Here is a 72,089-nt window from a genome sequence, read left to right on the forward strand (position 1 = left end):
TTTATTTTATTTTAAATCAAATTGATTTATTTAAAAATTATTTATAAAGCACCGTGTAATCACACTCAACTAAAAACAACTGAATTACCAACCCCAAAGGAGACCAATAGCTTCCCACTTATGGAAGCAACTTCACTTGTTCATGTTCTGATACATCTGATCATACTCATTTATCTTCAACTATCAAAATGTCCATCAATGTTCACTCTCAAAACAGCCTCAATCAAGGTAAACCATACTCAGATAATGAAACCAATATTCACAGCACTCAACCGTATTTAAATCAAATCAGTTTTTCCGCATGTGATCAATCAAATCAATAATACACCATTAATTAGGCGAATGCCTTGATTAGTCAGTCCGTTGCCAAGTCTCTTACTAACTAATTGCAAAAACTATATAAGAAAAATAACTTCTATAATCCTATATGTGAGAAGAAGCAATCATGTAGGTTATAACTAGATGTACGCATATATAGGTCAATGCAGGTGTCTATTGAAAAGAGTTTGTGGATAATCCGTACTGGCCTTATTCACGGAATTCAGAATTTCTTATGCGCTGTCATCCGTAAGCTCCCGGTGTCTGTGAAGAATTCCCAGATGTCTTGTCATCTGCCCCTTGGATGATCCAATTCAGACACATTCCATCTTCTCTGTCTTTCTCCCAGCTTTCACTCCGCAAAGTAAAAGAGAGGAAGAAAGAAAAAACAAAAAGAACAACACAAGAGTTTAGTGTCTTAAGAACTCTCTCAATTCTACATGCTATAATACAATTCAATGAGACATACATTATCAGCTTTTTTATTTCTCGCGCATTTGAAATAAAGCAATGTTCACTTTTATTCATACAACACATTTAAATCTAAAGAGTATATTAGTTAGTAGTATATTAGTAGTATTAATTTATATATTTTCTTCTATCATACTTCTTCTCCACCCCTCTTGTCAGGGGGTATGAAGCACCACCCCTTGCTCCACCTCTTAAATTTAGGCACAGCTTCCAGTTTGCTCTGGTTGTCAGCAAGCGAACACCCTGTTTTAGCTCCCCTAGGCCACGCACAGTCATAAATCAAAGCTGGTTCCTTGCACTCAGCAGCGAAAACACAAAACCTCTTCTCTTGCATCAAAAACCCAACTTTTCCTTCTATTTCACCAAGACTATCTGCTCCTTTAACCAACAGGACTCACAGAAAACACTGTCACACACACTCTAAGCACAAAGAGAAAAAACTCACACACCAACCAAACAATCCACAAATCCTACCCATACTTCAGAGCAGGAGATTCTCTTTTCTTTTCTGAATGTGTACATGCATGTGTGGGCAGACTGTTTATGGTGATTCTAGTCCTTCTCTCAAGAAGGCTAATTTTGTTATCATATATATAAAGTCCTGTGAAGGTTCATATCCTTTATCAACTGTATAAAACGTCCTTGAAAGAAAAAGCCTCATATATATTTATCAAACATCCTTAAAGAAAAAGGCTAATTTATTTATAAAACGTCCTTTAAGAAAGGCTCATAATCTTTATTATCAACTTTACAAAGTCCATAAACAGGCTCATATATAATTATCACTAAAGGGGCAAGAAATGTTTCTTTTTATGTATTATTTAACTGCTCACCACATATGTATGCCTATTTAATAACCCATGTATTCTATATATCATTTATACATGTACACAAACAATACACAAATATCTTCACACCTCTTTAGCCGGCACACTCACACACCAAAAGGAAAAAGACATATCTGTCCAGCAGTACATCAATTCTCCAAAAACTTCAAAAGCGCTTAACTTTATACTTTAATGTCGACTCATGTATACTTTTCTAATTTCACCAAGATTTTCACTTTGGCCAGACTTTTAAATTTTCACTTTGGCAAAACTTTTAACAAATAATCCTTTTAATCAGATCCTTTCAGCATGCACTCATTCTGCTTTTCCCCATGTTTTCTCAAACTTTATTTTTCATCTTGTAAGCCTTTAACTTATAACTCTTTTTGCTTCATTTTTCATCTTTTTCATTTTACTCTAGGCTTTTAACTTTGATCTCTTTTTTCACTTTTCATCCTTTTTCATCTTACTTCGTATAATTTTATTTTGAGTCAATTCCCCTGACCAGGGTTATTTCCTCTGTTTTTCCTACCTACATTTGACTATATTATATTTTGATTCGGCCAACTTTCACGCAGCATTTAATGTACACATGTCTTACTTTTTAAGGAGTTACGGGCCCTGTCTCCATTAATCTTGCATGGTTATTTAAATAACTTTTGGCTACTAGTTCTGCCATTCTACAATTACTTTTTAGTTATACTTTTTCGAAATCTTTTAAGCCTTTATCTTTTACTTTTAACTTCATATTTTATTTCTCTTGTCTCTATTCTCTATTTCAACTCAATTCTCTCTTTCTTCATTTATTATTCTCTTATTTCCCTTATTTACGTCTTTTACAACTTAATAAACCCCAATTTAGATGGAAACTCACTTCACACATCAACACATCATCTCCATCCCCACACAATTTGCTCTTGTCTGTGCAGTCTGTCCGCCCAAAATACTACTGCCTCAAGAACCACACACAGCTCAATTTTGTGAGGAAACACTCACCCTGGGAGTGGTAAATTGGAGCAGGCAGCATCGGCAGGTGAGGCCCAGCAGATCCTGTTCGTGACGCCACTTTGTAGTTTCTTGATGAATTTGATGTGTTGATGAAGAAGGAGAGACCGCTGACACTGACTTGAGTAAAATAATAGATTTATTACAAAAGAACAGCATCAGAGCAGACTTTACCTCGGAAGTCCAGGAGAGTACCGAGCCGGAAGGATTCTCTGTCGAATGAGACTCGGGCGGTTTCTTTTATACATTGCCCAAAGACAATGTTGATCATCTGGTTCCCCTACATAGGTCCCAGGTCACATTCCACCACCCTTATCACCAGGACCCCTGGCACCGTCTCTTAGTAATTATCATATACGGTGGGGCTGTTTTGGGACGCCACACATTCCAAGACACCTTACCAACACCAACAAATGGTTGGAGCAGTACGAAAATAATGATGGAGGATAATGAGAAGACAGGGAAAGGCGACAAAGGAAAAAAAATAAACAAAGGAAGGTCAGAAACCCCGCCTCACTGCTCGTCCTTATTCAACTAACCCACCATCCTACACACATGATAAGAACCCGTTCAGAGTAGGACAGTACCCACTGGGTTTTAGCCAAAACAAAGAACGAGAAGTTACAGGGAGACTTAAAGAGGGACAGAAAGACAAAAGAAGAAAAAACTGGAAAGGGAGAGAAGCTCCCAGGAGAGACAGAGAAGCAACTGAGAGCAGCAGTGAGACAGATAATTCGGGCTTTCAGTCAGAAGAAGAAGAGCCAGATAACTCATGCACTGAAACGGCATCACAGAACATCCAGGACCAATGGCACTACCAACAAAGGGCAGCAGAGGGAGACACCAGAGCAGAGGGAGACACCAGATCAGGGTTAAACGACAGACTGGACTATGCAAAAGTACTGGAAAGAAGCAAAGCGGAGAGACACATGATCCCCCAGGGACAGGGAACATACAGGACCCCAACAAAGGGAAAGTGGGCTCTACTTAAACTGCCATGTTCCTCACTGATGCACGGAACCACGACCAGACTCCACGATAAAAAACTCAACCCTTCGGAAAAAATATTTTCAGAGTGAAGAAAAGCATTGAAGTCATAGCAACAGAGCTCCAAGATCAACATGGGAAAACATCCACCCCCAAGAGTGACACCCACAAGAAAATCATGGGGAGACCTCGACAGCATGTGGAGACAAGAAGAAGAAAGGGAAACATTGCACCTACAGCTGGACAGCACGTTAAAATCCTACTATGCTGAAGGAAGAAAATAAAAAAGACAGTCAAAATGGGGAGACAAGAGCATCGGTGGGAAAGGGACGCGGGGCAACTGCACAGAAGAGACAGCCGCGAGAAAGAAGCGGAAAGCATGTACCCCCTAGTAGTCAAGGGGCCCGAACACGAACAACGCAATGTGCCATGGTCGTTTATGGACATGGTGGGCCTAGCGAACCGACTGTCAGTCCTCAGTGAAGGAGCAAACAAATGATTAACAGCATTGGAAGAAAGTACAGCAGGAGTAACACTGGCCCTGGGGGACATCAAAGCTCTGCTGATGCACCTAGCAGGGAAACACACCTCAGAAGAAATCTTCTGCGGAGGGATGCTGTCAAGAGTGGTGACTGGCAGTAGTGAAAACGTTTTGGTGGATACTGCAACCAGATATCGGCAGAACTAAGAAAATACTACCCCTAGAAAATGGATCCATCCAAGTTGAAGGGAGAAACTCTGAAGGATGAGGACTGTCCATCAAAGTTCCTACACGTGTTCCAACACAAATGGAAAGCTGAGACAGGGAGCGCCTGAAATACCAACAGCATCACACAACGACTGTTCATGCTGATGGTGAAAGACCCAAGCCCCCCAAATAACAACTGCCCAAACCCAAAACCCAGAAGCTCCAATACCCCAAGCTCCAGTGATGCACTGGGTCCCACCTCAGACGCTTGCTCCTCAGTCAGCACCAGCACTATCAAACCACCCTATCGAAGCACGGCCCGAAGCAAAAAAGCTGAGACAGGGAGCGCCTGAAATACCAACAGCATCACACAACGACTGTTCATGCTGATGGTGAAAGACCCAAGCCCCCCTAATAACGACTGCCCAAACCCAAAACCCAGACGCTCCAATGCCCCAAGCTCCAGTGATGCACTGGGTCCCCCCTCAGACGGCAGCACTATCAAACCACCCTATCGAAGTACCGCCCCTGTCGATCCATGCACATGTCAACCCCACTGGGGAAGTGATGTCACCAATCATCTCATCACAACCACAGGATGAACCCACCATATCAGTTCAAATACATGAAAAAGAATGCACCTTTATGGTAGACAGGTGCGACATACTCATGCATTTGGAAAAACAGGTCAAGTCTCCCCCTATCCAGTTTGTCTGTCAGAACAATGAACTTCTCTGGGAAAACACAAGTGATACCACTCACACAGCCGGTCCCAATGCTAATCACAGGACGCACTATAGTCGCTAACTTCCACTCAGCAAACACTGCTGTCAATCTGTTGGGGAGAGATGTCTTGTGCCCCCTCAAAACAAACATCATGTGCACAGCGGACGGGCTGTATATAAACTTTCCCAAAGAGCCCCCATCACAACATGATGCCCATGATAAACCAGACACCGACAACTGGGAGCAACCACTAGTGTTCTGGTTACGACTGAGGCCACAAGTTGCAGCACTGTACCAAAACTGGTGCACGTGGGAGCCAGGGGTATGAGTTAAACTAGGAATAGTTTGCAAACCACTGCTGCCCCTACACTGCAGGCTCCTATGGCCACGACGATTACGATGCATGTTGGAAAGAGCTAATCAACGACAAACAGTTCTCTATTATCAGCCAGGACCTATACATCAGGCCCCAAGGTGTACCCGCAGCTGTGACCCTGCCACCAGAACTACAGGAGTGGTTTCAGGTCCAGAACTTCACCCCCCCATGTCACGTTAGCGATTGCCCAAGGACACGAGTCCCACGAACTAGGCCCAATGGTCAAAACCACTACAGGTGCATGACTGGAAGCCCACCTGCAACAAGAACATCCATGTCTCTCCCGACAACCAGTTCATCAGAATATCAGGGTGAGTCTATGATGTAGGACAGGCAGAGAGCATCCTAATGAATGGGCGCATCCCCACCAGACAGCTTATAGCCCTCGAACATGTGATCTTGCGAAACCAAGTACCTCAGGAAGTATGGTCAACACACAAAACAGATGCATGATGTGTAAAGTCAGTAGAACGTGTACACATAAGAATAAAAAAAAGAGCTAGACTACTCCACCTAGAACAGTATCCTCTCAAATCACACCATTGAAGAGATTCAAGAGATTCAAGAGATTCAAGAGGTTTATTAGTCACATACATATTCATACTTTCATACATATATGTGATAACACACAATATGTCATAGGAAAAATGTCTTTCTTAAAAACCAACTAACTGACTCCTAAAACGTAATACAGTAGGTCGAATACTTATAGAATAAAATAAAATACAATAAAATACAATGAAATAAAATGGAATAGATAGAGGGAATATGCTTATGTATATGGAATAGGCAACTATGTATATACAGATATGTGCATTAAAGTGGCATGTGAATTAAAGTGGCATGTGAATAAAGTGAGGTAGTGTTTGGTATAATACAGCACAGTATACAACTGTACAGCGCAGCAAATACTGCATCACGAACAACCCTGAACAATGACACAGTATGCGGTACAGTATGCTACATAATAGTACAGTAAGGTATTGGAGCCTATGTGTGTGGCTCAGTGAGGACCCCTGTTGGGGTCAGCGTTGACAGTTCTAATGGCTTGCAGGAAAAAACTCTGTCTCAGTCTCTCTGTTCTCGCTGTGTGACTGCGGAAGCGCTTGCCTGACCGCAGCAGCTGGAACAGTCCGTTGTTGGGGTGATGAGGATCCTTCATGATCCTGCGGGCTCTGCTACTACACCTCCTGGTGTATAACTCCTGCAAGGGGGGGAGGGTAGTTCCAGTGGTACGTTCAGCTGAACCCTCTGCAGGGCCCGCCTGTCCTGAGCAGTACAGCTCCCAAACCAGGCAGTAATGTTGCCTGTCAGGATGCTCTCCACTGCTCCAGAGTAGAAGGACTTGAGGATCCTCACCGAGACCCGGAATTTTCTCAGCTGCCTGAGGTGGTAAAGACGCTGCCTCGCCTTTCTCACCCGAGTGTCTGTATGTACAGTCCATGTTAAGTCCTCTGTGATGTGGACTCCCAGGTATTTGAAGCTGCTCACCCTGTCAACAGAAGTCTCATTAATCACCAAGGGCGCTTGCGTCCTCGATTGTGATCCTCGCCTAAAGTCCACAATCAGCTCCTTGGTTTTGCTGACGTTCAGGTGGAGGCTGTTGTCCTGGCACCAGAGTGACAGGTCAGCCACCTCCTCATGGTAGGCCTTCTCGTCACAGTCGGTGATCAGGCCCACGACAACAGTGTCGTCAGAAAACTTGATGATGGTGTTGGAGCTGGACCTGGCCACACAGTCATGTGTGTACAGGGAGTACAGTAGGGGGCTGAGGATGCAACCCTGGGGGGATCCTGTATTCAGGGTGAGGGAGCTTGACATGTGCTTCCCCACCCTGCCACCTGGAGGCGGGCTGTGAGGAAGTCCAGGATCCAGGCACACAGCGGAGCATTCAGTCCGAGCTCCTTCAGCTTGACAGCCAGTCTGGTGGGGACAATGGTGTTGAAATCTGAACTATAATCAATAAACAGCATTCTCACATAGGCCCTCTTCTGGCCATCCAGATGCCTGAGCGTGGTGTCATCCTTGGATCTGTTCCGCCGGTACGCGAACTGCAACGGGTCCAAGGTGCGGGGGAGGGAGGCGCAGATATAATCCTTAATCAGCCTCTCAAAACACTTCATGACCACCGAGGTGAGGGCCACGAGACGGTAGTCATTCAGGCAGGCAGGAGAGGTGATCTTCGGGACAGGAACGACGTTGGACCTCTTGAAGCAGGACGGGACCACTGATTCAGCCAGGGAGATGTTGCATATTGTAGTGAACACCGGAGCTAACTGGTTAGCATAGGTCTTCAGTACTCGCCCAGATATGCCATCTGGGCCCGCAGCTTTCCTGGTGTTCACACGCATCAGAGCCCTCCTGACCTCGTGCACGGACACTGAGAGTGCGCGCTCATCCCCAGTGGTGTAACTCCAATTAGCCGGCGAGCTAGTGGTGCTGTTGCCAGACTCGAACCGCGCATAAAAGGAGTTCAGTTGGTCGGCTGGGGAGGCATCCACACTCTTGGCTGGGGAGGAGCTGCTGTTGTAATTCGTAATAGTCCGCAGCCCCTCCCACAAACGTCTAGTGTCCCCCCGCTCCATCTGTAGCTCCACAGTCCCTCTGTACGTCCGTTTAGCGTCCTTCACCGCCCTCAGCAGATTGTACGACGCCGCTTTGTAATTGTCCATATTTCCGGATACAAGACCGTCGTTGTAAGCGGCCGTGCGAGCATTCAGAGCTCAGCGGATGGATTTATCAACCCACGGTTTCTGGTTTGGAAATCTCTGAACTTTCACCGTGGGAACAATGTTGTCTGCTAGCGTAGTTACAAAACTTACTAGAACCTCCGTAAACTCGCTGACGTCTCTTGAACTTGATTGAAACATGTCCCAGTCTACGTCAGTCAGAGCGTCCTGAAGAGCAGCCTCCGATTGGTTAGTCACCGCTTCACTTCCCTCGTTACCACCAGGTCTCGCGCGATCAGAGGACTGTAAACAGGAACCAGCGAGATCGTGACGTGATCTGATTTCCCGAAAGCAGGGAGCGAGACGGTCTTGTATCCATTCTTGTAAGGTGTGTAACAATGGTCCAAAGTTCTATCTCCCCTGGTGGCACACGTAATGTGTTGGTGGAAATTAGGCAGAACTTTTTTAAGGTTGGCCCTGTTAAAGTCCCCAGTCACCACCTAAGCCGCGTCGGGATGTCTGTTCTGAAATCCGCACAACACATCGTACAGGACCGACAGAGCTGCGTCGGTGTCCGCTTGCGGTGGGATATAAACGGCTGTAATGATGACCGTGCTAAATTTCCGGGGGAGATAAAATGGACGGCATAGGATGGTCAGCTGTTCCAGGTTGGGCGAGCAGGAGTGGGAGAGGAATTTAGTGTTGTTGGCGTTACACCAGCGGTTGTTTACCATTAGGTAGATGCCTCGACCTTTGGATTTCCCCGACTCCCCCGTTCTGTCACTGCGGAACACGGAGAAGGACTCGGCTGGACGTATGGCTTCGTCCGGCACCAGTGGGTTCAACCGTGTCTCCGTCAGACAGAGGACGCAACAGTTCCTCGTGTCTCGCTGGAATTTAATCCTCGCTTGAAGTTCATCCATCTTGTTCTCCAGGGACTGGACGTTGGCGAGAAGGATGCTTGGCAGAGGTGGAGGGTAAGGTTGCGTCCTCATTCTGACCCGAATGCCGCCTCGTTTACCTCGGTGCTTCCTCCGTGGGCCCGCTCGTGGAACAGCAGCTCAATTTTTGTTCATTTTTGAAGGGATCAGTCCCGCAATCACAGGACTGGAGACGAAAACCTCGAGCCCCTGCAACACTCCAATCTTCCCAATTAAACAACCATATTCTCATGATTATTGTTTGGTACATGGTACATTTGGTACTGTTTCACTCCGTTGTCAACAGCGAACGGGAGGTCGTCCCGGACCCTCCTGGCTACTCTCAAACACTCTGCCGGTATGTAATGGAACGTGCACGGTACTGATGCAAGACACACTGATAGGTAAACAACCACTAGCCTGCTACAGCACTAAATTAGACAATATGGAAGGAGGGTTGCCTCCCCACTAGTCAATCGCATTTCAAAAGGCCTCATCATTTATCATGGGCCATTCAGTAACGCTGTATATGTCCCACCAGTTGCATGCGCTGCTCACAAGTTCCTGATTTGTGTTATCACAGGCCAGAGCTGACCATTAACCATTCTATCACCATCAATCGAGCAACCAAAATGGTGTTGCCCATAGACGGCACACCCCACAACTGCGTCCAGGACACAGAAGTGTTTTTGCATGCACGTTAAGACCTGCAAAACCAACCACTCACGGCAGATCTCACATTCTTTGTAGTTGGCTCCTGCTTTAGAGATGTTACCGGTAACCACACAGGGTTTGCCGTTGTACAGTTAAATGATGACGGAGAAACCTTCACAGACAACAAACAACCAAATTGGCTCAACCATGCGCTGCCCAGCTCGCAGAAATTAAGGCACTTACAGCAGCATGCAAGCTGGGGGCGGGCAGGCGCCTCAATGTATATACAGATTCAGCGTATGCATACAGAGTATGTCATGTTTATGGCAATATATGGAAACAGAGAGGTTTCCGCAGAGCTGAGGGCACACCCATCATTCATGGGGATGCCATCACCCAGCTGCTCGCGGCCATGCACCTATCTATCATGCTCGCCATCATTAAATGCCCAGCACACCAGAAAACTGCCACCGTCATAATCAAAGGAAACAACGCCACCGATGAGGCAACCAGACGTGTAGCAGCACTCATCTCTATAGGACCCCTACTAGTAGCTGAGGACCTAGCACCTGTCATGACCCTGCCTTCCCTCATACAGGGCTAGCGTTCTGGAAAAATCTGTATGGATTAAAAGAGGGGCGACTCTAAACACGTAAGCGGGCCCCAGAAAGGTTTGTGGTGGAGTAACAACAGCCATTTTGTGCCACCCACATCACTACTTTACTTTGCCATCAGGAACACACATAGAGATCATTGCACAAGAGGGAAGGTTATAAGACGTCTCCAAACGGTATGGTGGTCACCATTTTCGGCAGCCACGGTCGACAGAGCATGTGCAGAGCAAATCTGTGCACATTATAATGTCAGAAAAGAATTTTCAGCTCCCATAGCCCACACCTCACCACCAGATGGCCCTTTTAGACATTTTATGCTAGACTACGTGGACATGACAACGCATACGGAAAATGAGATACATCCTGGTAGTGGTCTGTCGTTTCAGCAGGTGGGTAAAGGCGGTGCCCACACCAGGGCCAGACTCCAGATCAGTGGCTAAGTATTTGAGCAGGGCAGTATTTCCACGATTTGGCATTCCTGACTGCATAAGCTCACACAACGGACCACACTTTGTGGCTGTGATGTTAAGGACAGCGATGTTGTTAGAAATGTTAGGAATCCAACAAAGGTTGGGATGCATGTTTCATCCCCAGTCACAAGGGACAGCTGAGTGCACTAATGGAATTTTGAAATCCAAATTGGAAAAGATAATGGAGGACGGCGGCATTAAATTGGATGCAAGCCTTGACACTAGCACTACTGTCCATGTGACTAAGCACTAACAGAACAACACACTGTGGCGGACAAAGGAGTCAAGCAACGGCTGCGGACGACAGCACGGTTCCCTTTCCTGCAGCCACCAAGCTGCCTCAAAACTCCTTGCCTCGCGTTGGCCCAATCAGCGCCCACGTGGCGTAAGTAAGGGGCGAGTAAAACCATCCCACAGGGACAGGAATGTCAGGACAATGGAGAAGGTGACGCCTCCTCGCAAGGAGAGAGAGGTTCCAAGTAACTGGCTGCGAAGCGGAGAACCCGGGTACATAAGAATGGAGATACCACAGACAGCAGCCCAACAAACAGCAGCTTGGACAGTAGTGAGACCACTAGCAGTAGTAAAACCACTAGCCCAGCAGGAATTCAGAGTGGATAAAGAGCCTCTCCCGAGACGGGAGGGTCAACAACATGAGGACATAACACACCATCGTAGGGGTGTCATTATCTTACATATTTCTCTGTATTGCTCTGCCCTCTGTCTTCCCTTTCTTTTGCTCTTTTCCCTTTTCTCTTGTCACCTGTGTCTTTGGCTTTGTGATGTTTTATGATAGCCTCCATCTCATTACAACATGCCATGCTAAACATGCCCTCTTTTGGCCACTGTGGGTTTCGGTCATGCCATTTCTTCATGCAGTTTTGAATTTTTTATTTTTTTTTGTGATCCAGATGGCTCCTAATGAAAAGCTCCACTGGGTACCCTTTCCCCTGTGGTCTGTCGACCCCCTCTACTCCTCCCTTGGCCGGCCCCCATATAGTATTGTCATGCGCGGCTTGCTAGAGACCTGGGTATTTCTGGTTCCTCGTCTCGTTCCCTTGTTCTAATTAGTACAATTATTTTCCCTGCAGTGACTCCGGCTTTGAATTTATTCCATCCTGTGGGGTTGTATTCTAACCGGTCTGTCTCCCACCTGACTTGCCTAGGACTGACAGTGATACTCAGCCATGGATTTGGGGTCTGTCCGTCACAGCTCTCTATAGCAAACCCCTCCGGTACCCTGAATATTGGGTTCAATGGAATGGTGAATACCGCACTTGGATTGTTGCACAATTGTTCTAGCACTTGTGCTAGCGTTCTTGGGGTCCACCAGTCATGTAACCTTTGTTTCCAGGGAACATTTAAAAAAAATTTATTGAGATAACAAATTTTGCTAATCTCCCAAAGTTTTAGATTGGTCAGCCGTGTATCCTGCCAGTGCTCTGTGCCCTCCTTGTCTTTGTATGTTTGTTCTACCCAAAAGTGTATGCGTATACCCGTGTCTCTGTGTTCCCCTCCTGGCTATAGTGTTCTAGTCTAAAGACTTTGTCCTCGCTAAAATGTTCTTCGTCCATTAACTATTATTTATCTTTCAGCTTGTAAGTTAGACATCAACTCTGATTTAGGAATGATCCCACATATGCAGACCTTTTATTGATATTTTCCCCAACTACATAGGGTGGGATGGCGCCTACAATCCCCTTTTTTCACTCAGTAGCCAATGTAGAGCTGCAATCCACAGTATGAACAATGTTAATCCAAATAAGACCAGAAATTCTTTCATACCAATGTTGGTTGTTCAAATTATCCCTGCGTTCTTTCTGACACTCCACCCACTCCAGGTGGTTCATAAATGTGACCCATTGCAGCGAAACCCGTTACGTCATGCATTTCTAAAATTGCTACAAGATGCCAAATAAGTGGAAAAAACCTTTCTTGAAGGAAAATTAGATTTTTCCAGATTCGTGTTCCTTAGTGGGTTTTTTTAATCTCTCAACGTATTTTGAAAACCGAGTGTGATTTATGAATAGTATATAAAGTAGATACATTTTCAAGAACCACTGGAGGAGACCGACGATACGCCCATTGTTGTTTCAACGGGAGAAGAAGAAAGAAACAGTCTTTAATCGTCACACGACACTCCACAACACATGCACATGCTTGATGGTGGCCGGTGAAATGGCTCCTCTGCTTTTGACCCATCCTGGCTTGTCCTTCCTCCGGGGGCACAGCCAGGAGCAGTGGGCAGCATACGTGGACGCGCCCGGGGACCAGGTGATAAGTGTCCATCGCTGGTCAGACGATGATGGGTGCATGTTTTTGGTGGGGGTCCTTACTGACGTGAGATGGAGGAAACCCCATGTGAGCACGGGGAGAACATGCAAACTCCACACAGAAAGGCTCCTGTTTTTGGAAGATAACCCGCTGGAGCACGGTGCCAACAGCGCCCCAGGTGGGAATCGAACCCAGGACCTTCTTGCTGTGAGGCAGCAGTGCAATGCACTGCGCCACCGTGCCACAGAAGTTTCTACAAGAAGCGATTCCTACAGCACGAGGAAATACACTCGGAGAGGGAGGTCTACAACTCTATGATCAAGGACACCAAGAACACCTGTGAGCGCCTCAACCTCTCTTTGGGTGGTCGTGTTCAACCTGCGAGCAACCACATCAAGATGCATTACAGTTTTGACTTCGCTCAACAGGTAAGTACATGGTCTAAAGAAGTGATGTAAACTGGAGAGAGTATAACCTTGGTGTGTCATTTAATATATATAAATGTGCGTATGCCAAATAGCCAAAATTGACTAGAAAAGGTTAATATTTGACCAATTCATATTTAATAGACACACCGAGGTTGATATACAGAGACTTATATTATTGACAGACTGTAGATTTTGTTGTGTTATCCGCACATTTAAACTTCTAAAAATTCAACTTTTATTAAACATATATATTCTTACTGTTAAATAAAAGCATTTTTTTCTGTTCAACATTCCCTATAAACACAAGAACAATGCAGAGATTGTCCCATTCAGCAGGGTGTCAAGTGTCCATGTGGCAAGTAGCCATGTGGTTTTGTTGGTCCTTCAAACCCTTTGCATTCTGGGAGCTGGCTGAATGGGTCTAAGTGTTGGGGAAACTTTTAGGGGGATTATCTCAGAATCACAGTTTGCCGCACCCTCGTCATTAACAAGCCATAGCTTTAAAAAAATTTGCTTGATTCGCACAAGTGACACCTTGAAGCTCTGATTCCTCCCTTTCAAATGCTGCAGGAAAAAGAGTCAATATCTACCAAATGTACCTAAAATCCACGGTGGGTCACATTTAGTCTTTTGGCAAAATTACAAACACACAACTTATTTTACTGTTATAATAACAATATTTATAAGCACCTATGATGGGAATTTTATTAATCAGTTGGCTATGTTGTGTAACCATGACCATAAACACTTGTGTGCGGCAACAATATATTTAAATCTATGAAACCACAGAAACATATATGCACACACAGAATGAGGAACACAAGCTCATAATGTGGTACTTTGCTTACGAGTTTAATTCGTTCCATGACAGAGCTCGTAATTCAATCTGCTCGTATAGCAAATCAATTTTCTCCATTGAAATTAATTGAAATGCCATTAATCCGTTCCAGCCCCCAAAAAACCACCCCATTTCTTTTTGTTACGTATTTTTAAATAAGAAAAATGTATTTATAAATAAGAAATATTGTATAAAAACATAATACAACATAATTAAAGAGAATGTAAAGAAATAAACTGGTTTTATAAAGTGTATTTACCTTGGAGATCAGATGACTTGGACCAACGGAAGATGCTGGTGGAGGTGAAGGGTGGAGGAGATAGGCAGGAGAGGTTGGAGGAGTTTGTTTCGTTTCGTGCTCCACTTTATTGCTGAACTTAATTGCTACAGTTTTTGTTGATTTTTTTCACTTCACTTTCGCTTAACTTAAAAAGAATTGCCAATTCCATCACACGCATACCTCGCTCATGTTTTTCTATGATTTCATGCTTTTATTCAATCTACATCATCCGCTTCTTCTTCTCAGCACATACTTTCTTAGGACCCATGGTTAGAAAAAGAAAATTGGCAAAATAATTGCACAAAAAGCACAAAACACAAAAGAGATGCTTCCGTGGTCAGGAAACGAGTGAGACGCGGGATGCTGGCCGGATTCGCTCGCCACGCCAAACAGCGGCGGCGTACCTGAAGCTCGCTCCTCGTAACTCACATTTTTGCTCGCAAATCAATACAAGAAAACTGACGGAACGACGGCTCGTAACTTGGAAAACTGGTATGTTAGTGCACTAGTAAATCAAGGTACCACTGTATATCCTCAGTTACATCTCTTTGTTTTCCCATGGTTTTCCAAACCATCGAAATGGCAGTACAGTCTGTATGCTATCGTTTTTTGCCCCCCCCCCGATGCAGCTGCAAGAGCAGGAACAGCACCTCATTGTCCTTTGTGTGTCACAGAGTTTACCTTATCTTGAACACGTATGAATCTGTGATGCCAAACTGACCATATATTCTCTGACTCCATGAAAATAAACTGTTGATCCCAGAGAGCTGCTCTTAATCACATCTCTGATCTGACCCTTGTACAACCATCCCTTGCACAAGATAATAAATTCACTTTGAGATCAAGAACTTATTCCTCTTTGTTGTTTATTAGAAAACAGGGCATTTAGCAAAAGATTTTTCTAGTCAAGTCAAATCAAGTTACACTTTATTTATAGAGCGCATTTCATACCAGGGCAACACAATGCGCTTTACAAGGAAATACAAAAAAGAAAGAGAACGTAGTTGTCAGCCGGTCATTACAAAAGAATGCCCCTGAAACAACAGCAACAACAAAAGCAACAACAAAGACAACAAAAACAACAATAAAAGCGACTCCAACCACAGTGGCAGCAACAGCAACAGAAAGCAACAACAGCAGCAACAACAGCCTGCTCTCTCTAGAGATGCTAGAGGTGTTGAGTTGAGGTACAAAGTAAAGAGATATTTAAATTAGGGTATAAGGTTAGAGATGGTTACGTTTAGGTACAAGTCTAGGGATTGTTATGTTTAGGTATAATTATATAATATAATATAATCATCTTAATCCAGTCACGGTCCTTTAATTAGCATCCCTAAATTACGGGTCATGTTTTTCATTCTGACCTCCGGGGAGATCCTTTTGACTATCTCTCCAAAGACACACCCTTCTTACAATCCTCCCACTGATATATCACAACAGAAACTACAACAACAGCAACAGAAATGGCAGAAGTAGCAGCAGCAGCCACAAAACAACAACAGCAGCAGCAGCAGCAACATCAACTCAAGCAGCAGCAATAAAAAACAACAGCAAAAAAAGACAACAGCAATGCAAACACAAAGAAGTAACCAGAACCGGAAGTGGTAGCTCTCACCGGAACCATATAACTCACTCAGGTTAGAGACGGTTAAGTTGAGGTATAAGGTTAGAGGTGTTTAAGTTAGGGTATAGGGTTAGAAATGCTTAATTTTAGCCATAAGCTAAGCAAGGGTTAAGTTTAGGTATAAGGTGAGCAGCAGCCACATCACCAGCACCAGTAACACAGACAGACAGACAGACAGACAGACGTCAGTCAGTCAGTTATAGACTCTAGCGAACAGCAAGGTTTTGAACCTGCTTTTAAAAGTATTCAGTGTGGGGGCCTCTCTCAGGTCCCTCGGTAGGGTGTACCATTTGCTTGGGGCATAGATACAGAAAGCAGCTTCTCCAGCACGAGTTGAAAGACCACTGCCTGTGGACCTGAGAGTTCTTGCTGGTTCGTGTATAATTAGCATATCTTTTATATACTGAGGTGCAAGGCCATTTATAGCTTTATATACAAGTAGCAGATTGTGATTTGATTTATATGGCTCATAAAATTTAAATCGCCATCTATGATTACAACCAGATTTTTGGCTTCATTCTTGCTCTCCAGGGACAGAGAAGAAGATGAGCTGCAATTTTCTGTCTTTGAGCCTTTGCACCAAAGATGAATATTTCTGTTTTGTCTTTGTTCAGTTGTCAAAAGTTCTTTGACATCCATGCATTAATATCATTAATACACTGAGTGAGGGAGTGTATGTATGTACAGTTGTGAATCATCTGCATAATTATGGTAATTTATTTTGTGGTTCTTTAAAATCTGTGCCAGTGGAAGCATATAGAGGTTAAACAATAATGGTCCGAGAATCGGACCTTGGGGCACTCCACATACAATATCCACTTTGTTTGACACAAAATCTCCAATGGACACGAAGTACTGCCTGTCCACTAGGTAGGTTTTGAAACAATTTAGAATCGGGCCAGATAGGCCAACCCATTTTTGTAATCTCGCTAATAAAATCTGATGGTCAACAGTGTCGAAGGCAGCACTGAGATCCAGGAGCAGAAGAACAGATTGTTTTTCTGCATCAGTGTTTATGTGTAGATCATTCAGAACTTTAATTTGTGCTGTTTCTGTGCTATGGTGAGATCGAAAGCCAGATCAATAGGTGTCTAAAAGGCTGTTTGAGGTTAGATAATTGTTAAGCTGAAGGTGAACTGTTTTTTCAAGTATTTTGCTGAGGAAAGGCAGGTTGGAAATAGGCCTGTAGTTGGCAATAACTGTTGCATCGAGATTGCTCTTCTTCAGGAGTGGTTTAATGACAGCTGTTTTAAATGCTGCAAGGAATATACCTGATTGAAGAGAGCCGTTTAAAATTTCTAATACCTCATGTGGAGGACCTGAGCTGACCAACAATATCATCCAGTCTTTTTATGTTTAAGGGGACGAAATAAGACATGGCAGCAGTCATATTACTGGGGAACTGAAGGGTAGATTCATTTCTGGATGTTGAGTCACTAATATTCTGTCTGATAGCTATAATTTTGTTACTGAAGAATATAGCGAACTCCTCACATTTTTCAGTGGAGAGCATCCCTGACGGGGTTGTAGATGGTGGATTAATAAGTCGATCAACAGTGAAGAAGAGCACTTTACTATTGTTGAGGTTTTCATTAATGATTTGAGAGAAGAAAGACTGTCTGGCCTGTTTAATTTCTATATTGTATCGATTGAGTCTATCCTTGTAAATTTCATGATGAACCTGAAGATTTGTCTTTCTCCATTTTCGTTCTGCCTGGTGACACTCTCTCTTAAGTTGCCTAATAACTGCTCCATTTCTCAGGGGGCTTTTGGTTTTTCTATGTTTTTAGTTTGAACAGGTGCAGTTTTATCAATGATATTTTGTATTTTGAAGTTGAAGTTGTTCACAGGATCCTCAGTTGATGATGCCTTGAACAGCGGTAACTCATTTACAATTCTCTTAAAGGTTTCAATGGTATTATGGTTAATGATACGCTTTTTAATTGTTCGGGTACCCCTCTGTTGTACAGGAAGAGCAGACATGTCAAAGAAAATGCAACAGTGATCTGAAATAGCAACATCCATGACATAGAGTACAGTGATACTTAGTCCTTTTGATATGACTAAGTCCAGAGTACTGTATGCCCCTTATTGTGGGTGGGTCCAGAAACGTGCTAAGTAGGGTCAAATGCCTCCAATAGGCTAATGAAGTGTTGAGCGTCTGGGTCTGTTTGATTGTCAACATGAATATTAAAATGACCTGAGATAATTCCACAATCAAAATCAGTGGAGACCTTAGACAATAGCTCAGAGAATTCATCAAGAAAGCCATATTTAGATTTTGGTGGCCGATAGACAGCGATGATTAAACTCGGGGCACTGCAGTTTATAGATATAGCAAGGTGTCCAAAAGACATGAATTCTCCGAGGAGGATTTCCTTGCAGGTAAAGATATCAGAGAAGACAACAGCTATTCCATCGCCTCTCTGGTCAGCTCTAGTGGTTTGGATGAAGAGCCACTGACTGAGCCATTTCTATCCAGCCAGGTCTCAGTTAATAGAGCGAAATCCAGGTTATGAGTACTTATAAGCTCATTAACTAAAATGACTTGTTAGTTAGTGACCTTACGTTTTAATAGAGACATTTTTATTGTTCTGGGTGCATGGCTTTGTGAGGTACTGAGAGTTTGAGTCCGAACCGGTAGTAAATAATGGTTTATAAGTACAGGAATTTGTAGAGCAGAGTGGATCGAACAGCAGGTTTCAGCGCAAGTTCCATGTTTAAGGCGAGGAGGCGTGATCCGTGAAAGTTTGGATGAACTCCATCATGTCTGAAGACGTTTGGACGGTTCAAGCAGGTGCCGAAGTTGTCCACAAACGGTACATTGAGAGAGCCGCAGTATCCCTTGAGCCATATGTGTAGCTGAAGGACACGCGTGAATTTTATATCTCCAAAGCCGGGACACGGCAACGGGCCGGAGACGATGAACCGGCGGTCCGACTGTAGAAGACTGTCAATAAGTTTCGTAAAGTCTTCTTTAAGTGTCTCCGATTGTTTGTTCCTGAGATCGTTGGTTCGAACGTGGATAAGAACAGTGGAGGCAGACGGGTTTTGATCCAGCAGCTGTGGGATTCTGAAGTCTATATCCCGGACAAGAGCACCAGGGTAGCAGATGGTTTTAGCCGCAGGCAGGGGGATGTGTCGAACCATGGAGGAGCCGGCAATGAGCATGGATGGAGGTCCGGCAGCAGAGGAGTTCTGAGGGACAGCGGCAGCCGAGCCAGGAGAGCACCGTCCTCCCGGAGGGAGTCCTCAAGTCAGTGGCCCTGGGGCGGCCCGGATGGGCGGAGGCCGCACTGCGGGAGCCGAGGCGGTGCTCTGCGTGTTGAAAACAGCGGGGCCCGTGGCGACGGAGCAGCCACAAACTGGCTCGGGAGCAGAGGCCCGGGCAGGCGATGGATAGTCTGGCGGCAGTGGGAATGAGGCCGGCGGTGGTAGAGACCGTCTTTGTGCCCTCGAATCTGTTCTCCAGCCGGAGAGTCTGTGGCATAGAGCTGCGCAAGGAGCGCACGCAACGCCGGCCACAGCTCGTTGCTAGGGTCCAAGCCTCTGGGGTGGAACAGGTCCGGGACTTGGGCCATGGCTCCTCTATCACAGCCGGCGGTGCGTCAGATGGATCCGACTCACCTGCAGTGAGAAATATGCAATAGCCTGTTAGCCTATGCAATATTCTAGGCTAACAGGCTAGCTAGTGTTAGCCGAACGCTACCCAAGCGCTAGCCAAGCCAGAGTCCACGTTCCAAAATCCGAAAAGACAGTTCAGGCAAGGATCAAAGCCAGGAAAGAGTAGGGATATCACAGTGTAATCTGAGATCCGTAATCCAACATCAGGTAGTTTGGGAAGCGATTCAAAGAAGAAGCACAAACACAAAAGACGTTACCGGAACAACTTATCTACACTTTTCTTGGCTAAGTGTCACCAACATAAGTGTCACCAACCTAAGGCTCTCTAGTGACGCACGCAATTGCCTATCCCTTAGGCAATTCTTAAACTTAATCAACTCCCTGTTTGTTCAGTCCTCACCTTCACTTGGGGTGTCGCAGCATATGGCTGAAACAACATAGGACAAAGAATCATATCCAGAGCATTGTGCTGGCTTCAGTTCTTCTAGAAACCCGTCTAGCTTTCTTTCTAGATACACTTCCTCAATACTAGAAAACATATGCTTAAGCTCTTCTTGAACTTTATCTTCTACCTAGCTTGCTTTCTCTATAGATGCCCTTCCTCAACACTAGAATGTTACTTTGTGACAAACCCTTGGACAAGCTGTACGTTTACCCACATCAGGGCTCTGCTCAGTCTGCTCAGAGTAATTATAATATACAGGCTATTGTCCTGCACTAGACCTGGGAATCGTATACTTGATAATAAACAATTTTCAATACACAATAAACTCGCCAATAGATTTAATCCAATACACAAAGAACTTTATCTCTCAGTGCTGTAACTGCGACTAATGTACTACGGACGTGCAGTTTTTGCACCTTTTCCCTATGGTTCTTCTGTGCTTTCTACGGCGATTAGTGTTAGCCAAACCAATCCTCCAGCATGCACAAGACACACCACAAACCAGCCTGGGTGGAGTACTCCACGCAGACACAAACCCAATTTGCAAAAGAAAAAGGGCTCCTCGATTTTTGGTGGCCAATTGTGTCTCTGAGGTGCAGGCTGGTCCCACACATGTTCCGGGACTCGGTCTTGGTTGGAATTCTCTCCTGGCTCGGCTCGCAAATTGTCGTTACCAAGAAGGTCCAGACCTGGGCGAGTAAAAACTCTTGATCTCTGGACAACTCTTCTATCTGTTCTGGCCTCAAAAACTTGGAAGAAAAAACACTGGAACCGAGCAGAGTCTGATGCGAAAATATTTATTGTGTATCTGAGAGTCAAGTACAGCAATAAACAGTGAGTAGGGTTCCGGAGCCCGACTGAAGAACTGTACTTTTGGTCCTCCTTATATACCCAAGATGTTCCCTCCAACTAGTTCATGCCCTGCCCCTTTCAATGCAAGGAAACAATCACAGTCTTGTGGGGTGTGTCCCAACGAATCAATCACAGTCTTGTTTCTAGGGAGTTATTTCACAGTTCCCGGAATACTCGTGTCATGTTTCAAAATGTCTGGGCATGTTCCTCTGTTTCACTGGCGTCTTGCCTGAGCATGTTTTTGGTTTCTGCAGGAGACTAAGTTCTACTAATCTTTACGTGACTCCAGTATTTCTTTGCATACATTTTTTCAAAAGGTTTTTTAATACATACAACGTGAATATTTGTGGCTTAGTTCAACATGTAATCAGGTTTCTTGTCATGTGGGGGTTATTAAATAAGAAAAACAGTAGCTGACACATTTGCAATATCGCCCCTGGCCACAGGGCAGTGGTAATTTTATTCTAAAATTGGTGGCACTCAACTAAACTATGAATATTAATTGTAGGTCCTCAAACTACACTGAATTGACCTCTACTGCCAAGGATGCAGTGCTTATGACATCACCGTGTTATGTGTTAAGTGTTATGTCTCTGTGGATTTCGGAGTATGTACGCACATTGAGAAGAGCCAAGGGGGTAAATAATAGACAAATATCCTACTGTGCTTTGGAATAACATAGTATATATCAAGCCTGCAAGTGGGGATATACAGGTGACAACAAAGACTGAGAAGAAAACATTGCTTTTGATTGTTATGAGCCTTGAGTCAATGCTTGTATAATTATTCATTGTTTGATGTACATTATTCATGTTATCACATACAGAAATACATAAAATATATACGTAATATAATCTTTAGGCTACTTTGGTTGTTTTGTCTTAATTTAGTAAACTTGTGATGTTTGTGATGACGTTTGAAGGGTTCCTGGCCCAGGTCAATAGCCCTATTTGCACCTGACAGAACTCTTTAGTATAGGGGAACTTGCACAGACGTTGATTTTTATATTTTTATCTAATTGTGAGTTAATGACTTTGATGATCATATTCATGTTTGTTTCTCACCACTTTAATTTATTTAGTCACACTTTTCATGTACATGTACAGATACAAAATGAAAAGTGATATACATCTCGGCGAAAAAAGAACACCAGCTGTACTTTTCCAATACTATTTGAGCATACTATGGTATTAACAATCTCGCACAAAATTTGGCCACAGCATGGCATCTTGCAAAGAGGAATACGCTCAAGTCATATTTCTCCTCAGTACATACATTATACTGAACTTGTGAAATCACGGAAATGGAAAATAAAAAGCCAACAGCTTATCATCAGCCCATTAAAAGGCAGGAAAAAAAAACATAAGTTGGTGCATGTATGTACCATTTTGCCACTTCAATGACAATGGTAAACCCAGCCTCACGCTTTTCCATGCTCATAGTCATGAAAATTGATCTACTGAACCGTGTCCCAGAGCATGATTGTCCGACTTTTTTTATGCTATAAATATCAAAATGTAAACCAATTTATTTTATTCTATTTTTTAACCTGTGCTGACGGCATGCTGGGCATACAACAGGACAGAGTTAGTCTGCAAGTGGAGTTCAACTTCCCAACCTGCAATGCAACTCTTTTTCCAAATTGTGAGATGACAAGAGCACAGCTTTTTGTTACACAGAACCGCCACCAATCCCCCTCTTTGGAGAACAATTTTACCATGTTTTGATCTATAACCAACTAATCATCATTACTACTCCAAGAGGGGGAGAATCCCCACGGGTGCGAAAAATAAACATAGAAACAAACAACAGCATGTACATGGAAAAACCTAAACATAGAAGCATCAGACAACAACATGTATCGACAAGACAGAGTAAATTAAGTCCAGGTAAACTGGTACAGCATCTTGGCAAGTGGCCTCTTCCTGTCATAGTTATGGCAGTAAATGAGGGAGAAAAGGAGAGGGATGTAATCAGGAGGGTGTTCGGGGGTGTGTTCAAGGCAGGTGCTGGTGGTGTGTGTGTGTGTGTGCGTGCTCGTTTGATGTGTCAACCGGTGTGTACGGTACATGTCCCAATTAGTTCTGATGTATGAGGTCGGAATTATATCGTAGCGCCTCCAAGCAGCAGAAAAATCCCCGCAGCCACCCCTGAGTCCCACAGCAGTATAGATACTCCATGACCACAGGAAAGCCCCAAGCAGTGGCTTTCTGAGTTGTGCCTAACCGGTCAAGGAGCTCCTCGATCCAGGGATCATGGGATCCCCGGATCACATGGGATATGCATCCAACTTCGACACCATGTTCACCTTCCGGGAATTTACACATAAGCGGACCAACCCATATGGCTTACCTACCAGCACGATGGGACTAGACCAGTCACTTGTAGACTCCTCTATCACCCCCATGTCCAGCATGGCCTTCAGTTCTGCCTCCACGACTTTGTGTTTATGTTCAGGCAGGCGATATGGCCGAGGGTGCACTTTCATGCCTGTGGTCGTTTCCACATGTTGGTGTATGAGGGATGTACGGCCCGGCAGGGGGGAGAAAACTGGCATTGTAACTTGGGCACATCCATGCTCTGGCTCAGTGAGAGATGGTTACTGGAAAGGGCCTGGGTGGAACTGGTCATTTTTGGAACGGCCCCAACTCATTCACCTTGATCACTGTGGTAGCCAGAGAGACGGATGCTGCCTCCTTCCACTGCTTCAGGAGGTGCAGGTTGTAGATCTGTGTCACCCCGCCCCTGTCTGACCGTGCCACCTCATAAATGACCCACCCAACATGCTGTGTGACCACAAAGGGCCCTTGCCACTTGGCTAGTAATTTCGAGCTGGATGTAGGGAGCAACACTAACACACTGCCTCCCTGTGCAAATTGTCTGAGTCGGGCCCCTCTGTCATATAAGCAGCGCTGCCGTTCCTGGGCCTGGAGCAAATTCTGCCGTGACTGCTGTTCCAGCACCTGTAGCTTTGCTCTCAGGTCCATAACGTACTGTATCTCGTTCTTACTGGTGCAAGGACCCTCCTCCCAGTATTCTTTAATATGGTCTAGCATGCCCCGGGGTCTTCTGCCAAAAAGGACCTCAAAGGGAGAGAATCCCGTGGAGGCCTGGGGAACCTTTCGCACCGCAAACAAAGGAGGTCCAACCACGTGTCCCAATAACGGCTATCGTCGTGAACGAACTTCTGAATTTTGTCTTTCAGCTTTTTATTAAAGCGCTCCACAAGACCGTCGGTCTGGGGATGGTAAACGCTAGTACGAATTGAGCCCAATAACTCAAAGTGTATGCAGCAGAAAGGAAGTGCCCTGGTCGGTCAGGATTTCCTTTGGAATCCCAACTCAGGAGATGACCTGAAACAACATCTGCGCCACACTTCTGGCCATAATACTGCTTCAGAGTACCGGGTTTCATAATCCAGTAGGACTAACACAAAACGATACCTGCAAGCACTGCAGTCTAGCGGCCTGATGAGGTCCATACCGAGTTTTTCAAAATGGCGCCCATGCGCCATCTGGGCGCATCAACATGGCATCAATTTTAAATAGCCCCTCAAAGGCCCCACGAAGGGTATCGTCCCGCGACTGCTCCAGCGGAAGATCATCCGTGGATGAGACCACTGGGACCGGGGAAGACCGCAGTGGGGATGGTAGCTCAGGCGGTAGAGCTGTCTAGTGATCTAAAGGTCTAGTGATCTAAAGGTTGCTGGTTTGATCCCAGGCTCCTGCTAGCATGCTGTAGTGTCCTTGAGCAAGACACTCCTGATGGCTGTGTCCGTCGGTGTTTGAACAATTGTAAGTCGCTTTGGATAAAAGCGTCTGCTAAATGAAATGTAATGTAATGCAGTGGGGACTCCTCCTCCTAACCCCGCAGCAACCACTAACGACCCATCAGCGTCACTGCGCCCCACACAGCACTCAAATCTCAAGATTCAAGAGGCTATTTGTCACATACATATACATACGGTCATACATACAGTATATGCAGTGAAATGTCATGACACCCGGTGATTAGGCACATTAAGTTACTCCGAAAAATACAAAAAATACTAAAATGTGCTTAATCAAAACTACCGACCATGAGTGCACTCCCCCAGCCTCCTTCTAATTTCAAGCCGCACCACCGGATATGTGTAAATATCCCCATGCACACATCGAATCTCCACCTGTGATGCCTCCTCCCCCGGGTCGAACCAGGCATTGCTGGACCATCGTCTGAGAACAGCCAGCAAAGCCTGATGTCTACCCCCTTGTACTCTCACCTGTATATTGTAGGTCCCTACCCGACGGGGGGAGGGGCCCGGCGGACCAGCGACCCGAACCACCTGTCCGACCTCCATCAAGGGGCAGTCCCACCGAACGTGGTCGGGTCACCTGCAGCACCAGCACACTTGCCCAGGTGTGCTGGTGTCAGATTAGTTTACTGTACATATCTGCGGCCCCCCCTCCTTCACCCATGATCTCCCGTTCTAAAGTCAAAGAAAATCTCCCCATTCAAATGAATTGGTTTAAATTTTGTTATAACATTGTTATAACACAAAAAAAGTCAGACGATTGTGCTCCAGGACACGGTTCAATACATTTTATTCGTGACCTTGAGCATGGAAAAAGTTTGAGACCGGGTTGGATGAGTTGAATCAGGAAATTAACAAGCTGTGGCTGAGTTTCTTAAATATGGAAAAGAACAAGAATAATTACAAAAAAAAAGTTAACAAAATGATTGAACTTATTTACTACACAACACCATCTATATTTCCCCCTTCTATACATTTACTATGATAGCAGTTTAAAAGACTGTGAGCAGCGCAAAGACCCCATAAAACAGAGCACAGGGGTAGGCCACTAACAGTTGCTGTCCTTCCATGGTGAGGGTTGAAATGAAGATCTTGGAGGCAGATTGACTGCACCAGCTGACCACTAATAAGGCTGGAATTGTACCCAGAAAACCTCTGTCAAAAAAAGAGGATAATTACTATACAATGTAAGCAATAAATCAACTACTAATCAACTTTTGTCCATCATTTATGTTAAAAAAATGATATAGTCATATAAAGGCACAACACGTTCTTAAAGGATGACTCCGTTCTTTTTTTTTCGTCAACCTTGAGCTACTAAAGCACTTCCCCCTGGAATAAATAAATATTCCAGAGTCATTAACAGACAAAAAAAAAGCTGATGATGTATAGAAGTCAAGTTAAAACTGTATGCTGAAAGGCCAAAAGACCAAAAAGATATGTGCAGGGTGTCCCATTTTCTACATTGGTAAATCTTTACACATCGATAAGCCACAACATTAAAACCACTGACAGGTGAAGTGAAAAACATTTATCTTCTTTAAGTTGATGTGTTGGAAACAGAAACAATGGGATAGCATAAGTATCTGAGCGTCTTTGACAAGGGCTAAATTGTAATTCAAGATTCAAGAGGTTTATTCGTCACATACATATACATACTTTCATACACATATGCAGTGAAATGTAATGCAACGCACCCGGTGATAACACACAATATGTCGTAGGAAAAATTTCTTTCTAATAGACCACCTGACTGACTCCTAAAACGTAATACAGTAAGTTGAATACTTATAGAATAAAATAAAAATATATAGAATAAAATAAAATACAATAAAATAAAACAAGATAAAATGGAATAGATAGAGGGTATATGCTTATTCAACGCATTATTTAACAGTACGGCGCAGCAATACGGCATCATGAACAACCCTGAACAGTGACACAGTATGCGGTACAGTATGCTACAAATAGTACAGTAGGTAGTGGAGCCTATGTGTGTGGCTCAGTGAGGACCCCTGGTGAGGTCAGCATTGACAGCTCTAATGGCTTGCGGGAAGAAACTCTGTCTCAGTCTCTCTGTTCTCGCTGTGTGACTGCGGAGGCGCTTGCCTGACCGCAGCAGCTGGAACAGTCCGTTGTTGGGGTGATGAGGATCCTTCATGACCCTGCGGGCTCTGCTACTACACCTCCTGGTGTATAACTCCTGCAAGGGGGGGAGGGTAGTTCCAGTCGTACGTTCCGCTGAACGCACCACCCTCTGCAGGGTCCGCCTGTCCTGAGCAGTACAGCTTCCAAATCAGGCAGTGATGTTGCCTGTCAGGATGCTCTTCACTGCTCCAGAGTAGAAGGACTTGAGGATCCTCACCGAGACCCAGAATTTCCTCAGCTGCCTGAGGTGGTAAAGACGCTGCCTCACCTTCCTCACCAGAGTGTCTGTTTGTAAAGTCCATGTTAAGTCCTCTGTGATGTGGACTCCTGGGTATTTGAGGCTGCTCACCCTGTCAACAGAAATCCCATTAATTACCAAGGGCGTGTGCGTCCTCGATTGTGATCCTCGCCTAAAGTCCACAATAAGCTCCTTAGTTTTGCTGACGTTCAGGTGGAGGGTGTTGTCCTGGCACCAGAGTGACAGGTCAGCCACCTCCTCGCCGTAGTCCTTCTCGTCGCAATCGGTGATCAGGCCCACGACAACGGTGTCGTCAGCAAACTTGATGATGGTGTTGGAGCTGGACCTGGCCACACAGTCATGTGTGTACAGGGAGTACAGTAGGAGGCTGAGGATGCAACCCTGGGGGGGATCCTGTATTCAGCGTGAGGACGCTTGACATGTGCTTCCCCACCCTGACCACCTGGGGGCGGGCTGTGGAGAGTCCAGGATCCAGGCGCACAGCGGAGCATTCAGTCCGAGCTCCTTCAGCTTGACAGCCAGTCTGGTGGGGACAATGGTGTTGAAAGCTTAACTGTAATAGATGAGCAGAATTCTCACATAGGCCCCCTTCTGGCATCCAGATGCATGAGCGTGGTGTGCAGTACCTGGGAAACCGCGTCATCCGTGGATCTGTTCTGCCGGTACGCGAACTGCAACAGGTACAAGGTGTGGGGGAGGGAGGCGCAGATGTAATCCTTAATCAGCCTCTCAAAACACTTCATGACCACCGAGGTGAGGGCCACCGGACGGTAGTCATTCAGGCAGGCAGGAGAGGCGATCTTCGGGACAGGAACAACGGTGGACCTCTTGAAGCAGGATGGGACCACTGATTCAGCCAGGGAGATGTTGAATATTGTAGTGAACACCGGAGCTAGCTGGTTAGCACAGGTCTTCAGTACTCGCCCAGATATGCCGTCTGGGCCCGCAGCTTTCCTGGTGTTCACCCGCAGCAAAGCCCTCCTGACCTTGTGCACGGACACTGAGAGTGCGCGCTCATCCCCAGCGGTGGAACTCCAATTTGCCGGCGAGCTAGCGGTGTTGTTGCCAGACTCGAACCGCACATAAAAGGAGTTCAGTTGGTTGGCTAGGGAGACGTCCACACTCGAGGCTTGGGAGGAGCTGCTCTTGTTTGTTATCGTCCGCAGCCCCTCCCACAAGCGTCTTGTGTCCCCCCCGCTCCATCTGTAGCGCCACAGTCGCTCTGTACGCCCGTTTAGCGTCCTTCACCGCCCTCCGCAGATTGTACGACGTCGCTTTGTAATTGTCCATATTTCCGGATACGAGACCGTCGTTGTAAGCGGCCGTGCAAGCATTGAGAGCGCAGCGGATGGATTTATAAACCCATAGTTTCTGTTTTGGAAATATCCAAACTTTCACCGTGGGAATGATATTATCTGCTAGCGTAGTCACAAAACTCACTGCCACCTCCGTAAACTCGCTGACATCACTTGAACTTGATTGGAACATGTTCCAGTCTACGTCAGTCAAAGCCTCCTGAAGCGCAGCCTCTGACTGGGCCGTCCACCGCTTCACTTCCCTCTTTCCACCAGTTCTCACGCGATCAGAGCCCTGTAAATGGGAACCAGCGAGATCGTGGCTTGGTCAGATTTCCCGAAAGCAGGGAGCGAGACGGTCTTGTATCCGTTCTTGTATGGTGTGTAGCAATGGTCCAAAGTTCTATCTCCCCTGGTGGCACACGTGATGTGTTGGTGGAAATTAGGCAGAACTTTTTTAAGGTTGGCCCTGTTAAAGTCCCCAGTCACCACCACAGCCGCGTCGGGATGTTTGTTTTGAAATCCGCACAACTCATCGTACAGGACCGACAGAGCTGCGTCGGTGTCCGCTTGTGGTGGGATACAAACAGCTGTGATGATCACCGTGGTAAATTCCCGGGGTAGATAAAATGTTCCCGGGGTAGATAAAATTGTAATGGCTAGACGACTGGGTAGGAGCCGCTGTTCCGGCTATGCAGTGTTTGGACCTACCAAAAGAGGTCCAAAGAAGGACAACCAGTAACCTGGCAACAGCATCATGGGCGCCCAAGGCTCATTGATGTCCATGTGGAGCGAAGGTAAGCACGTCTGTTCCAATCCCACAGAACAGCTATTGTAGCACAAATTGCTGAAAAAGTTAATGGTGGCTATGATAGCCACCATTAACATACACAGCTTGCTGTGTATGTGGCTGTACAGTTGCAGACCAGTCAGAGTGCCCATGCTGACCCCTGATACCAGAGGACACCTTCAGAGGTCATGTAGAGTCCATGCTGACAGGTCAGAACTGTTTTGGCGGCACGAGGGGGACTTACACAATATTAGGGGATATTAGTGGTGGTTTTAATGTTGTGGCTGATCAATGTATAGCTCCAAATACATAGTTTTTAGTTAACCTTAGTTTTAACGGTCACCCGCAGGCACTTTCACTTCCTACTTTACAATTTTCTCCAGACAGAAAACAGACATGGCTCGAAACACGGCAGATACCACGGGACACTTTAAGAGGTCCACGGCAACCAGAAATAAATAATGCCGATTCTCATCAAGACTAAGCTACCAGATAGGTTCACACATTGAGAGCAAAAGTAAATGCAGAGATCATTGATAAAAAAAAAGATTTTTCAATATGAATAGCTGTACTAACTGAATAATTTTTTTCATGTTTTACCACATGTTTTCAACTTGCCTCGCAGTAAAATAAAAGATTTTTGAGTCAGCTAACTAACGTATGTTTTGTTCTTCACTGAAATTGTACTGTACGGCCTGTGGCAAAAGTACATATTCCATGCTAAATGTTAGCCTATTTATCTTGTGCTATTTGTTTTTTTTTCAGGTAAGTGTAGAAAACCAAGCCTGTAGGTAAATAAAGAAAATAAAAAATAATTTAAAAAAACAATGAATTGTGTACTCACTGTAAAGAATAGACCACCACAAATGCAGAGAGGGCGACCATGGGCAGGAGGCAGTATCCCAGCACGCTGGCAACACAGCCGTAAGACACCACCAGGGAACTCATCAGATTCAGCAGCATATACATGCCCATAGAGGCTATGGCACTGATTCCAGAGATGTAGCCAAAGTGGACCTTGCCTGCCTGCGGATAAGGTTCAAAGAAAGTTTATCAACTAGCTTGTACTGCACATGAACAATAACATTCCCATTTATCCTCTTTGGATTCTTTGAGCTCTAAGAGGTAATTATGGCTCCATCCAAGGGTTGAGAACACCAGTGCACGTGGAAGTGTGAGGAGGAAGGTCCAAAACCTAAGGGTCGGTGTTCCTGAATCCCAGGAAACCATTCTGTATGGAGACTCAGGCTGAGAGGCCCCAATAAACGTCTCTACGAAAAAAAATAAGTGCAATTTGGGCAGAGTGATGAATCGAATTCATATCACAGCTGTGATTTGAATGAGTAAAATTGTCACATTATGTAATGCTTGAATTTTCTTATCAAATTCTCTCTCTTCTTCTCTGTGATAGAAAAATAACGAAACAAACTGTAATGAATACAGGTCAGAAAAAAATTCAATAAAGATTTTTTTTCCTAGTTCCTAGATCATTCCTAGTTGCAACCACGAGTGATTAGTTGCAACTCTGTAATTCTGTAGTCACTTCTCTTTGACCATACATTGATAACTGCTCATTAAACGTCCCTATAAATTTGTTGTCCAGATAATCCACAGCTTGTGCTCACCTGTTGTCGCAAATTGTAGTCAACATAGATGTATGTTTTACCACCAAACCCCAACAAGTCTCGTCCTCAGCCCCCTACTGTACTCCCTGTACACACATGACTGTGTGGCCAGGTCCAGCTCCAACACCATCATCAAGTTTGCTGACGACACCGTGGTCGTGGGCCTGATCGCGACTGCGATGAGAAGGCCTACCGCGAGGAGGTGGCTGACCTGTCACTCTGGTGCCAGGACAACAGCCTCCACCTGAATGCCAGCAAAACCAAGGAGCTGATTGTGGACTTTAGGCGTGGATCACAATCGAGGACGCACGCGCCCTTGTGGATTAATGGGACTTCTGTCGATAGGGTGAGCAGCTTCAGATATCTGGGAGTCCACATCACAGAGGACTTAACATGGACTGTTCACACAGACACTCTGGTGAGAAAGGCGAGGCAGCGTCTCTACCACCTCAGGCAGCTGAGGAAATTCCGGGTCTCGGTGAGGATCCTCAAGTCCTTCTACTCTGGAGCAGTGGAGAGCATCCTGACAGGCAACATCACTGCCTGGTTTGGGAACTGTACTGCCCAGGACAGGCGGGCCCTGCAGAGGGTGGTGCGTTCAGCTGAACGTACCACTGGAACTACCCTCCCCCCCTTGCAGGAGTTATACACCAGGAGGTGTAGTAGCAGAGCCCGTAGGATCATGAAGGATCCTCATCACCCCAACAACGGACTGTTTCAGCTGCTGCGGTCAGGCAAGCGCCTCCGCAGTCACACAGCGAGAACAGAGAGACTGAGACTGAGTTTTTTCCCGCACGCCATCAGAACTGTCAACGCTGACCTCACCAGGGGTCCTAACTGAGCCATACACTAGGCTCCACTACCTACTGTACTATTTGTAGCATACTGTACCGCATACTGTATCACTGTTCAGAGTTGTTCGTGATGCCGTATTGCTGCGCCATACTGTTGTATACTGTGCTGTATTATCCCAAACACTACCTCACACTATTCACATTCACATGCCACTTTAATTCACATGGCACTTTAAATGCACATATCTGTATATACATAGGCATATTCCCTCTATCTATTCCATTTTATTTCAATTTATTTTCATTGTATTTTATTCTTTATATTTTTATCTTATTCTATAAGTATTCCACTTACTGTATTACGTTTTAGGAGTCAGTTAGTCGGTCTATTAGAAAGGAATTTTCTACTTTTTATTTTATTTTATTTTTTATTTTTTCCTAGGACATATTGTGTGCTATCACCGGTTGCGTTGCATTACATTTCACTGCATATATGTATGAAAGTATGTATATGTATGTGACAAATAAAAATCTTGAATCTTGAATCTTGAATCTTGAATCCTTAATGTGAACATGAAAAGGTTCCTTTCTTTTTTTTTTTTAAATGGCTCACCATGAGTAAATTGGCCCCCAGCGCGATGCAAAAAAGAATGGGGCCGGTCAGATCCGTCTCGTTCATAATCGTACCATCTGCTGGCTTGAAAGGATTTAACACCGTCAAGGTCTTCTGCCAGATGTGAGCAAAATTTATGCCCAGCTCTTAAAGAGAAAAAGGCACAGAGAAAGGTATTAGTCTTAGATTGATTATTTTTCAATTTGGCATAGTTTCATTCATATTAGTTCCAGTTTTAGTTTGGCCTCCTGTCCTCCGTTCATATACAAATGCAATGTATTGTATATATTAAATATGTGACGATTTCTGTTTTGTATTTTAAGGATTTTCCTGTCAAAGGGGAGCTAATAGGTAGCTAATAGCTAATAACCCCACCCCCACCTCTCGTTGGTCTGTCAAGTTGTCAATCGAACTTCCGGAAAAATGCAACTTGTATGTCCCTGTCCGATAATATGTTTTTTTTTTTGTTTTGTTTTTTCAAACAAAGATGTTGGAGTGGCTTTGAAAACAAAACTCCATGACTTGTACAAATTTTGGCTATCGATTGTTCCTCCCGCCTCAAATAGCTTAATATCACAATGCCCTTTGTTTGTATGTGTTCACTCCGTTTCCCTCAGGAATGGAAACAATTTAATTTTATATATTTACCTTCAAGCAGGGGAGGTTCGTCTTCATATTTATTTATGCCTGTATCTCTAAGTGTCCCAGAGGGCATTTCAGGCTGGTCGATCTGTCCCGTGTAGTGCTGTGTCATGGATGGATCGAAGATTCCGGGCATTGGTTCCTCTGCTCCTCTAAAAAGTGCACAAGAGAAGCAATCCCTGTTAATAAGTTAAATAGATAATAAGATAAATCCTTGATGCTGGCTTTCAGGGCAGTCACTGGATCTGCAACCACACTCATTGCATGACTTATCAGGCCAAACGCCCCAACCCACTCTCTGAGGTCTGCAAATGATGGTGCCTCCACTGTGTGGAATGAGTTCTCAATCCAGACTCTTCCCATGCGTGGTGCCCCAATGCTGGAACGAGCTACCCAGCTCGTTACGCTCTGCAGAAACACTCACAACCTTCTATAAACACCTGAAGACCCTGCTCTTTCGGGAACACTTTCAGGACATGTGGGAATGGTAGCTCAGGAGGTAGAGTTGGTCGTCTAGTAATCTAAAGGTTGCTGGTTGGATCCCAGGCTCCTCCTGCTAGGATGCTGTAGTGTCCTTGAGCAAGACACTTAACCCCTAATTGCTCCTGATGGCTGCGTCCGTCGGTGTTTGAACAATTGTAAGTCGCTCTGGATAAAAGCGTCTGATCAATGTAATGTAACACTTTAATACCTGATGACTAACTGTTGATGTTGACTAGTTTTAAGTTGTTATTTTGACATAATGCACTAACAACATTACATATTGCACTGACATACAAGAAAATACTCAAAACACTGTTATTATTCTGATTCCTTACAACTATCTTGCACTGGTTGAATTTAGAAACAGGTGCTCATGCACGTAAATTGCACTCGAGGTGGGGTCCAATGGTCGATGTTTGCTTTGATTATTTCTAGCCTCTAATATAAGTTGTTTTGGACAAAAGTGTCTGCTAAATGAATAAATGTAAATGCAAATGTATGGTTAAGTGGCAATTAGTCTTGTATTGATGCATTGTAAGATACTTCAACAGCATGCAGTAATGCCATGCTATTATGTGCTTCAGCGGCCATTTTTGACATACAGCCAAAAAATTGCTGAAAGTTTGACTAGGAGTAGACATAGTTCGACCTACCAGAGTGCAGTAGAACATAAAAGTTAGTTACAAGGCTTCCTACACTGACATTCAGCGAGGAGTAGGTCTTGAGTGATTTATATTAGTGAGCTGGGTATTCACGATTAGTGGACGAGATATGGTATGGGAAACACTCTCAATTACAGCTTACAAAGTGCTTTGTGCATCTCTCTTTCAAACTGTGTAAAATTATACACTCACAAGTTTAACTGATAATGTTATCCAATCAAGTACAAAAACATACTCATCTTCTTCAGAGCCAGGCTTTGTGGCATCGTACGTGTCATAAGTGTAGGCCACTGTCTGCCACTGGTCATCGATGTAATATCCTGACTGGTAGAAATCCTGGTCGAACTCATGGAAGTCCCCCATACTGTTGATGGTGCGGCGAAATCATATGGTTATTGGAAAGTTTGTGCACCCCAATGTTACATTACTGGATTAGATAGTGAAGGCTGAATTATTTACCTCCCGATGCGCTCAGGAAGTTCTCTTGTGTTGCCAGAGGACATTTTAACATTTCAACTCTCTCTGTAGAGCGGAGCTATTAATAGTCGTCTATATTTGTACTTGCTCATGGGGGGTGGGGTCTGAACTGAATCTCTTCATAATATAGGACTTTATTTAGGCCTTTATTTCGTTTCCACAGCCATATGAAATTAATCCAATGAACGCCGCTTTCTTTTTTGTTGTCATTGTTGTTTAACTTGAGCATAAAATCATTGGAAAAAGTGGAAAATCTAAATACGTAAAAGGTTATACCATTTTTATTTTTTTTGCATATGTGAAAAATAAACACAAATATCATGTCTCTTAATCTGATAAAGCATTGGTGTAGATTTCAGTGGGGATGCAGGTGATACGTCCCCCTCAATATTTTAGAATGCGTGCATTTGCCCCCCTAATAAAAACATGAAAGGCTTCTTTCATGTTTCATCTTTCATGTATTTTTTCATAAATAAAGACATTTCCACCATCAATGGATGCAGGGAAGGCAAACATGCAGGAAATGAGGAGTTTAACCTCAAAATTTCCCAGGGGACCCTCTTAATGTGTCCTTCCCAATGTTCAAACAAAACCTACTCCACTGTGATAAAAAGGTGTGTGTTGCAGCATTAGTTATTCATATGGTAATTAATATACTGTTCATGGTTTTCAGATTTTTTTCCATCTTTTCAATTTTGTGATTTTCAACCACTGTGCCTCTGTGACCGAGTCTTAAGATGCTTTGTTCAGTGACAACGAATCGTTCGCGAGTCTTACGTCACTAACCGGAAGCGCAACAAAAACTGACGTGACGCTTCATCGTCCTGCGATAAGAAAGGTCCCAAAAAACGATCAACTTTATCAAGGTAATTACGGATCTCGTGTTGTTGTTGTTGTTGTTTTTTTTTTATGTATAGCCTACCTAACAAGCATTTGGCGTTACTAACCACAACTTTTACTATCATTGAAAATGCGTTAGTTAGGATGGCAGCTATCGAACGACGGCGTTTTTGCCACAGTTGCTAATGCAATGAGCAGGCTGGCTGGTGTCATTTTTAAACGCCTCGATCCGACGAGATTCCGTTTGAAATAATGTCACGATTTACGTTCCCCGGTTATTTCTTCATGCCCACCTTACACAACGTTTGGTCGTTTGTTTTCTCCATAGTTTTCGAATCCGTGGTACGGATATACACCGGCTAAAATGGTCGACGTAAGTATAGTTCGATCCTGATCTCAGCGGGTTTCTCAGCTGGTCATCTGCTGTTTGTTGGGGAGTGAAAGGAACCCGTGAATGTAATGCTCGTAATGATCTCTTTGGACTATACCTGGACCCGGCTTGCACTGACCTGTCTATCCCCATTGACGCATCACTACCGTTATCTCATAAGGATCTCTATCGCCCTTCACTCTTCGCTACCTAAAAAAACAAATCTTACATTGCCATTTATTCCCAAAGGAGGTTTCGCTGGCTGTGATATACAGCCAACAAAATGTACTTATTGCGTCTTCTAAAGGACACCATGTAATGTAAAGTTATTTGCGTTTAAGTTCGACTAACTAAAAGAAAACGGGCCTACGTAACACGAACACAAATCTTTTTGCAGGATTTGAGACGCTACCTCTACAAACAGTTACCTAGGTTTGTATCATGTTGTTGAAAGAAATAAAAAAGCTCCCTTCCCATCTGCATATTCTTTATCTGATGGATCTTGTATTTGAATATGTACTACCGTGAAATCTCACAACCTTCTCTCTCTTGCCCCTCCCTTCCTCCCTCCTAGTGTCGAAGGTCTTCATGCTATTGTAGTAACTGACAGGGATGGTGTCCCTGTTATTAAAGGTAAGAACCCTTTGCAGGATGCTTTGATACTGGAATTAAATAGATTTAAAAGGAAAATTTGGAGAAACTGAGCTGGGAATAGTTTAATGGTAGCCTCGGTACGTCGTAATGTCCAAATCACCTGAACCTACCAATGGAACATTCCCAGTCAAAACACACAACTCCGCTCTAATATTGCCGTGGTATCAGTTTCAGATCTTAATCAGAACTGTTCTCATTAGCATTGTGATGTTTCTGCTAATGAAATCTATCAAAAGATGCTAGGGTCACACCGCCAGCGACGGGGCTGCAGCGTTAAGCCGAGCATCTCTCATCTTGTCGCTGAATGGTTGCACCGCCGTTGACAGGGCATCTGTGCCCCTGGCATTTGTATAGGCGTGTCAGCTCAAAATGTTTCAGGTGCACCAAACATTTCAAACCTCTCTCCCTTTCCATATTTAATTTACATTATTTTTACATTACATTGCATTTAGCAGACGCTTTTATCCAAAGCGACTTACAATTATTCAAACACCGACGGACGCAGCCATCAGGAGCAATTATGGGTTAAGTGTCTTGCTCAAGGACACTACAGCGTGCTAGCAGGAGGAGCCTGGGATCCAACCAGCAACCTTTAGATTACTAGACATATTTTTTTATTAAAATGGTGTAGTTTGTTTACTTGCCAAAATAAATAACCTCTTGAACAGAATTACGTAAATAATCTTGCCATCCATCCCTTCAAATAAAGAATTTTCCTTGTCCTTGTTGAAGAAACGTAAAATAGTGTGTTCTGTATTTTATCGAAAGGTTTAAGTGACGTTTTTAAATTTTAAATAATGGGAACAATGCAGTGTCGTGAGCGTCCATTTTCCATAGACCAGCACCATTGAGAGCGTATCTTCCCTCCTATTGTTTGTCGCCTGGCACTTGGCGCTGCTCATTTGCTTTAAGTTGAAATTTGCTCAACTTTCCTTGCCTCTCCGAAGTTGTCAGCTAGTCGGCGGTCGTCATTCCGCCGCTTGCAGCTGGATGAAGCTGCGCTCCGTTTGAAATGCATTGCAGCATGTCGCTTTGCAGCACCTCGTCGCCAGCAGTGTGACCGTACCACAATGCTACGGTCACACCACTGGCGACGGGGCTTCTGTGCCCCTGGCGTTTGTGGCCGTGTCGGCTCAGAATCCACTGGCTGTTGTAACATCATATAGATAAATGGGTCCGTGTCTACTTCTTTTTTTTTTTTTCTTTTTTTTTATTAAGATGGTGTGATTTGTTTACTTGGCAAAAACAATGACCTTGAAAAAAAATAACAAATAATCTTGCCATCAGTCCCTTGCAAATAAAGAATTTTCCTTGTTGAAGAAACATAAAATGGCGTGTTCCTTATTTTATCAATAGTTTATGTGATGTTTTTTAAGTTAAGGTCCAAGGACAAGCGCCATTGAGAGGGTATCTTGCTTGCGATTGGCTGTCGTTTGGCACTGCTCATTTGCATAAAGTTGAAACTTGCTCAACTTTCCTTGTCGCCCTGAAACCGCGAGCTCGTCGCTGGTCCTTGCTTCGCCCCTGCAGCTGGATGAAGCTGGGCTCCGTTTGAAATGCATTGCAGCCTGTCACATTGCAGCGCCCTACACCAGTGGTGCTGGCGTACTGTAATGCGATGGAGTGCTGAATACTGCTGATTGCTCTGAGAGCTGTCCCCTCAATCCAGTGCTATATTTGGTTTTCAGCTGTTTTCTTTTTTATGGTCCATCAGAGCTAACCGTCCATTGCACCTGTTATTAAAGCGTGGCAAGCAACTCTGCAGTACAGCTACCTGTTAGGTCAGTGCATGAGTAATGAGTGGCTGATGAAGAGAGTCTTAACATCTAATCTATCAAAGCAGGGTCCTTACCAAGTCCTTGACGTGCTTGAATTTCATCCTCAGAAGTTGAAGTGCTGGAATACCCTTTTTTGCTGAAGTGCTTGAAAATAATTTTTCAAAAGACACAATCCTGTCCAGTCCCTGTGTGTGTGTGTGTGTGTGTGTGTGTGTGTGTGTGTGTGTGTGTGTGTGTGTGTGTGTGTGTGTGTGTGTGTGTGTGTGTGTGTGTGTGTGTGTGTGTGTGTGTGTGTGTGTGTGTGTGTGTGTGTGTGTGTGTGAGATCACAAAAAGTTAGGGATATTTGGCTTTCGGGTGAAATTGATGGAAAATGTAAAAAGTTCACGCGACAGTGATATTATATCATGAAAGTAGGGCATTTATGAGAAGCATGCAATGGTGATTTCCTCATCTCAAACAATTTATTGAACAAAAGCCAACAACAGTGGTGGGTTCACCACAACAAAAAATGTTAATGTCTCAATAACTTGTCATGTGCCCTCGAGCATCAATTACAGCTTGACATCGACGTCTCATGCTGTTCACAAGTCAACTTATTGTCTGCTGAGGCCTGGCAACCCACCCTTCTTGAAGGGCGGCCCTCAGGTCATTGAGGTTCTGGGGTACAGAGTTACAAGCCTCTACACAGCGACTCAGCTGATCCCATAGGTTTTCTATGGGATTCAGGTCTGGAGAAAGTGCAGACCACTCCATTTGAGGTGCCCCAGTCTCCAGCAGCCATTCCCTAATGATGCGACCTCGATGAGCTGGAGCATTGTCATCCATGAAGATGAAATTAGACCTGTGTTGTTCGTGCAGGGGCACAATGACTGAATTAATGATGTTATTCAGGTAGTATGGGCTTGTCACTGTACCATTCACAAAGTGTAGGGCACTTCTGTATTGACTAGACACACCTGCCCACACTGTAACACCACCACCACCACCAAAGGCTCGTCTGGTGACAACAGTGGCTGATGCATAGCGCCCTCCTTGACTTGTCCAACATCGTTGCTGGCCATCATTTCTGCTCAACATGAATGGACTTTAATCAGAGAACAGCACTGAGGCCCATTAGTCCCTCGTCCAGCGTAAATGCTCCCTGGCCCATGCAAGACGATGATGTCTGTGCCTGGTGGTGTGGTCAGGTACCCTCGCAGGTCGTCTAGCACGCAGACCATGCTGATGTAAACGGTTTTGAATGGTACTGAAACATTGAACAGTTGTGCATTCAAAAGTTTAGAGAAGGTCAAATTAAGTTCACCTGTAAAGGTTATAGTGCATTTTAGGTTCATCCTGAAATTTCAACCGAAAGCCGAATATCCTTAACTTTTTGTGAGTATTGTACTACTCACCATGAATCCATGATCCATGAATCGACCAGTATATTTCCTGGTTCAATTAGAATTAGGCTTCAAACAGGATATTCTCAGAGGGAAGTGGCCACTGAGCTTAGAGTGTCACAGAGTGTCATCAGCAGGTTGCAACAGAGATTGAGACTGGAAGAGTCACAGAAAGGCATAGAAGTGGACGTCTTTTGGCCACATCCCACACTGATGACCACTTCATTGTGCCCTGCGGAACCGGATGATGAATGCCACTCAACTTCAGGCACATTTAAGGGAGGTGAGAGATACCCAAGTGTCACGTCAGACCATTCGAAACCATTTGGCGTGGTGTACGGGCTAGACGACCTGCAAGGGTATCTGACCACACCACCAGTTACAGGCATCATTGTCTTGCATGGGCCAGGCGGTGTTGACGCTGGACGAGGGACCAGTGGGCCTCAGTGCTGTTCTCTGATGAAAGTTGATTCATGTTGAGCAGAAATGATGGCCGCCAACGATGTTGGAGACGTCAAGGAGAGCTCTATGCAACAGCCACTGTTGTCACCAGACGAGCCTTTGGTGGTGGTGGTGTTCCAGTGTGGGCAGGTGTGTCTAGTCAATACAGAACTGCCCTACACTTTGTGAATGGTACAGTGACAAGCCCATACTACCTGAATAACATTATTAATCCGTCATGCAGGGGCACAAACGTCATTGTGCCCCTGCATGAACAAGACAGGCCTAATTTCGTCTTCATGGACCATAGAAAACCTATGGGATCAGCTGAGTTGCCGTGTAGAAGCTCATAACTCTGTACACCAGAACCTCAATGACCTGAGGGCCGCCCTTCAAGAAGAGTGTGGTGCCAGGCCTCAGCAGACAATAAGTCGACTTGTGAACAGCATGAGACGTGGTTGTTAAGCTGTAATTGATGCTCAAGGGCACATGACAAGTTATTGAGACATTGACATTTTTTGTTGTGGTAAACCCACCACTGTTGTTGGCTTTTGTTTCAATAAATTGTTTGAGATGAGGAAATCAGCATTGCACACGTGTGTGTGTGTGTGTGTGTGTGTGTGTGTGTGTGTGTGTGTGTGTGTGTGTGTGTGTGTGTGTGTGTGTGTGTGTGTGTGTGTGTGTGTGTGTGTGTGAAAATAGATCTGTTTTGCGTAAAGCCCTTGAAAGTGTTTTTAAAAAATAAAAGTGCTTGAACGTCCTTGAATCTCATTTTGTAATGCCCGTACGAACCACCAAAACAAAAATGGCGTAGTATTAACGGGGCTGACACGGTGACAGCAAAAAATGTATAAATGTGCAAAATGCTTTATCCTGTCTAGTTGCCAATGAGAATGCTCCAGAATACGCCCAGAGGCCAGGCTTCCTCTCCACCTTCGCCCTGGCCACCGACCAGGGCAGTAAACTCGGCCTCTCCAAGAATAAGAGTATAATTTGCTACTACAACTCATACCAGGTACGCCCGTACAACCCCTTGTATCATAATTTAGTTTGGCAAGACAACCAACGAGTTGTCCTGTTTTCTTTCCGGCAAAAACACCCAAATTCAGCTGTGAAATTGTGCGCCGTAACGTACTACAAAACCCGAAATGTTCAAAGTATGTTTTTTTAAGATAAAACATGACTCACGTCACACTCGTATATTCATCTTTCTTCTTGGCCCTAAATAGATAGTGCAGTTCAACCGGTTACCGCTGGTCATCAGCTTCATCGCCAGCAGCAGCGCCAACACAGGTAAGAATTTCACACCACAAAAAAAATGTATTTTTTTCCATTTGTTGTTGATGGAAGTGAAATCGAGTGTTCTACAAGCTTCTTAAGCCCCCTGATAAATCTGTGGGGAGAAAAATGCTGCTGCTAAGAGCCATCATTTTCTGTAATATTCTGCGACCATTCAGGAAATCATGTTAGGATAATATCAGACTTGAGCTCCTTTGAAACAAGTTATTGATACACAATTTTTCTCAGGAATTAATCTGTTATAGGAGCATCCTCCAGTAATTTTTTTCTTTGCCATTTTGAGCTTTTTCGTGTTGTTCGACACTTCTGCTGCAATACTTCGATTCCACAGTACTTGGCAAAAAGTGACATTCGCGTATAAACGTTCAATTACTAACTCCATGCTCATTTTGCGTTTGAAAATAACTTAATGAGGGAAAGTGGGAAGTAAAATTGTCTGGAGTTGACCTTTTAAAACCTGACTTTGCTGCTATGGCTTTCTGCTTTCAACAGGTCTGATCATCAGCCTGGAGAAAGAGCTGGTGCCGCTGATAGAAGAGCTCCGACAGGTGGTGGAAGTGGCCTAGGGCCTCTGGGTTATGACATCACAGATTATTCCTGCTTTAATCCAACACGTCTCTCAGATGATTAGCCTGTATGTAAATTGGTGATACTATATTGCAGTTTCTGTAATTTGCGAGTTTTCTTGTGCTCCCCCATTCTTTCCACTAATACATTGAATTACATTTCGGTATCCGTCTTACTTATTTTAATAAACATTTGTGCCACAGCATTGACCTCCATTTTATAAGATTTGTTGTCAAAGTCGATTGCTCCTGATGGTTATTCTACCTGCAAACACACAGATACCATGAAGTGATATGTACACAGTGCTACATATTGTAGCCCTTAGGTGGCACCATAACCACCCAAACAGTGAATTTGAAATAGAATGTTGAGAAAATGTATTGAATTAATTTTTTTTTTTTATGAATTACAGATCAATCTTATCATCCTGATAATTATCTTGTCCATTAAATGCAATTTAGAGAGTACATTGTTAAATAACCCCAACAATAATTGATCATCTGTTAGGGAAACAAATAAAGGTCAACGCAAAACATTTGACATGAAAACTATATAATACTTATATGTGTATATATACCAATCAGCCACAACATTAAAACCTGCCTAATATTGTATAGGTCCCCCTCATGCTGCCAAAACACTGATGACCTGTCAAGGAATGGACTCCACAAAACCCCTTAAGGTGTCCTGTGGTATCTGCCATGTTTCAAGCCATGTTTTTTTTTCTGTCTGAAGAAAATTGTAAAGTAGGAAGTGAAATTGCCTGTGGCTGACTGTTAAAGCTAAGCTTTACAAAAAAAACAATTTATTTGGAGCTATACGTACATGTATCTTCCAAAATGAGAATAATTCATTCCACCAGGCACATTCACATACAGCATACTAGGAATTTGTTCTGGTAAGGTTTTGCGTTACACTGCAGACCATTAGCATAAAAAAAGCTTCATAATTTGAAAAAATGTAAGTAAAAAAGGAGAACAATTAGAATGTTTAAATGTAATTGTCAAACACACATATATATATATATATATATATATATATATATATATATATATATATATATATATATATACATACAATCTCACACATTATTCACATACATACATGCACGTACATACATACACACAAAAAAAACCCAGAAATAGTCAGATCTGACTATTCTGCACAACATTAAAACCACCTGCCTAATATTGTGTAGGTCCCCCGCATGCCACCAAAACAGCTTTGACACTTCCCTTGTATTCATACGCCATAGGGTAAATTGGGTTGTTTTATGGAAGTCCTGGGTTTTTGCTCATTGGTCCCCGAGTGACACGTTTGTGTTTTTTAGGTGTTGTTCACTGTTCACAGTCCAGTCCATTGCTTTGTGTCCTCTGATGGTTGTGCATGGTTTCATTTCCCCCGTCGTATGCTCTGACAGGCACCAGCGAACTCATCTGCCTTTTTTTAACTGCGACTGGAAAAAAAAAAGAAGCCAGTTAAAGCTGCCCGTCTCATTAAAAAGGAAAGGTTTAGCCATTTTTCAATATCGCTTCCCATCATTTCCAAGTATTTACAGCACAACCTTGCTGAATGCCTTACCAATGAGAAACTTACCATTACCAATTATTACTCTGCTGCAGCTTCTCACTGTGTGTAAAGGACGGGAACCAAACATTTTCAGTCCTGTGTTGAAAGTTGTGGATTGAAAAATGGTGATCCTACCCCGTAGTATCTTCAGATAGATCTTCAGACAAAGATAGACAGACCTGCCAACCTTGGGGAAATATTTTGAGTACCACAATACTGGAACAGAGAGTCTCCGTGGCGTTTGAGTTACTGCAGCTAAATAACTCCATCAGTTATTCCCAATGTAGCCATCTTGGAACAAGGCTCATCACTTGTATGCGAGATACAATGCACAAGAAGAACACGTACAGTATTGCTTTGTATTGATTGATTTCCGTAATTCCATTTTATATATATACACACACACACACACACACACACACATATATATATATATATATATATATATATATATATATATATATGTGTGTATATACAGTATATACCCACTTTGTTTTGGTGCGAAGTTTCGGCTGGCATTTCGTACCTGCCTATTTTGACCAAGACTTGTGTGGTTGGTACACAAAATGCGTGCAGGTTGGCAGGTCTGGATAGATACTGTATCTTTGTAAACAAAACTTCTGTCTGTAATTTCAAACGTTTCGCAACTGCAGCGTTCCATGTCAAATCTGTCACACACCTTCTGGGTTTTAATGTGTTTGCTTTGTAAAATATAATGTTGAATTGGAGGGTAGGGTCACTGCAGCTTCTGGCTTCTATCTCGCATGACTCTTCACACATCCTTCCCAAAAGAATGCAAACTCACCAGTTTCCACCTCAGAATCTTTATCCACTCGTCTGCCTCCACGCCCGTTTTGGCACACAGATAAAACGTCCTCTCTGGAAACACGAGGCTGTGGGAAGAAAACCGTGAAAAAAAGTACCTTTTACAAACAAAGGTAGCAGAGCTTTTGTAATTGTTTTGAATTAGTATTTTGAATGTTTCAAATAGTTTTGCTTATATTTCCCTATACATTATTTTATTCATTCCCTTTATTTCCTACAGTTTTATATGAAGCCTGCCATTGAGCATAGTAAAATGACCTTAGAAAGCTCTCTGTGAAACAAAGAGCCACAGCAGTGTCTTACAGTCTTACAATAAAGTCTTATCTGTCATCTCCACGACCCAGAACTTAGCCAAGAATGGCCTTGCAGGGCTGAGCCCCATAAAACTCTGTCAATATCTGAAGTGTTTCCATCGGATACAGAGGCTGTTTGTTGCTAAGGCAACACTATAGCAACCAGACCGTACTCTCAGCTGTTTGTTATGCTAGCTAGCTAATGGTAATTAATGGTAATTTGCCAAAAGCATTTGGAATGGAGGACTTGGTAAGGTGGTGTTCCATGTTATAACATCATGTTAAATCAAAGTGAAATGTTTGCCATTGTGTTTGCTTCAACCTTCCGTGACCAGTCAGGAATGAGATCAATTTTAGGTCCGCCCAGGTGGCCCAGTTCTAAAGGGGCCAACACCAGGTATCAAAAGAGGCCAGAATCTTTCACGTTTGGTTCCCTGGAACCAAGCAGGTAGATGGAAATTAATAAAGAACCGTGAGTTTCGCCGCACGGCCTGGTAGTGGAAAAAACGGCAAGTATAGTAAACAGTGATATACTGTATATCAACAAACTGTATAATACACAGTCTGGGCTGCTTGGTGTCGGATTTTGAATGTATGATAGGTTGGGGGGAAACATACGTTGGCTCTCTTGGTCTTCATGAATTTCCTGGCAGTGCTGCAGGCCAGAAGAACTAAATGCTCAATAGAGTAGAAAGGGGAACTGCTAAACTGACGCATTCGAAAAAGTACTGTGATGAACATGTGTACTGGCAAATTCAAATATAATGGAAGTAAGAAGTCTTAAACTTCTCTATCGGCTGTTCAAGGCGCTAATGTTATTCAGGCAGGTGCAACCTATTAATGTAGAACATATTGTATTTCTAGCTGTCAGTCTCCATTTCGATTTTAATGGACTTTGTTAAGCCCCAAAGGTGAAACTTGTGGACGCAGTTGACAAAGACATTCCAACAGGACATAGGCACTGCTCAGGACTCAACCAATATCAATACAATAAATGTTAGTATTTACAATGTAATACAAAGCCAATAAATTAAGAATAAACAAACAATGGGGAAAATGTCTCATACATAGCAAATGCCTCTAAATACAATACCTCCAAAATATAATATACCTCTTGCCTCCAAAACAAACATTTCTACAGCATCGGGATGTATGCTGATTAACGAAACAGCCAGTTTGTTGATCCTGTTTCTATCATCAATTAGTGCAGTGCCCATTAAAAACATGGCTGTTCATGAAATTTGCAGTGAAAAACACTGGGGAAATACACTCAAACACACCCAAGTCGCACTTTTGGATAAAGTCGCTGTTCGCTTTTTTGTTCAAACAACAACCCCCCCACTGACACGTTGCTTCTCACGGGAAGCCCCGCCCCTGCTGGGTCGCTGTTTATAGAAAGTTTATTAATATATATAATATAATATATATTATTAATATACACGTGTCGTGTGTCCAAATTGCACCAAATTCAACACTACATGTCCTTGGGTCCTCAGCAATACACCACGCAAGTGTGGAATAGATCAGATAAACGGTTGTCGAGATAATCGAAGGACATACATACATCCAGAGATTCCTTCCTCTACAGTGAAATTAATAAATAAATTACACTGACACTGATGCTTTGTTAGAAGACAGTCTGAGTCTAACTCCTGAAACTCTCTCTAGTTTACCTGGGTCGTTGTGACAAAACCCTCTTCCTTTCAGTTCTGCCCTCTGCCATCTGTTACCCAAACTTCCCCTTTTCTTGCACAATTGAAAGTGTCCTTCCTGCTGTGGCGGAGGGGAAACAGAACTTGGTGTGCCAAGCATAAATACATTGTATATACAATAAAGTCTTATCTTTCACTACTCACAAAAAGTTAGGGATATTTGGCTTTCGGGTGAAATTGATGGAAAATGTAAAAAGTTACAGTGATATTATATCATGAAAGTAGGGCATTTAAGTAGAAGCATGCAATGGTGATTTCCTTATCTCAGACAATTTATTGAAACAAAAGCCAACAACAGTACACAACAAAAAATGTCAATGTCTCAATAACTTGTCATGTGCCTTTGAGCATCAATTACAGCTTGACATCGACGTCTCATGCTGTTCACAAGTCGACTTATTGTCTGCTGAGGCATGGCACCCCACTCTTCTTGAAGGGCGGCCCTCAGGTCATTGAGGTTCTTGGGTACAGAGTTACGAGCCTCTACACAGCAACTCAGCTGATCCCATAGGTTTTCTATGGGATTCAGGTCTGGAGAAAGTGGAGGCCACTCCATTTGAGGTACCCCAGTCTCCAGCAGCCGTTCCCTAATGATGCGACCTGGATGAGCTGGAGCATTGTTGTCCATGAAGATGAAATGACTGGATTAATGATGTTATTCAGGTAGTATGGGCTTGTAACTGTACCATTCACAAAGTGTAGGGCAGTTCTGTATTGACTAGACACACCTGCCCACACTGTAACACCACCACCACCAAAGGCTCGTCTGGTGACAACAGTGGCTGATGCATAGCGCTCTCCTTGACGTGTCCAACATCGTTGGCAGCCATCATTTCTGCTCAACATGAATCAACTTTCATCAGAGAACAGCACTGAGGCCCACTGGTCCCTCGTCCAGCGTAAATGCTCCCTGGCCCATGCAAGACGATGATGCCTGTGCCTGGTGGTGTGGTCAGGTACCCTCGCAGGTCGTCTAGCACGCAGACCATGCTGATGTAAACGGTTTTGAATGGTCTGACGTGACACTTGGGTGCCTCTCACCTCCCTTAAATGAATTTTTCTGTTCAGCCCCTTGTTAGAGAACAGCAAGTTGTGCAAAAAGTACTGAAACATTGAACAGTTGGACATGTGCATTCAAAGGTTTAGAGAAGGCCAAATTAAGTTCACCTGTTTCCCTGTAGCCGTAGGGTGCCCACGCGGCTGCGAAGCTCAGGGGGGGCTTCGGGGCCCTTTCTGCTGCTTGGAGGCGCCACGATGTAATTCCGACCTTATACTTACACCAGAACCAATTTGGATAAGCCATGTACGCTCACCGGACACGTTACACACACACACACACGCACACACAAACAAACACACACACACACACACACACACACACACACACACACACACACACACACACACACGCACGCACACACCACCACACCTGCTTGGAGTGCACCCCAGCACCCTCCTGGTTGCATTCCTCTCCTCCTCATTTACTGCCATAACCATGACAGTAAGAGGCCACGTGCCCAATTGTAGTTCCAGTTTCCCTGGCCCTAATTAACTGTTTTTCAGTACATGCTGTCGGCCAATGTTTATGTTTCCTTGTAAAGGTTGTTTGGTTTTATGTTTAATTGTTAAAGAAACTATTTAGACGGGATCAGAGTAGCATGAGAAGCGCCACACCTTACCAGAAACAGTTGACTCGAACTTGTGAGTAGTCAAACTGGACTGCAGAACAGGTCTTGAGGTTCAGCGTACGAATGGCCTCCTCACACTAGAAAAAGGCATGTAAATACGTTAATCCCAGAGCTGAAAAACTTTGTATTGTGTTGCTGTTGCTGGCAGTCTTGTTAGCGGTGGCTCCAGGCCAGTAGTGGGCAGTAAAGAGCATTTTTCAACTCAGGTTCATAACCCGTTGCGAAACCCACCACTCTGCTGTAGCTACTCATTGCGCTTAAATGCAGTTCAATGGGGTAAGTGTTTAAGCCTTTAAAGAACATGTTAAAACTCCTTTTCGAAAACCGGAAGCTAATATAGCTGATGCCATCAGACTTTTTTGCAAGAAATAAAAATATGAGAGGTAAGAGCCTAGAAAGAGGAAGCCATTGGCAACCTTTTCATGTTATCTAAACATGTCAACAAAAAGACACATGTGACTATAAAATGCGTTTGCGGTTTTGAAAAGGATATTTAAACATGTATATATTTTAAGGCTTAAACGTTTGCCACATTGGACTGCATTTAAGCACAGTCGGGGTGAGAAGCTGCAGTATAGCAGTACGTTTCTCCATAGTAAAGCATTCATTGAGGTTGCGCTTTCAACAGTTATAAATGAAGGGATGGAAAAAGTGGAGAATGTACAGAGTACACAATAAACAGAGCAAGGTGATTTAAACGCTTGTGGAAAGGTTATTTGCTCCAGACAGTCAGAGAGTGCACTCACCCTGTTGTCTTTGAAGTATTTGAGTTCGTATCTATTGAGCGTGAACCATCTCTGTTTCCAGTTCTGCAATAAAGGTGTAAAGATCACGTCATGAATACCATTCCAATTGTTCAGATTCCAGTTTGTCTTCAAGAATTCAAGATTACAATTATTCAAGTTGCTGTTAATCAGAGATGCAAATTGCACAACTGTATATTGTTTAAAAGTTTGACATTTTAACAAAGTTTATATTTTTAATACTCTTTTTAATGCAATGCAATGTTGGATACGAAAATGTGAAGTCATGTGTGTCCTCAACATGGTGTGGGAATTAAAAAATCTGGTCACCCTTGTCTAGCAGCCTTATGAGCCAACAATGTAGCGAAACCGCTTGTGAGTTGCATTACATCCACTTTTTGGCCCGTGAATATTAAAGTCAAGCTGTCAATCGTACCCAAAGCAAACAGTGTTTGGTTACTGACCTACACAGAGTACACGCAGCCTGACTATAGGAAAACTGTTATGCAATGCTGGCAGTTAACATTTTACTGCACCATAACCTTATTCTGGGAGGTGTTCTCAGCTAATCAGATTTTGTGGTGTTTTGACAATCAACAGTGTTCATTTCAGTTGCCTCGTGTTATGAACCAATTAGCTTCCACCTTTGTTAATTGTACATCAAGAGTCAGCATCAACACATTTACGACAGTAATCTTTTGAACTTGATAGATATTGATAGGTATTATTACCAAAACAACTTAAGAGCTGACGCTGTTACCTTAACAACTGCCCCTTGCTTCACCAGATAGCCCTCCTTTGTGCCCAACTGTACAACCAAAACACATTAGGTTTTTTTTACATTTATTGTTGTCCTGAGTAGACATTTTCATTCAATCTCAAGCCTACTGTTGGTATTGTCTAGTCACAATTACAATCGGAACTGAATCTGATTAACAAAGTGTATCTCATATCAGCGAAATGGAAGGAAATGATGATTGACGTAAAGAAACAGACTAAAAGCAGTACCGATGGTGCGTTCGCCACAAGGTCAATTTCTGTCCGACCGGTCTGTATGGCCGTGTGAACTCGCACCGACTCATAGATGGAAGGCTCCTCCACATGCCAGGGATATGGACATTTCAGTACAATAAGAGTTCCTGGTAGGAAGACAGAAAGTGTGGGTTGACCTTTTGTGGGTGCAAACAACCCACAAAAGGTCAACCATGTGGGACTCGTGAAACAGAGTCCTTTTGATTTTGCACATGCTTCAGGGGTACAAGATGTTGAATGCCCATTGTTCCTCTGCTTAATGCAGGTTCCTGTTCATGTTGATTTGAATACATTAGACGTCACCTAACCCCATAAAAAGCATTCAGCCTTAAGAGTCTTTAAGGGTGGCACTGAGGAATAAGACATTCTAAGTGGAAGCCATGTCAATGTAATGTCTTCATGCATTAGGCTCACGCGGGTTCCCTTGTCAGATTCAATGTAAAGACGACTTAAAATCTGATGATTCGCTCAACGACTGTACCTGTGTCACTGCCCAGTAGTGGCTGATTGGCAAAATGGCTGACAAACTCTTGGAGGGATGAAAACTCGTTGAAGCCGAAGACGTAGCTGCTGTTTGCACGCCTAACGTGGAAATGTTTGACTGAATCTTTTGCCCTATATGTCAAATAGTGAAAGTGAAAACAAAAAAAAAAACGGTGGGTTAACATCATATTGATCATTGCACGTGTACCTTCCACTGTCAAAGCCAGATTGGCCTCTTGTTTGAGAAGAATTCTGTGCCTAGAACCATCGGTATTATTCATCAATGGTAGAATCAAACAAATAACAGGAGCAAATATGATCTGCCATTTTGGATGCATTTTGTGCATCCAAAATGGTACACTAGCATACTATTAAGCAAGTCAAATTAGCATGTGAACATGTTTAGTTTATTCCGAAGAATAGTATGCAAAAAGTACCAGAATGACATACTATGGCCAGAGAAATATCATAGAACACATAGCCTGCACAGTGCACCCTATTCTTTTTACTCACTAGGCGATATTCCAACTATGTAGTACCGTACAGTACGCCATTTTGGTGGCAGGGGATAAGTGTGATTGATTATGCACAGATTTACTGACATTAAATTAAATTTGCGAGGGTCAGTTTTGCACTGGAATTTTCCCTGCTCTCTGGTGACCAGCAGAGGTAAATGTAGGTTAAAGTAAGTTTGCAGTGGGGTTGACTTCCTCTAAAGTAACATCTACCACCTCCACCTGCTCCGATATTAGCTGCATCAGGGTGAGCTTGCTTCCTGCAGTGGTCCAGGTTGTGGAGGCGTTATTCAAAGCAACCTTTTCTTTTGTTCTTCTTTCTATATCCTGCCATCTGTCTTCATTCTTTTTTTTAATCATCAGTACCTCATTTTTTGGCTCCTAGAGTGTGTACTAGAATCCCAAAATGTGCGATTCCCCTGTGATCATGGTCCTTGCTTAAATCCTATAGTGCTTGCACCGTTTAGGAGATTATCGATTATGGATAAGGTTATAGGTGAGGGAGCTATTGGACGGACAAACCAACCTCACGGACAGCGCGAAGCAACCGGGCCCCTTGTTACTATTTCGGAGTAGGTAACTTCCATCACTTCCGTTTGACAGGAGAAGGGCCTCTGCAGCATGGCGGGACAGGTCGTAGTGGTACCACCTAAAAAAAAAAAAAAAAGAAAGATGATAATTAAGGCAGCGCAACTCAAAATGAACTGCAGCTCAGAAATGTGGCTAAGTACTATTTGGTAATCTCTCTGTGTGCCACAAATATGCTTGTATAAAAAGTCCAACATGTATTGACTGTAAATTTTGTTCGTTTTGGCTAACATCTTATTTATATAATTCATAATTGCCTGGATTTGTTTAGGAAGTATTCATGTACAGTGTGATGACCTCTCTGTTTGATGACTGTTTGTAGCTCCTTGTGTGTGTGTGTGTGTGTTTTTCCCGTTGCTGTGTAGGAGGCAGTCGGAATGGCAGAGATGTGTCAAGAGGATGAGCCACACCCGAAATAAACTCCTCCTGATTGTTTATCCTGATTGCTATATAAGAGGGTTGGATATATCAGTTATCTATCTCTCTCCTCGCAGGGTTTTGTTTGGTTGTATTTTGAGTTCTATTAGACTTGCTTTTAACCTTGCACTTTGCCTACAATACACTTCCCCACACCCCTGATAATACAGTGCTCATTTACACTTTTCACCATCCTTTGTGTATAGATCAATATTGATTAAATACATGTCGTTTTAGTTTAATCCCTAAGTTATCTATGTGGTCTCCCTTTTTGGTGATACTATTATTTATTTATTTTTTTTTTTACACACAATTGGACATTTGAAAATAGTTTGTCTGAAAATAAATTACAAGAAATGTATCACCCTGGCAATAAATTGTGCATCCGAGTGGCTTTAGTAACCAGAGAAACATTTAGAACGTAGCAATTTTCAATTGCAATATTTGTACTTTGTCATCAGTACACTTACTCAAATTCAAAAGTCTGGCTTAAGTCAGCACTATCACGTTGCCACTAAGGAGTGAATTGTATGGCTCATTTTATCTGGTAACCTGATTTTTGTGTGTGTATTGTATCGTATACTATACTCTGTTGTGTCATATTGTGACTTGTGTGTCTTGTTTGCACTCCCTGCCTAAAGGGCTATGGATGCAATTGAGCTTGAAGTTAATTCTGGTGCAATTACTTTTGAATTGTGCATTTGTCCCTGTAAAATACACAAGAAAAAACATATTATTTATTTGAAATTCATAAAAAAACGGTTGTGTTTCATACATACATACCTAATAATACTTTTTTCACATTTTTATCAATTCACATTTTTATTTTTATTTTTTTATTTTCCCATTTCACATTTTTCATTTTTGACATCCCGGTGCCTTGTGCTGAGCACACTCAGCCACGTGGATGGGCGCTCAGTGCTTGCGACTGGAAGGGGCATCTGGCCGATTGCAGTGGGGAGGGCCCCTATAGCTGCAGGGTAGGGTGCTCGGGGCTTTCCTGCGGTCTTGTATACAGCCGCAGGCCTCAGGGATGGCTTCAGGGTCTTTTCCGCTGCTTAGAGGCGCACCATATACGTAATACCGACCTCATACACCAGAACCAATTGGGATAAGTCCCGTACATGCACCGGTGTGCATGCACACACGCACATACGCACACATATACACGCGTGCACACACATAAACACATGCACCGCCAGCACCTGTTTGAACACATAACCAACACCATCCTGGTTACATCACTCTCCTTTCCTCCCTCATTTACTGCCATAACTATGACAGGAAGAGACCACGTGCCGAATTGCTGTTCCAGTTTTCCTGGAATTAATTAAATATGTTTTGTCGATACATGTTGTCATCTCATGTTTTTATGTTTACTGTATGTTAAGGAAGATGCACAGAACAGAAGTTATTGGAGGCAGATGATCCGCTGTGGCGACTCCTAACGGGAGCAGCCGAAAGAAGAAGATTGCACGTACATGTTGTTTGGTTGTGTTTATTTGTTTCACCTGTGTTGATTCTCAGCCTCTTGGTGTAATAATTAGTTGTTTAAAGACCAAAACATGGAAGATCAAAGAGGGGGATTGGTGGCGGTTCTGTGTAACAAAAAGCTGTGCTCTTGTCATCCCACAGGTCGTTCACGGGACAGAGTTATTTTAGCAGTTCTTGATGATTAAAGAATGAATGAAGAGTGGCATTGCAGGTTGAGAAGTTGAACTCCACTTGCAGACTAACTCTCTCGGGTGTGGCATGCAAATATCTGCGCCCAGCATGCCCACAGCATAGGTACAAATAAAAAGAAGGAAATTGAATGAGATAAAATACATCTCAAATAAAAACATATTTTTATTTGCTTAATTTTGAGAAATGTCTCATGCTCCAATATCTCCATTACACATGCAGATGGAGACAGTGGCGCAAACGAAAAACTGATGTCAGTGGTGTGTGGATCTCACGGATCCACTGCACTGGATCTCATGGATCCACTGCACTCAGACCAGATGAATAAAATGTGTATTCAGGGCAGTTCCTAGATGGCTTTGTCCAAGTTTGATGCAGATCGGTCCATTATTGTGGAATCATCTAGTAAAAAACAAAAACGAAAGAATGCCGCAACTCACGCACATGAACAAATGAACACGCACAGGTCACATAATAGCATTGCAGTAAAGGTGCTCCGATCAGGGTTTTTGGGGCCGATCACCAATCGCTGGAAGCAGTTTGGGCTGATACCAATCAGGGGGTGTATTTGAAGCCTTCTATTTATCATGTAGCATTATTTATGTATTTACCTATTCTTAACAACATTGTACAGTATATGAAGTATTACAATTTGGAGATGAGAAAGTATCATGAATTGACTACTGTTTATTTATTGGCAGGCAACATGTGACACATATTCCACTTCTTTAATGGGCAAAGCTTTAGATTTAGACCCCATTTACTCCTGGCATTAACTCTAGGTAGAGCAGCTCTAAGTACAGGTCTAAACGCACCCAATGTGTCCTCAATGTGGTTTGAGATCCGATCACTCAGACCACATTCAGAGGCGCTCTGGGCCACATATGACCACATTCTTCTAGCAGTTGAAATGGGAATGTGTCGTGGGCCACATTGAAGGACCGCCTACTCAACTGATGTTCTCTGCATAAGCGGAAGTACGTAGTCATATGCGTGCCAACGGTGTCATATTAAAGTCTGGTCGGGAAAGTCTCCCCATTACAGAAGTGCAGGATTTATAAGTTACAAGTAAAGTATTTACACAAAAACATCCATTTTTTGCTAAATTAAGTACCTGTGGCAGACCAAGGGGTATCAAGCCCCAGCTGCAGACGGCAGCATGGCTCCCCTTCCCGTGTCCGCCAAGCTGCATCAAATCTGCCGAATCAGCGCCCGCGCGGCGGGTGATTGAGCAGACTCAGGGCAGGGAGCCTTCTTTGTTTGTCTGTCCTGCAGAGGGGATCGGCGCACGGGCTCCTCAGCCGACAAGGAGTTAGTTCAGAACACTATTCCTCCTCCGCCCGAAATCATTATTATTTATACTTGTGGCCAGCGAGACTTTCTGTTCAATGCTTTAATAAAAACTCTTGCCATGTCGACAAACCACGGCCACAAAGACTCTGTCTCTCTCCTTAAACCCATACCTGTGGGCAGAGACTCCAACAAGTGGCACCTGAACAGGGACTCAGGAGGAGCAGGGCGCCGATCCGCTGGCTACGGAAGTGCCTCGCGGACCTGGAGGAGGAGCGGGACTTCCTCCGCTGCCAGCTGGAGTGTGTTCTCACCAATGTGAGCTCCCGGCAGCATGCAGCGACCGGCCGTTGGCCCAACGCCGCCAACGAGGAGCCAGCCAGGCCAGACCTGCTTCTGACCCCAGGACCCACGCAGGATTTGCCGGGTCCCCAGCTAATGCGGATACCCCGGAGGAAAATGTACAGAGGGCCGCTGCGTCCGACCCCAGGACCCACACAGGATTTGCTGGGACCCCAGCCCATCCCGGTGCCCCGGGACTCCGCCGCCCCCAGGGGAGGGCAGATGTCTACCAGCCAGGTCCTGTGGTGCCACGGGACACTGTCTCCCCTTCCTGTGCTGTCCCCTCTCTGTCCCCCATCAGCTCCCAGTGCGGTGCCTGCACAGGAAGTCAGGGAGTTGCACAGACATCTGGGCAGGGGTGCGAGCACCGTGGGCGGCTCGCCCACAAACACCGGGACTGCCCAGGATGGCACTTGGCCAGGTGGTCTGGGTCACCGGCCCGCCGGATCCTTCCTTTGGCCTTGGTGGAAGCGTCATGGGTAGAAATTTGTTGTGTGCATGGTGATATTCACACGTATCTGATGGTCCGGCTCAAAATTCTTTACAAGGGGAAAAAGCATGGTACAGGCTGCGGTTAGTTCCCGCCTGTCGCACTCCCTGATTTTGGGCACGGATTGGCCAGGGTTTGACATGATGAGAGAGGCTGGGGGAGTGCATTCACGGTCGGTAGGGAGATGTGAGTGTTGCGTGGCTCGCGGTGACATAGGGTGGTTGTCGGCATGCACGATGGGTGCGAGGGCGGCGGAAGCCCAAGTGGGATATTCCCCTGTCCCCATGACATTCCCTATGGACGATTTTAAGCTTGAGCAGTCGCGGGATGACACCCTATGCGTGGCCTTTGAGTCAGCCGTTACACTCAGACAGGAGTGGAGATAACCCAGTTGTTGGTACCGAGTAGCCACCGGGAAATGCTCTTCCAGGCTGCCTTCCAGTGGCCACCTCGGTCACAAAACATGACAGCGGATGGTGTGCCGCATGTCCTGAGTGCCAGTTAGTTAACTCTCCAGCTACGCCAAGAGCAAAATTCCAATCCGGCAGCGATTGGTGATATAAGATTTTATAGGGTGCGCATAGAGCATAATATAATGTGGCAAATGCGGTCTCCCCATTCCAGAAGTGCAGAATTTATTAATTACAAGTAAAGTATTTACACAAAAGTCCAAGCACCTGGACCCAATGGTGCCCTTCTTATCAGGCATGCTTTTTTTTTTTTTTTTTTAATGAACAGCTTAATCGGAACACCATTTCTCCTGCGCCCGAAATCATTTTCATTTATACTTGTGGCCAGCAGGCCTATCTGTTCAATGCTTTAATAAAAACTCTCGCCATGTCAACAAACCACGGCCACAAAGACTCCGTCTCTCTCCTTAAAACTCTAACTGTGGGCAGAGACTCCTACAGTCCCATAGCAAGGAAAGCAATGCATGAAGGGGGTAATTTCTTGAAATTTCGGAAGATTGACATTTTTTTTTTATCCAAAATTATTACCTGTCAGGCGATCTTTATAAATAGTGGGATATTTTGTATGAACTGAACTGTCTTGTCACCATTCCTCCAAACTTACTAATGTATTTGCAAAATAAAATATTTTGACTTACATGTGTTCTACTGGTCTAATATTTAAAATTTAAGAATTGGGAATTTTGAAATTTGTGTCATTAAAAAAACATGTGTTTTACATGATCTCCACAAAATGTAATAGCTGCCAATACACGACCCGACCCGCATGCGAGTAGTACCTCCAAGTACCATCACCTTGGACGTTGGCCGGCCTACAGCGAGGGGAGAACAGAGTGGATCACCATTACAGCGCCGTACAGACCTCGTATCACATTCTAAATAACCAACGCTGAGACATCATATATCAACCTCTGAGACTAGAGTTGCATTACCACAAGCATCACAGTAATTATAACAATGACAAACCCTGCTTTACAGCCAATAAGCAGACGGCTGCTTTTTTTAACTTGTTCTGCATTTCACAGAACTGGAAAAATTGTAATACGTACCTAAAACGACTAAACTGGAACCCTTGTATTGCAGCCTGCAGCGTTGATTGTTATTTTTGTAAAGATTGGGGCAAATCATAAAACATCCCGTGCTCGATCATGTTTTGATTCAGAGTGTGCGTGGAGAGGAGAGACTATTCACAGACAGATAGACAGAGAGCGAAGTATGGAATCCTGAAAGTGGCACAATGATAAATACATTAATAAATAAATAAGTTGGGAAATAAAAAAGGAATTAAAAAACAATTAGAAAATATATACAGAAAAAGACTGATAAGTCTGTAAATTAATATAGAAATATAAATTGTTGTGAATCACAATTTATTACTGCCTTTTTAAAATGTATTGTTTTATTCATTTTATATCTATTTTCACATATGTCTATCTATTTCCATACTCTTTTAAATTATTGATTTATTTTTTTCCATGTACATTTCATATTTTTACATTTATTTATGTATACATTTCTGTAGTTGTGCTTTTCCTGATGAACATAAACTGTCAATCAACTTGTTTTGGTCCGCCCACTAAGTCCGAGTAATCACTCCCAGATGTATTCGTTGTGCTCCAATCTTCTGGTAAACCCTGCAGAATATAGGACTTCATTACGTCCAGAGGAACTTCCAGTGGACATGGTCCACCTGCTGATGGCCTCTCGTCATAACCCTCTCTGAGTTGTATGGCTACGTCTTGCAAATTGTATTGTACAACTTTGTCAATATCCGTAGTAGTAAGCACGGATATTCAGCCAAGAATTTCCATTACAGCTTCTACCCTCATCAAAATAAACTCGATTTACCATTTTCCTTACTTTACCTTACTAAACCGAACATAATAGCTGACCTAATTCCTGCCTAGCTATACCTGAAAATAACTGATTCCTAAAACGTAATGCAGTTAGTGAATAGAATAATATAAATAAAATAGAATAAAAATAAAATAAGACTCAAAAAATGGGGGTACAAAATAGAAATAAAGGGAAAAGAGTAATATATATGGGATAGGCTATTTGTATATACAGATATGTGCAGTAAAGTCCATGTGAACAAAGTGAGTATGGAGATATACAGTACAGTATACAACAGTATGACACAGCAATACAGTATGAACGTATGTATATGGATGTAACAAATAAACCTCTTATATTGCATCTTGAAAATAGCTTGTCTGAGTTCACTTCTCAGCCCTTACGCGAATTCTGCCATAAGCAACTGCACTTGGCGGCTACAGGCTAATGCTGCACTCAAGACAAATGGGAACTGGGAAACTTCCCAACTTTGACCACCTCTCCTAACATATTTCCATGCCATTCACTATGAATGCTGCATTGGTGAATTACGTTTAAGTGATGTCACAGACCAACATGTCGGGCCCTAAGTTTCAGTCTAGGAATTATGAAATGGCCGCCGTTCATTTTCCTCGGCAGAAATAGGAAGTTCCCAGTTCACAGTTCCGTGAACGCAGCACATCCACATGACCAGTCATCAGCCGCTTGGACTTAGTGGGCGGACCAAGTTGATTGACAGTTTGTGCTTGTCAGGAAAGCAGAAATAAATAGAGATAAATATATACAGAAAAAATGTATATATGTAAAAATATATATGAAAAATAAATTTAGAAATAAATATATATGGAAATAGATAAAGACATATATTTGGAAATGAACAAATACATGTGAAAATAAATATTAAAATTAATATAAAAAAAATAAATGTTGAAAAAATAAAGCAGTAATGAATTCTGATTTACAACAATTTGTATTATTATATTAATTTCCAGATTCATCACTCTTTTTCTGTTTATATTTTCCAATTGTTTTTTATTCCTCTTGATATTTCCACATTTATTTGTTGATTCTTTCATCCCTCTTTATATTTCCACATTATTTATCCCACATTATATATACATACACACACACACACATAATTATATATATATACATCCCACATTATATATACATACACACACACACACATAATTATATATATATACATCCCACATTATATATACATACACACACACATATATATACACACACACACACACATATATATATACATACACGCGCACGCAATACACGCGCGCACACACACACACACACACACACACATATATATATGTATGTACACATATATTTATACACATTGTTATGAAAATGTGTGTTTTGTGAATGAAGAATTCACCATATAACACTTTGTTCGTATTACTGTATTAGTAAAGACAACGTTGTTGTGTGGCGTGACGTCATAATAAATACACAAAATTACGTGTAAAAGCTTAAGTGAAAATCCTTACCCTAGCGACCCCAACTCGTCGTTTATCTCGTCTCTGTTCGACGCATCGCTGTAGAAACTCATCGTCAAATCTACGCAATAAATGATGAACACGCAATAAAATGAGTAAATCAGGCTATTCGACAGCAATCGGACTGACCAGAAGCTGGAACCTGCATCAGAACCGAAATTAAGACACGCCTTTAAAAGGAAATTATGAAGGACCCAGACATTTATTCATGAATAAATGAAGCATTTGTTTCATCAATAAATACGTATTATATTCTTCGGTACATACACCCATCCATCAATTCACACTTTAATACTTATCCATCCATAAAATAATTATATTTATCAGTACATACACCAATGATTTATTGAATAATTTATTTCACATAATTTTAACGATTTCTTTTAGGTTTGGTTGGTCACTTTTTTTTAAGAGCGGTTTAGCTTTGGTGTAAAAAAATGTGTTGAACCTCAGACAGACAGTCTGGTCATCAGACAGTTGCTTTGTTTCCTGCATTGCATAAGTTGTTTGCAATGTGTAGCTGGGAAGGAACTGAGCGTTTGGAGGGATACATAGACTGAAAGACATCAGTGATCAAGTAGAAAAAAAGAGAAGTTGCTACAATGTGTTACATATATATGTTTTTGATCGTCTGAACATAAAATTGGGAAATTGTATATTTTAAGTTGATAAATATATATATTAACAAATATATATAAGCATTTTTTTTTGGAGTTGATGCAATGGCTCTAATCCAATGTTTTTTTTTGTTTATTTCTTATCAAATTATACATTTATATAGTGGAATGCATACGTTTGAACACCCTAGGTCAAAATGTTACAATGATTATCTGAAGTGGACATGAACAGAAGCTGACTTGACCTCTTATGGGAGAAATGTACTCTACGTTTAAAGGAAATATAATTATTATGTACTATACATATAATGAAAGTACAATCATTATCTTGCCTATATTCTATATGAATTAAATTAGTGTGGAAAAAACAACTCTTGGATCAACCTAAAACAGAGGGAACGTGTGTATGTTGTGCCATGTGCAGAGCATGTGTGTACATTCCACAGCGGCAAAAGATTAACATGTGCCCAAATAAGGTAAAAGTGCATGGGGTGTTACAACCCGTAGGAGACGGTTCTACATAGTAGGGAATAAGAGTCCAAGTCTGAGAGAATGAGAAAGCTTTTCGGCATAACTGCTCAGCTTTTATATCAGTTGTTTAAAGTTCTAATAAAAGTATTTTCTGAAGTTAATTTCTTGGTTTCCTGATGTTTCTCTAAATTTGTTATATGTCATTTTTTATAACACTCTAAACCATATAAAGTCAAACTAACCACATTTATTCAAATTTTAAAGCAGGATTCTTTTTTCCTTTGAATAGTTTTAAAATATTGTTAAGGAAATTCTTCCGCAATGATCGGTGAGGTTAATCTGCCCGCTACAAGAAGACAAAACTGAGAATATCCAAGATTATTTATTCTGCAGAATAAAGAGAAAGATTCAGTACTGCTCCAAAGCAGCGCTGGGATTAATCTGATATCACAGAGAAAGACAGGAGGCTTTATACAGTAGAAACAGGGTGTGGTTTGGGTTAGAGGTCTCCGACGAGTCTGCCTCCCCTCTAACTGTCTTCCTGGGTGCCTCCCCCTTCATAGAATGTAAATAACAGGTACTTGCAACCTTGACCTGGTCGAATGGGGGTTGCATGACAATGCACTTCCAGGTGTCCCCCGTCTCTATAGAAGGTAAACAGGCCACGTGTGACCTGATTCTTTCATGTTAGAATTGACATTGTAGGGGCAAAACATTTCTCTTTCCATGAACTCTGGGGGTTTCCTGGGAAGACAGACAAATGTTTTCAAACCCCCTTTTGGATTCAAAATAGTTGATCGTAATCATTTTTACCTCACAATATTTTAAAATATAAAAAAAAAAAAAAAGAAGGGAAAATGCAAAACTGTGCAAAGGTTTGGGAACCGTTCTGTAGTAATCATTGTTACAAAATAAAAACATGATTACTCTTGCCCAGATTTAGGTGATTTACTCATTCAGCATCAGCTGAAGTCAACAACCATGCTTCATCCTTTAAAAAGTTGTCCAAGACATCAGAATCAAGACAGTTCACTTCCACCGACCAGGAGAATTCTACAAAAACTCTCTCGAAGTTTGAATGTACCTATTTCAACTGTTAGAAACATCACCAGAAAATAAACAGAATTTAAATGGAACAGTTGAAGGCAAGCCAAGGTCTGGAGAAATAACAAAGATTCCTGATCGGAAACACTTAGAATAACCCACACATCACTGCAGACAATCTTCAGAAAACAGCAGTGGACACAGGTATAGTTGTTCATAGGATAACAATACAGTACAACAAACCCAATTTGGCCAACAAACTCATTGATGGTGATGTTGCCAAAAGGAAGCCTTTCCTACGACCACAACACACAGGCCTTACGCCTTTTGGAACATTGTGCTATGGACTGACGAAACCAGAAATTAACTTTTTGGCCACAACCAAAGAAGGTGTATTTGTAGAGAATAACACCTAAGACGACCATTATGCTTTGGGGTTGTGCGGTATCTACAGGAAATATTTTACAAGTGGAAGGAAGAACGGATCCATCAAATATTCAAGAGGACAATGTCCAAGAGTCAGTCAAGATATTGAAGTTGAAGCAAGGTTGGTTATTCCAGCAGGACAAAGACCAAAAGCAGAAATCTACCATAAAGTACCCCAAGAAAAAGGTGAAGCAGGTAAAGGTGAAGGCTTTGGAATGGCCATATGAGTTGCCAGACCCGAATATCAGTGAATATCTGGCAAGATCTCAAACTAACTAACTACTTCCAAACTATTCGTTTTGTACAAGAAAGAAGGGGGGAAATCCCAAAAGAAAGCATTGAAAGACTGTGAACTGTCTATACAGGAAGCTGTGCAAGCTGTTTCAGTAGCCATAGGAGGAGTTAAAAAGTACTAACTGATACTATTCCCAAACTTTGCACAGGGCCTTTTTAATTATTTTTGGGGTTAGGGTTAGGGTTAGGGTTAGACACTGTTGCTTTTAATTTAATTTTGAGACAAACACATCTAACTTCCAGATGATGTGACCATGCATGGGTGTTTCTGCAACGACGGTCACTTTTGACTCTCCCAAAAATCAACCTCTATGAATTTCAAATTTTAACCATCAGTCTGTCATACATATAAACAGGTACACAAAATTGCATATTGCATCATTAAGATTTTAATCTGGAACATTTATTTTTTATGGTTTTCATCACAAGTTCTTACAAAATGTCATTACCGCAACATTACAATAACTTACATTTAATTCCACAACTTTTCCATTTAATTTTAAGTCATTTGAATAAATTTTCATCAAGCTTCGTAAATACTGGTATAAAATATATAAAAAGTAGGCGATTTCATGGTTTTCTCTGCGGCATGGAAAATTTAGACAGTAACCTTAGATGTTAATTATCTTCATACACACAAAAGCTAAAATTTTGCTTTTTATGACAAATATTGCAATTTTAATGTGTAAATCATATCTACTTCAGTGTGAAAATATTTTTTGCAATTGAAAATCATGATAATTAAAATAAAGCATTACTGGGGTAAAGTCCAACCACACACTCATGTGCATACCAGATCATATCATCCTTCAAATTGGCCAATGAAACCCACTGACCCCAACGCTGTACATTGTTTTGACCAAAGCACAACGCTCTGTAGAAACATTTTGAATGATGCCTGAATAAGAGTCATTGTCTTACAGAACAACACCATTCACCGATGTTGGAGAAATTCTCCTGCGTGGTCGATGAGGTTAAACTGCCAGCTACAGGAAAACAAAACTGAGAGTATTAAAGATATTTATTCTGCAGACTAAAGAGAAAGATACAGTCTTCATGCAGTGTTCTAATCAGTCTACCCCTATTACTGACGAAGAGGGCTTTATACCGATCGAGGTTGTGTGCCATTGGTCAGGTGTCATTTACAAGACTGTGCTCCTCAATCATCTCCCCGAGTGTTACCCTCAAACAGTGGATTTGTCGTGTGGGCCCTCTGTAATTTCATTGGTTGACTGTTAATAATAGTATGCTTATTTATGCATGTTGACCTGTAATATGAGGGTGTGCTTCATGGACTATTTGGGACAGTGGGATCAATGTTTTTGCTGGTGGGTAGTTTTCCATATGGTTAGGTGCTAATCAGCACGACCCAGCTGATGACAACAGGACACAGCTGTTGCCTATGGGCAAGGACAGCGGACGACAACCGATTGGTTACTTCATAAACGGACGGTAAATAAAAGATGCCGATTGGAACTCAAGCGGGGAGTTCACTGCGAGCCGCCAGGGGAGGACGAGTTCCCTGCGAGCCGCCAGAGGACGAGTTCGCCGCGAGCCGCTGGGATCGGCTACTCGGTGTTGACACGGACGCGACGTCGGACTGTTCTGGCCCGGTTCTCTGCAGCGCGTTGACGGAGAAGACGAGTCGACGAAAGACATATGTTCTGCGATCTCAAACACTTCCTAAAGGAACGGTGACTTCTGGAATCCTGTAGTGTTTCGGTGTGAGTGGGCCGCCCCACCAATGAAACGGGAAGGCTCATACTGTGTCTGTTTGTTCTGTCAGCTACATCGATCGATCCCCTCCTGGAATCCCAAGAGTGACGTCAGCCCTACGTGGGACTCCGGGCCACTCCCATGCCAACGCCCCGCCTGCTGTCAAAGTAAAAGTCCTGGCTGCTTGGGATCGACTCAACTGAGCAGCCCCGCAACTGGTGCACGTTCTGCCAGGTCTGCGGTGACCATCGGCGGATCCCACTTTGCCTTGCTTGTGTCCTTAATTTCGGTCGGGAGGGACCCCGACCGAACGGACGACTTATCTGTCTGTCTGTTTGTGCCCTTAGTATTTTGTACCTTGTGGTAACCTGCCAAAGTGTTAGATTTGGGGGTAGGCCTTAGGCAGGCCACCAGTAAGGTTAGTGCAGTCCATAACTTTGCTGGTCAGACGATGATGGGTGCATGTTTTTGGTGGGGGTCCTTACTGACGTGAGGTGGAGGAAACCCCATGTGAGCACGGGGAGAACATGCAAACTCCACACAGAAAGGCGGGAATCAAACCCAGGACCCTCTTGCTGTGAGGCAGCAGTGCAATGCACTGCACCACCGTGCCACCAACACCCTCCTCCACCCACTCCATCCTGCCTATACTCTCTTCATCACCTCTCTCCGGCACTCCGACACTGTTCGCCGCCCTCTCCCATTCAGGTACATGTATTCTTACTCCTGACTTTCATTCCTCCTCTCTCTAATGCTGCCTCCACTTCTCCAGGCTCTCCTCAACCAGCTCCCTACTCTTGCTACGGATCACAATGTCATCCGCGAACATAATAGTCCACGGAGACTCCTGCCTGATTTCATTTGTTAACCTGTCCATCACCATTGCAAACAAGAAAGGGCTCAGAGCTGATCCTTGATGCAATCCCACCTCCACTTTGAATGCCTTCATCACGCCTACTGCACACCTTACTACTGTCTGACTGCCCTCATACATATCCAGTACCACTCTTACGTACCTCTCTGCCACCCCCGACTTCCTCACGTAATACCACACTTCCTCTCTCGGCACCCTATCATATGCTTTCTCTAAAACCACAAAGACGCAGTGCAACTCCCTCTGGCCTTCCCTGTACTTTTCCATTCTTAAAGCAAACATTGCATATGTGGTACTCTTTTCTGGCATGAAACCATACTGCTGATCCTCTCCTCTTAACTAGCCTCCACTACCCTTTCCCATAGCTTCATGCTGTGGCTGACAACTTCAATCCCCTGCAGTTACGACAGCTCTGTACGTCTCCCTTATTCTGTGAAGACCCCACTGCCATCTCACCTAAACATTTCCATGCTTCCACATTTATGTCATCTGGGCCAACTGCCTTTCCACTCTTCATCTTCTTTAATGCTGGTCTCACCTCATCCTTGCTTATTTGCTGCACTCCTTGATCCACTATCCCCACATCATCCACCATTCTCTCCCTCTCACTTTCTTCATTCATCAACTCCTCAAAGTACTCCTTCCACCTTCTCAACAAACTCTCCTCACTAGTCAGCACATTTTTATTCCTTCATCACCCTAACCTGCTGTACATCCTTCCCAGCTTGGTCCCTTTGTCTTGCCAATCGGTACAAGTCCTTTTCTCCTTCTTTACTGTCTGACCTCTCATACAACTCTTCGTATGTCTTTTCCACTTCTCTCTTCGCCTTGCGCCGCATCAGCTTGTACTCCTGTCTACATTCTTCATCTCTCTGACTATCCCATTTCTTCTTCGCCAACCTCTTCTGCTCTATGCTGAACTTCCTCATTCCACCGCCAAGAGTCCTTGTTTTCCTTCCTCTTCCCGCATGATACAGCGAGTACCTTCTTGGCAGTCTCCCTCACCACTTCTGCAGTTGTTTCCCAGTCATCTGGTAACCGTTCATTCCCACCTATTGCCTGCCTTACCTCTGACCTAATAATTCATAAGTAAATAATGAATATTAATAAATAATTCATAATTCATCGACACAATCAATTAATAAAGTAAAATTATAAATACTAAACTAGACAATCTGATCACTACTGATTTATGTGATGTAATTCATATGTGGCTATTGTCGACAGAAGACAGACCTAACCGCATTGGTCTCCGGGTCAGCACTTCATGCTGGGAAAGTCCTGTCACACCATGTGATCGTCCTTGCATTCCCGTCATCACTAATGGCAGGAATGAAACTCAGTCAAGCTTACCTTCACTGGGATTCCATTAAGAAAAATTAACATGTACAGTATCACTAAACAGTATTTTAACCATGACAAAGAGTCAGCTTAATAAGTCCATCATGAGGTTCCTGCATTGTTCTAAGCACAATCATTATTATTATTTACTTAGTTCTCTAACTATCCCTCTTTTTTGACAAATTGTACTTACCATATGTCAAACAAGCAAAACAATGAAAAACTAAATAAAATATTTACAAATTTTAAAATTTAGCGTTCAATACTATGTTCCAATTTAAATGTTTTTTTTTTATAATTCTTATTTATACCCTTAAAGGTACAATTAATAACTGCAAACAATAAGCCTGAGATCTCAGCAGTAATCAATCTAATAGAAGTCTTAGTCTGGCATTGATCAATAACATTTGATCAACTATCCATTATCTCATGGTCAATTTACGTTACCACACTCTGAAAAATAACATAATTATGTGCTTAACTTTGAACTGCTAGTCTTACCGTTTGGCCAGGGAGTAACTGTTGCTTGTAGTGGTGATAGAAATAGCAGTATCTTGTAGATCTAGTCGATATTGTCGATCTCGTCAATACTCCCAGGGCCGCGACGTGGACGTGGATATATATGTCATATATATATATGACAATAACATAGCCAGCATTCAAATTGAGACCATTTAAAATCTAGAAGGGCTATTAGGGGTGGGTAGCTCAGGAGGTAGAGCTGGTCGTCTAGTAATCTAAAGCTTGCTGGTTCGATTCCAGGCTCCTCCTGCTAGCATGCTGTAGTGTCCTTGAGCAAGACACTTAACCCCTAATTGCTCCTGATGGCTGCGTCCGTCCATGTTTGAATAATTGTAAGTCCCTTTGGATAAAAGCGTCTGCTAAATTAAATGCAAATTGATGAAGCAATCACTCTCATATATAATCTGTGCCTTATTGTTTCTACTTAATATTTTAATTTACTAACTATTTGAACCTTTTCCTTAACTTTTGGAAAATTGTTTGATATAAATTTGCTAATATTCTTACTAGAATGCAGTTTTTCTTAGAATATGTAATAGTCTCTATACTATCAGTTTGATAAAACAATGGCTGAGAACACACAGAAGCAGCCCTCATGGTAATCACACAGATATCATTTCCAGGAGAAGTTCAGGTGGTCATTCATTCCACAGCTCTCAGTTGGAGTAGAAAATTTGATTGCAGTCATTCAGTTTTATGTTTTGTCTGATGGAGTGACATCACCGAATGCAGGTCCAAAGGAGCACAGTTGATTAGGCTCCTCAACTGTGCACAACACCTTTTTCAATAGTACGTTCGTTGTACTTGGATGCCAAACACTTAATGTTTGTTGGTGGAGGGGAGGATCAGCAGGAGTCAACCCCTGCATTTCATTTCACGTAACAGAACTTGGTTTGTTGTTCAGAAAATGTCCCAAATTATTCAGTGTGAGGTTGGTCAAACTGGATCTCTGTATACAAGGTCTTCACAGACCTTCTCGGAAATACAGGAGTAGGCATGTCTCTCAGCACTATCAGGAAATTAGGAATGTCCTTTGGGCCTGTGTGAAGCCCTGAGGTGCTTAATGTGTTTGTTCTCAAACATTATCAGAGGATGAAAGGAGAGGTCTAGCCCTGTAAAAAGGAGTGTCATAAAGATAGTCATTCCAGGGTTCTCTGACAAAAGTGTCCCTGAGTAAAAACACAGTAATCATTAACTCAGCTTCTGAACATTGCTTCAACAACTAGGTAAATTTAGGAGAATATCATATTTAAATATGAACTAATCAAAATGATTCTGGTTCTTTAAGACACTCTATAATATCTGATGCTATAATATTTTTTAATGATGGAGCTCAATAAGAGATATACAGCAAAATTCAATCAAGGTCTCTCCATTTATATGCTTGCATGCATTTCATCTCAAAAATAATTCCAATTGAGCCTATTAAATAATCAAATATGGAAATCAGTTAAATACAAATAGCAACATCAATCATGTATAAGGACCTTTGAATGCTGGACATTTGTATGACCTTACTCCAGGGGTGTCCAAACTTTTTCCTGCTGAGGGCCACTTACAGAAAAATATGCAAAGGCCTGGGCCACTCACTAGACTATATCGCCTCATCTCTAGTGTATTTAAGTTAGCAAAATCAATCAAATGTAGGTAAATTATGCTTGATAATTGAATATGCTTAGAGAAAAAAACCCGCCTACATCACAGCCTCAGATTGCTTCTTAGTCAGCATGGTGATTCCCCTTCACAGCCCTGTATAAAGGAGGAAAATATGGGGAAAAGGCGATGGGTATATTTCAAGCTTGTTATGCAAATAAGTTATTGGGCTTGTTAACACATCAAGAAAGAAGAAGAAGAAGAAACAGTCTTTATTTGTCACGCAACACACCACACTATAACACATGCTTGCACACACACTTTGTCCCTTGATGGTGGCCGGTGAAATGGATCCTCTGCATTTGACCCATCCTGGCTTGTCCTTCCTCCGGGGGCACAGCCAGGAGCAGTGGGCAGCATACGTGGACGCGCCCGGGGACCAGGTGATAAGTGTCCATCGCTGGTCAGACGATGATGGGTGCATGTTTTTGGTGGGGGTCCTTACTGACGTGAGGTGGAGGAAACTCCATGTGAGCACGGGGAGAACATGCAAACTCCTCAACTAACGTTTGTTATTATTGAATTGAATTACTATTACCGTGTAACATATTTTTAACTCATCCTTCATGGGAACAGCGTTGCACTGGGAGCAGTGATACTGCGCTTTGGACTGAAGGATGGCTGGCAGGCCAGGAGTAAGTTGGTGGTTGAGATGCGAAGGACATCGCAGAGGTCATTTTGCAAAGGACATCGTGTCGGTCATTTTGGTTCTCAATCTGCTTTTGTTCAGAGTTAACAGAGAAAATGTTTGCTCACATACAGTATGTATGTTGAGCAAAATAGACTCATCATTCTTTTTTGCGTGGTGTCTCATCAGAGGAAACTTGGCTTTTTCCAAGCTCCGGTAGAAGTCAGGTAAGGAGAGAAGCTGATGTTTATTATTCAGAGAATTATCACACTGTATTTTGACAGACTCTCTTCCACTTCTTCTGCATCCATCAGGAAGGGAGTCGAGAACAGCTTGATTTCTTTCTCAATGATAGAAAAATCTTGGAAGCGCTGACTGAATTCTGTCATGAGAGATGTGATCACAGACACATTTTCCCTTTTTAGCGGAAAGCTTGGCCTTTTGGAAAAGCAAATTTGATTTCGGACAGCGTGGGGGAGTGGGCAACATTGAAGTTGCTTAGTTGTGTCTCAAAGAGACGGAGCTGCACACAGAATGCTTTTTCATGTGCGCACAAAGTTGTAGTACAAGCTGGTCTTTGCCTTGTAGGCTCTTGTTCAGTGTTCAGTGTTAAGATGACAAGATCAACTAAAAATAGCCAGGTCTGCCGACCATAGAGGGTCACTCAGCTCATAAACAGGTCGGTCCTTCTCTTCCAAAAACTGGTCGATTTCTGATCTCAGGGACCGCTGCAGTGTATGCGAGAGTAGGTCCCTGTATTAAAGCATCGACATCAGATAGTAAATCTTGAAATTCTCTGTGGTAGAGCCCTGTCAATAGAGATTATATTGACAGTTTTCACAACAGTGTTTATCCCATCGCCAAGCTGGACTATCTTGGCACAGAGGGCTTCTTGGTGGATGATACAGTGCATTTTAACAGCCTCACCTCCACTCGCTTGCACCTTGACGCACACCACAGAGGCCATTCCTTTGCGTTCGCCCGTCATTGCTGGAGCCACATCCATTCTTACTCCACACAGCTTGTCCCATTTAAGTCCTAATCTTGTCAATTGCCTCAGACAGAGCTTCAAAAATGTCCTTACCCGTTGTTGTGCCCTCCAAGACTCCTAAGATCAAGCAGCTCCTCCAAAATGCAAACGTTATCGTCAACTCCCGCAAAAAAATGAACAGCTGTGCAGTGTCTGTGGCATTTGTGCGCTCATCACATGCAATCGAGTAAAAATCAAAAGCACAAGCTTTATCTGACAGTTGATGTTTTAAGTTAGCTGACAAGTCATTGATTCGCCACACAACTGTGTATCTGGACGCTCTAACGTTGTTGAAGTCTCGTTCTTTGATTGCTGTTCTTTTGTGGAGAAGCTGTCTTCTTCAAGACAGTAGCTCCACCTAGTGTTCAAACTAAGAAGTACAATACAGTCAAGTGCAAGTTTCATGTGTGGGCCATATTCCATTATAGTTTTAGCATTTACTACTGGCCGTAGTTTGGTCAACCCCGCCTTATTCTGTTGGAGAGCAATTATTTTCGATCAATCCTGTTGTCAGTCCTTCAAAGTCTTCCCAATCAGAGGCAGTCACATCTACACTGGTCAAAATTGCAGCCAGTGGATTCCTGTTGAAATGCTTAAAACTGCGGAAATAAAACACTGAATAGACGGGTTGGTTAATCCATCAATACACAATTACAACATTAATCTATCCACAAGATATTTTCAAATTTATACTTACAATTTTTCAAATGACCAAAGTAAAAGCCATTGAAACGGCCTACATTTTGCACATTTATTTTAGTGTTTCAATTTTAAGTAAGTGAACGTACACAATTAAGTTACCGGTAAGGATTGTAACACACAAACACTATTGTATATCACACCAAAATGGACAATTAACTCATGTAATATTACTATTTAATGTATAGTGTTTCATCTATACTATTTACTTATTAATCATATCCTTTAATTTAGAATAACCAATTTACTAATACTTCAAGTTAACCATCATCACATAGTGCACCATTTGACTATTAGTTAAATCATTCAGTCCTGCAGCTTTCTCTGCTGAACCAATATTTTACTAAAATGACTTTTACAACTCTCTTTGCTCCAAGTTCCATCCTAAACAAAGAGTCCCAAATGCATCATATGCTAACTTTCCCACTTTCATTGTCTTTCAAATCAACTTCCATCATCCTTTCAGTCTATCAATTAACTTTACAGCTCTCTCTCACCTTGTTATAATCTTTTCAAATTAATTTAAAGCCTAACATTATCCTTTCCAGCAATCCTACCAGATATTTAGATTATAACACTACTTTTACACCAAGGACTCATGTGTGAAACTAGTTTGACATGTTATGTACAACACACATACCATGCTTATATCAGCCAGGTAGCTAAACATACCCCAAGACACTGATAGAATCTCTCCTGACTCATCTCATCCATATGTGCTCCAGAGTGATCCATCGTCCAGGCGGTCATACGCCCCAGACAACAATTCGATCACCCAGGATTTATCACTGAAAATATCATTGAAAATAGTCACACAATGGGCCCTTGAACTGCGTCCTCTCTTTAACCCTCTCTCTAACTATTCAAAACTTACTAAAACTAGTTTGAAAGTAAGCCCTATAGCTAGACTATCAGTACCAAAAAATGTAAAAAGAAATACATGTTTCTATGCATAAATATGTATTTTATTTATTTATTTATGTTTTTCTAAATCACATGAGAGTGTTGTCTTTATTTCCAAACCTGTGTCCCAATACAGCGCACGACTGAAAAGTGGCTTTATTTATTATTATTGTCAATTTAGTTATTAATTTATTTAATTTTATTTTTACAACCCCAGAAGTTCCTCACCTACCCTCAATGTTTTGCTATGAGGGAACAAGAGTACTATTCTGCTTTCTTCGCCTCAATGCTTTTGCTTGGAGGGGTCAAGAGTAATCTATAATAATTATGTATTCAATAAAGTCAACTTTATTAATCAATAACATAAAAAAAAA

The 72,089-nt window shown here is 42.9% G+C and overlaps 3 protein-coding genes across 5 annotated transcripts; 1 reads left to right on the forward strand and 2 right to left on the reverse strand.

The window, feature by feature from the left end:
- Positions 1-21,019: 21,019 nt before the first annotated feature.
- LOC307239309 (protein YIPF7-like) lies at positions 21,020-34,730 on the reverse strand. 2 transcript variants are annotated; one of them, XM_080012666.1, is made up of 6 exons: positions 34,654-34,730; positions 34,430-34,558; positions 33,056-33,201; positions 32,408-32,553; positions 30,220-30,401; positions 21,020-26,038 (listed from the first exon to the last, which is right to left on the reverse strand). In XM_080012666.1, exons 1-6 carry the CDS (start codon positions 34,695-34,697, stop codon positions 25,876-25,878), a joined length of 810 nt encoding a protein of 269 aa, XP_079868792.1. In that variant the 5' UTR covers positions 34,698-34,730; the 3' UTR covers positions 21,020-25,875. The 2 variants fall into 2 exon arrangements, with proteins under 2 accessions (XP_079868792.1, XP_079868793.1); XM_080012667.1 differs by lacking the exon at positions 30,220-30,401.
- A 726-nt stretch (positions 34,731-35,456) lies between these two features.
- On the forward strand, positions 35,457-42,207 carry lamtor3 (late endosomal/lysosomal adaptor, MAPK and MTOR activator 3). The gene is made up of 7 exons (XM_080012894.1): positions 35,457-35,537; positions 35,840-35,884; positions 36,279-36,313; positions 36,456-36,514; positions 41,020-41,153; positions 41,368-41,431; positions 41,930-42,207. Exons 2-7 carry the CDS (start codon positions 35,876-35,878, stop codon positions 42,001-42,003), a joined length of 375 nt encoding a protein of 124 aa, XP_079869020.1. The 5' UTR covers positions 35,457-35,537; positions 35,840-35,875; the 3' UTR covers positions 42,004-42,207.
- Positions 42,208-43,053: 846 nt separating this feature from the next.
- On the reverse strand, positions 43,054-59,603 carry dapp1 (dual adaptor of phosphotyrosine and 3-phosphoinositides). Of its 2 annotated transcripts, XM_080012893.1 has the most exons (10): positions 59,489-59,603; positions 51,391-51,513; positions 50,348-50,481; positions 49,843-49,973; positions 49,595-49,642; positions 48,838-48,900; positions 48,083-48,168; positions 44,379-44,466; positions 43,601-43,669; positions 43,054-43,460 (listed from the first exon to the last, which is right to left on the reverse strand). In XM_080012893.1, the coding sequence occupies exons 1-9, from the start codon at positions 59,548-59,550 to the stop codon at positions 43,664-43,666; spliced, it is 741 nt and encodes a 246-aa protein (XP_079869019.1). In that variant the 5' UTR covers positions 59,551-59,603; the 3' UTR covers positions 43,054-43,460; positions 43,601-43,663. The 2 variants fall into 2 exon arrangements, with proteins under 2 accessions (XP_079869019.1, XP_079869018.1); XM_080012892.1 differs by lacking the exon at positions 43,601-43,669.
- Between the last annotated feature and the right edge of the window lie 12,486 nt (positions 59,604-72,089).

This window comes from Zeus faber (assembly GCF_960531495.2).
Source record: "Zeus faber genome assembly, chromosome: 13".
Taxonomy (NCBI): Eukaryota; Metazoa; Chordata; class Actinopteri; order Zeiformes; family Zeidae; genus Zeus; species Zeus faber.

Coding starts and splice junctions, on each gene's coding strand:
- LOC307239309 (XM_080012666.1), bottom strand. CDS start 34,697: ATGTCCTCTGGCAACACAAGAGAACTTCCTGAGCGCATCGGGAG. Junction 34,559..34,653: donor CTTCCTGAGCGCATCGGGAG/GTAAATAATTCA, acceptor CACCATCAACAG/TATGGGGGACTTCCATGAGT. Junction 32,554..33,055: donor CGAACCTCCCCTGCTTGAAG/GTAAATATATAA, acceptor TTTCTCTTTAAG/AGCTGGGCATAAATTTTGCT.
- lamtor3 (XM_080012894.1), top strand. Junction 36,314..36,455: donor CTCTACAAACAGTTACCTAG/GTTTGTATCATG, acceptor CCTCCCTCCTAG/TGTCGAAGGTCTTCATGCTA. Junction 41,432..41,929: donor CAGCAGCAGCGCCAACACAG/GTAAGAATTTCA, acceptor TGCTTTCAACAG/GTCTGATCATCAGCCTGGAG.
- dapp1 (XM_080012892.1), bottom strand. CDS start 59,550: ATGAGTTTCTACAGCGATGCGTCGAACAGAGACGAGATAAACGACGAG. Junction 49,974..50,347: donor ACTACTGGGCAGTGACACAG/GTACAGTCGTTG, acceptor TCTTCCTACCAG/GAACTCTTATTGTACTGAAA. Junction 49,643..49,842: donor TTGTGGCGAACGCACCATCG/GTACTGCTTTTA, acceptor TTGGTTGTACAG/TTGGGCACAAAGGAGGGCTA.